This window comes from Vanellus vanellus (genome assembly GCF_965231255.1).
Source record: "Vanellus vanellus genome assembly, chromosome: 14".
Taxonomy (NCBI): domain Eukaryota; kingdom Metazoa; phylum Chordata; class Aves; order Charadriiformes; family Charadriidae; genus Vanellus; species Vanellus vanellus.
In genome coordinates, this window is record NC_138919.1 from 11777147 (window position 1) to 11834592 (window position 57446).

Genomic DNA, 57446 nt, shown 5'->3' on the forward strand with positions numbered 1-57446 from the left:
GGGTTCGGAGGCTTCCCAGCGTCAAAGCCCTCTGCTCACAGCAGCACCCCCCGTCCCTGCCATCCCTGTCCCTGTCCATGCCCACCCGCCACCAGCTCCCCACCACCCACAGCAATGAGACCAAGCTCCAGGCAAGGGCCTCCAGTCAGAGGGACATTAGGGACACAGGTCCTGTGGCATTTGGGTCCACACACCCCAGCAGGACCCCCAGCCACAAGGGAAGGGGCACAGGAGACGCCCGGGTTATCTCCCCCATCAGGGGTTCCTGCAATCGTTTTGGCTTGTTTGGTAAATAACAACTTCATTATAAATATTCCATAAGCCCGGGAACTGCGGTGCATTAAAAAATGATAAGGTCCCCGCTTCCCAAGCAGCCACTCCTCTGCACCGGGGCCTGGAAGAGGTGTTTAAAATCGGATGTCAGCTAGGGCCGACAGAGGAATTTGTCGTGGGGCTGATGAATAGTTTGAGAAATATTCAATACCTTCAGGAAGGATCAATTTATCACAGTTTGGCTCAGACCAAGTGGAAACATACAGCCCTCCACACTGCATTCGTTTATTAAGAAATTCAGGTCATTATGTTAGACGTGCAGTTTCTTATTATTTTTTCACTGGATGAAACTAATGTGGAAAAAGGGCCGTGTGGTGCCTTGATAAATTGCCCCATCAGCCAACAATGTGCTCGTTTTCCCAATTTAAACATCTCCGGTAAAGAGGTGGCAGGACTAGCACCAACGCCGCAAGTGCCCCCAGCGGGGTGGGACGGGAAAACCAGTGAGCGAACCCCAGTAGCTGCGAAACCGTTTGCTTTGTGGCAGTGGCCGGTCCCTGCTCCCCGGGTTTGCTGCCATCACCCCACCCCACAGGGCAGACCTTGGGGCACCGCTCGTGTCCCGTCCCCCCCCGCAGCAGCAGTGTGCGGAGCAGCGTGGGTCAGTGGCAGTGTGAGCATCCCCATGGGGGGGGGGGGGTCACAGGGACAGAGCCCCTTGCCTGGGTAGCCGGTGTCCCAGGGCATCGCAGCCTTTGCAAACCCATGTAGAGGCATTGTAGGTGCAAAAATAGGGGAGAGGGAGCTGCCACTTTGCAGCCACAAAAGCCCAGCAAGGTCCAGAGGACCAAGGGTGGCACATCAAGGAGCGCATCCTCTCACTGAGCTTGGGTAACAAGAGGAGGGTACCACAGCTCCCAAATATTGTCAGGCTCTCCTCTGCATATGACAAAAAACTGCACATAAGTTTCTCCCCCCCCACCTACAAGGGAAAGAGCCATTTCGTCAGCGACCCAACCCTACAGCCCCCCAGCTGCCCCCATTAACCACACTGGGAGCATCCACGAGGCAGGCAGAGCTCGAGGAGCGCTCTCAGGGTTTCCTCTTGGCCTCAAAGCTTTCAATTAGGTACATATGTATTTATGAAATATTATGACAATTGAAAGCCTGTTAAGTGTTACAGTAAAAATCCCTATGTGCAAAACGACCGGGGCATCAGCACAGCCTTAACTGCTAAATCCATTTGGTAATCAGGTTAGGCTGCCAGCGAGAGGCTGGTGTCAGCGGTTTTTATTAAAAGCTGGGTTTTTGCTATAAGAGGTACTAGTTTTATGTTACCATAAATTGTCAACAGTTGGTCAGATCCCCACAGAGAAAGGATCGATACCCAGCAGAGGGGAAAAAGTGCTGAGAAAGGAAAAGCGATACTCTAATTAGAACAAAATTTAAGAGTCCAGGGGTACGGATGACAGTGCCTAATATGTTATAATTTATTGACGGCCTCCAAAGATTGGGTTTTGCTCTGGCTCTCAGAGGCAGGCGGGTGTTAATAAATATCCCAACAGACAGCAGCTGCCTGCAGGCAGGGAGCGGGCAGCTCCTCGCACATCCATCCTCCGCACCCTCAGCCCCCATGAGCGGCACAACCAGCAGCCATCCTCCCACAGCAGAGCCGCTGCTGCCGCCCGGTCGGGTCCTCCAGGCAAACAAGTGGTTTTCTTGGCTCCTCCGGTTTGCGCATCTGCCGGGGGGGGCACTGGTTTCCCCCAGTCCCTGCAGGACAGGTGCCTCGCTGGCCCCAATACCAGGCTCCAGGGGCACGGGGACAAGGTGGAAAGCCATGGGCAGTGCTCCCCGGGGATGCCCCCGCCTCCCCAGCGTGTCAGAAATCTGCGCCTTGTTTTGCAATAATCTAATCCTGGTTTAGCACAGTGGTAATCCCGGCCGAGGACCCGAACATCTGCGAGCCCCAGCCCTGCGCCCAGCCACGGCCTCCCCTGCTGACCCAGATTTAATAACGGCTCGAGTCCTAACCTGCCCTCGCTTCATTTCCCAGCGCACGAAGCACCTGCCATCGCACCCTCATAAACAAGGAGGCAATAAAATTTAATCACTCGAAGATCAAAGTTCTCAAGTGCTTTCCAATTGTCCTCTCGCCACCCTCCCAGCTAGGTTAAGGGAACTTGCAGCGGGCTCTCTATTTAATAAGTGGCCATAAAAACCCGACTGGATTGGAGAAATATTGGCAAATACAATAAACAAAAATATATTAACTCTAATTCTGAGAAGCCTTTGGCTATATTAATATCTCTTTAATGTAATCACCTATAAATAAGTGATGACCTTATGATTTAATATGACATCTGTCATCCCCATTTCCATACAAGACGTGAAGTAATTACTCTCTCTGGTATGCAATAAGAGGATGTGTCTCATACGCCGTGACGGCCCAGCATAGCCACCGGCTCCTTCACCCAGTGCCCATGGGCCACCCGGGAGGGTTCGGCTCTGTCTCACTGTTCCCAGTTCCCATATTCACAGAAACACGGACAAAAGCTGCACACGCAGTGCCACGGCATGGGCTGGCGGTGCCCACGTGTCCCCCCAAGGACACACTGGGACAAAGGGTAGTGCAGCATGGCTCTTGGTAAACCAACTAATCTCAGTATTTCTGTAATTGCAGCTGGGTGATGGGGGATCAGCAACAGCTGGTGACACATCCATGATTTGGGGACCAAGGGGGATTCACAGGTGCCCCCACGCAGGGGGCACACAGCCGGCACTGACAACCAACGTGCTTCTTCAAAGCTTGCCGCTGCCTGAGACACAGTGCCCAACACCGGCAGCACCCTGCCGTCACCTTCAGCCACTGCACGGGCAAGACAAAGCTCAGAGCCCCCAGCCACAGCCCCTGGACCCCACAGCAAGGGGTGTGCTGGCAAACTGGTTTCTCAGTGCTGGGACTGGTCCTGCCCCCGGAGAGCCAGGCTCCCCTCCAGGAGCTGCCATGCTCTGCATGGGGACACTGGCCAGCCACTGCGCCGAAACCAGACTGGGGCCTGGCCGTCAGAGCCGGGGGACGGCAGAGAGCAGAGTGTGCCCCGCGTCCCCAGCTGCGAAACGCATCCCGACACCCCAGGGATGCGTAGCCAGGGACCCCTCGGGCCGCAGCTCTGCAGCTCCCGGAGCTGGGCCGTGGTTCTAGCACTGGCTGCTGGAAGATCACAGCAATCACAGGCGCCAGTGCTGTAATTTAAGAGAGCTCAGTGCAATCAAGAGATAGGCAGAACAGTCCCTCATATGTATGTTTTTCACTTTAGCGGGAGCTCCGCTGTCAGGGAAGGTGCTGGGCTCCCGACCAGGCTCCCGCTGGCTCAGCGGGGCAGGGACAAGCCCTGTGGCATGATCCTGCTGACTTCGTTTGAAAGGACGGCGGCTCCTCTCCCGTCCAGCCAGTGCTCGGGGGCAAGGCTGCCCTTTCCCCATTCTGTCCAGAGAGCCGGAGATTACCAGTGCACCATGCAGCACGTGCAGCTTACTGCTGTCCCCAGGGCTGGAGAGGTGACAATATTCTACATCCTTGGGAGAGGAAGGCAACGAGATTTATAGGGGAAAAGCAGCTATTACAGGCAAAAGGGGGCTGGGCTGTGTCTCTTCTTCACACTGAAAGTAATATTGCAAAGAAGTGCCTCACCCCAGAACTGGTCAGAATACAGCAGAAGAGACTCTCCACCTTACCCCCCACCCACCCCTGCCCTTGCTGACTTCTGGAGTAGATCAACCCCACAAGCAGCAGCCTGCAAACAATTCCAATGAAGGAGAAATGCCGAACCATCCTGCCCCATACCCTGCAGAGCTGAACATTTGTTCCAGCAATATAGCAAAGGTGGCAACTGAACAGCTGCAGGGACCCACGACTCTACAGTGTCAAAACGAGAATCATCTCTCTTCAGCCCCACGCGAGAGCCCCACAGCCAAGGCCGGGAGCCCGGACAGCACAGCATGCACCAAGCTGCCTTGCCCTAGCCCTGTTCTTGGCCAACAGGACCTGCCTGCCCAGACCAAAGCACCCCCAGCAGCGACGCCAAACCTCCAAGCCCACTCCTCCAGCTGGAGTGTTGCTTTTGTGTATTTGGGCACGTATGTGATGCCGCATCTCAAAGAGCGGGGAGACAAAAATATGCACACAGGAGGGTGGAGGAGAGAGGAGAAGGAGAAAAAAACCTTAAGAATCAGAAATGGCATTTAAAGGCAAATCTGTGAAGCATGAGCACCAGCCCCTACACCAATCTGATGGCTCACTCAAGCAAGAAGATCAGAGTCCACAGTGGAAATGGCCCTGGGCAGATCCAAACACAACGTCTTTCATTTGTCCCTCCTCTTCTTGAGCCGAGATGACACGCTGGATTACTAAAGCATTTCACACTACATTTGTCCTCCAGACTGGAACCCAGCAGCCGTGGGGATGGTTTCTTAGCTGTGCCTGCAGCAGCCACCACTGGAGCAGCTCACCCAGCTGAGGTTGTCACCTGTAGACGACACAGCCACCCATGTAGACAGAGATCCTCCCTCCAGCAGCTGGGAGCAAGGACAGTCCTCATCCCGCCTCGCTCCATCCTCCTCATCCTCGCCCGGCCGAGGTACAGGGGTGGCAGGAGCAGCCCATCTGCATTCCACGCTCTCCTCCACAGCCGGAGAGCCACCGCTGCACACCCTGCTAAATGAAAAACAATATTTAATTAGGATGCAGAGCTAGAGGAGCACACAATTAAACACTCAGTTACTATCACTCTTGCACAGTGTAAGCCTCAGTTCAATAAAGAACCATTAAAAAAGGCTCATATCGAACCAAACCTCAAGCAGCGGAGCCGCACGCTGCATCACTACAGCAGCCAGGAGCAGGCTGGAACGTGGCCAGCAGCAGCACTGCACGTGAGAGGGGACACGGGGACGCTCCCACCAGTCTTTCACCCACCAGTCTTTCACCCACCAGCGAGGGGAGCGCTGGGACATGAGGCCAATGCATACGGGAAGCCATGATCAGAGACCCAGGGACAGAAAGGAGCCAGGGCAGTCACAGCCTTCGAGCGGAGGCCTGAGCTTCCCACAGAGCTCTGGGGACAGGAACGGGGAGGCTGAGCCCAGACACAAGGCATGGCCGGGCAGACAGGGAAGATCCCCACCTCTACCTGCCCAGAAATGAGTCCCCAAACCCTAAAGAGGAGCCGGATCGCATCCCCCGGCCCATGGGGCTCACGGACCAAACTCACCGGCACAGAAAGGCTCCAGTCCAGGTCCTGCACCCTCTCGGGACGTGCCGGCAGCAGGGACCCCGGCCGAGCAGCAGCAGGACTGGGCTGCCGGTCTGCGGAGAGAGAAGCATCAGGGACAACGTCGGGGAGCAAGATAGGAGTCCATGTCTCCCCCTCCCCAGCACACAGGTCTACGCCCAAAAACAGGCCTCTGGGTTTGTGTTTCTCAAGCCCTGTTCAGGTGCAGAGGGCAGTTACTGAGCCCGTGCCCCGCTCCCATGCCTGCGCGGGGACAGGGGCAGAGCCACCACGACTGGGTGGTGAGAGCCAGCAGCGAAGCCCCCCACGGTTACCCCACACAGACACCGACCCTGCCCCGAGAGCCACTCGCCTCCTGCGGCAGGAGAGCGGGCAGGGTGGCACGTCCTCCCGGCCAGAGCGGGGACACGGCCAGGCTGGAGCAGCGAGCGGGGTGCGCAGCCGCTGGCGCCTCGTCGGGGGGTGATGCGGACCTGGAAAAACGCTCACTCAGGCAGGATGCCTAGTAATAAATTTATTGTATTTTATTACATATTCCCCTTTTTGCACTTAATTCCAATTCCTCATATTCAAACTCTTCTTTCTGAAAGAAAATGATTTTTAACATAAAAATATAAATTCTGCATATTAAAAGTGCATACACCTTGAATAATAAAACATACAAATAAATAATAAAAGGCATTGACACAGTCTCATGCACTTGTCCTCAAATAATTTAAAATTTATGGTACAATGTTCAATCCCAAGTAAAGACAGCCTGCTTTCCAGATTACTGTACAGTTCAAAAACATTAAAATACAGAAGAGAATATCAAAGGTGTGGGCAAGCCCCACGTCCCAGTATCAGTGTACAGTGATGTGACATGCAGTTTTTAGAACTGTAGATATTCCAGTGTAAAATCTGACATTGTGTCCAGAAGACTGCATTTGCAACAGGACTTAAAATTCAATTTTAACCAATGGTGAGGCACAGTTGGTGAGCAAATCTGTACAAATTAATACTTGGAAGGCCACAAGAAAATAATCTAGCCACTTGTAGCCTGTATTCCCTTGTGTCACCCTACCCAAGGCAATGTAGCACCTAAAAATGGTTTCTTATTGCACTGCACAAATGCCATACAAACCTAACACTAACTTTCTTGCAACGCGTTTGTGCTGCAGGGCCTAGAGTAAAACGGAATTTGTGTTTACACTTAGTTTTAATCTGTGTCTTTTAAAAAAAACACTATTTGCAGATAAATTGAGTGCTATCGCCTTTAAAAAAATAGAAGACTCCCTAAACCTTTAGACCTAATATAGATATTGTACAAGTCTTCAGAGGTACTTTCATTTTACAAAATAAAGCTCCTAATAGTAAATGCTTTACGGTGCTTTTATTAAGAAAACCATGTAGTACTTTCATCTCACCACAGATTAAAACTAAATTTCAGTTCCCTCCACAGATAACATTAGATACTGCCAAATTATTTTTGGATTAGTAGGCAAATGACAAAGGTAAAAAAAAAAAAAAAAAAAGCACACACCACAGTGAAATTATTTGGAATGTTGTTTCCAAACCTTCTCCGTGCCAGCTGACCGAGGGGAACGGGCACAGAGCCTGCGGCAGGAGCGGGGCCAGGAACCTGCCCCACACCCAGCCCCTGCTCAGACCGGCTGCTCCATCCGCTGCTGCGAGGTGGCATCTCGTGGGGGCACAGCCAGGCAGCCCGGGTGGAATCCCAGGACCTACGCTTCTTGCTAGCCAAACTTGTTGCTCGCAAGACCTCGCCAGCCTGCCCCCGGGCCAGCTGCCCGCTCTGTTCCACGGGCTGTGACCCCAGCCGGCCCCGCGCTGTGCATACAACCACCCTGGTGGGATGGGCAGTCAAACGGGAGCACGGCTCAGAAACGCAAACACCACCACGGGTTTGGAGCACGAACAGGATTCGCAGCCACCCCCGTGGGCAGCTGGGGTCCAGCACGGCTCTTCCCGGGAAGGCAGGCAGAAGTCCCGTTACCAGTACAGGCAGCACACCAACAAGTGGAAACTGCTCTCTTAGCACGGAAATTCAACAAAAACTTTTTTTTTTTTTGAGTGCTCGTATGGCTACAGGTGACTGCCTCTTCTCACAACGTAGAACGTCATTAAAGTTACATGGAAAATGGCAGGCTACATACGGAACACTGATCAGGCTTTCCCTGTTAAAAAGAAAAAAAAAAAAAAAAAAGAAAAAAAAGAAAAAACAATACAATACAGAAAACCAGTTTGTTCTCATTTCAACATTTCAGATCCCTTTGACGTTATGCTACACTCCAGCCTCGTCAGTAATGCAGAATTCCACAAAGGAAAGAATCAAAGATGTGCAAACAAAGCAGGAACCCAGGGACATGCTCCTATGTGCTGACACGCAGCTGCACCGAGAAACAGAAGTACAGATTCAAAGCAGTGTTCCGGAGTCTACCTAGCAGCTTCTGATACTGAAAGCACGGTCTATGGTTTGTATTAGATGCTTGCATAGTTAGTAAGTGCATGCATTTGGCTACAGCGAGAGAAGTGCCATGCAAAACTGCCTTTATTACTGAGGAAAAAAAATGGTTGATCATGCTCAAGTTTCAGCTTTGGAAAGCAAACACCCCTGCAGCTAAGACAGATGAGGGCACTTACAGTGGAATAAGTGTACTGTAATTAAGCTGCTAATTTTCTATCCTAAGCATCTTTTTTTTATTTATTTAGCCATATCTGATAAGTTCGAAAGGGTTAACAATTTATACACCCAAAGTGAGACACTTACAAGTTACAGAGAACTGCAGGCACCAAATTGTCTATCAAATGTGATTAATACAAATAAAAGGTGCCTCTTTAACACACATCATTGAAAATGTGCTTATAATTTGTATACTACTAAACACTATCCAAAAGACGCAGCCCAAAAAGGGTAAAAATAATTTCTTTAGGTGACTCCAGCAGGAATCTAGCACTGGAATGAAGGCGCCGCTTTCCTGCGCCCAGAGGGCTGATTCCAGGAACAGGAGCAAGTGTCAGACTAGAGATGTGATGTGAAATACGAGTTACACGTGGCCAATGCAGGTGAGTTCAACCCAAAGTTGACTGGAAACGCATCATAAAACCCTTCAGAGGGCTTGAAGTCTGCTTTCCCTTGAAGCTCGCATGGCTGCGTGAGGACTGGGACAGTGTTGGACCTCATACTTTCAAGGCATTTCTCACGAGCGTGAGGCTGCCCTGTAAACCTTTGCTTCCAGATCATCAGCTCTAGGGTCCCAATCTCCACCACCCCCAAGCCAGGACAGCTCACCCCATAGGCAGCCACACTACAAGCCATTCCCCAGGCGCCATGGCTGTGCGCGACTGGCAAAGCAGACCCAGACAGCAGCCGTTCTTGTCCCACTCAGACACGCGGCCACAGAATCTCCAGGCCCTGCGTGTCACCACCCAGGGGCAGGTGGAGATCCCTGGCCAGCAATAACCTTCAGAGATGGCAGAACCCACCTCCTCCAAAGGCACAAGTGCTTCTGAAGCCAAACCTGAATTTTAAGAAGAGTTGACCGTGTACAAATGGCTGCTTCAGAACAGCCTCGAGCCTCCACTGCTTTAAGGATCAACACACAAAGCCAAGGTGGTGTTGGCATCTAGGACTTGGAAGATCCCTCTCTGCAGTGTTCCTGTGCCACATCCTTACATCTGGACAATGCCATACACATGGACAGGAATTCCTATGCATGGAAAGGCTAAGAAATGAGCCTGCTTTAAAGCAGGCAGAGAAGACTGATGTTGCTTTTTCCCAAATCACTTCAAGTAGGGCCTGCAATAACCTACACTCTGTTTTAGAAAGATTTACTCTGCATCACTGATGGAGTCATGACTTTAACAGCAATCAGGCTTAGTTTCACACTCACAATGAACATTGTTTCCTGGACCCACACCCTTTAACCCTCTCCCGTGCAAGGACGTTCATATACTACTGGAAATCTGTGATACCAAAAAGCAGAGAGGCAGCGACAGCAAAGGGCTGCTTTCTCAACTGCTTTGTTACAGAATCGACACAGCTGCAAGAATAGGGACTGCGTCTTCCAAGTCCTGCACGGGCACACTTTGCACATTTTGCCCAGTGCGTGCCTTGCATTCAACAAGAACTACAGTGCACCCTTGTGAATCAAAACATTTTGCTTGAGGACAGCCTAAGTCAAGCCCTCCTGAGCCAGAAAACACGCCACGTGCTGGCAGCCCACCAGAGAAGAGCAGCGTCTCATCTGCTCCAAGATGAGGACACTGTCAAGTTTGGCCTCTTCTGCCCACTCCAAGCTCGTTAGCAGAGCCTGTGCACCAGAGCTGCTGTTTTCAGAGGGATGGGTACGAAATCCAGTTGGGCAGCATACGCAGAGTAGATAGTGCTGAAGCTGTCAGCAATTTCCATCAGGAATTATGGGGAATACACAGAAAGAGCTAGATTATGCATCATGGGATTGCAAAAGTTTGACTGCTTTTAACATCAGCTACTGGAACACCTGGCACCAGGACTTCCTATTCCCACGTTGTCCAAATTGGAGCTGTAATGACCATTCTCATGCCCCAAATACAACCACATTGAACTGGCATTCAGCTGGAACACCAATTCAGACATGGCTTCAAAATTTCCTTCAGTCCAGGCACGAAACACGGGAGCAAAACCACCTCAGAAACCATACACTAGCTTCCAGTTTAAATTTCTTCAGTGAACAATGGCATGAAAAGAAAATGTCATTTGATAAAAATAACCTTTCACAACTGTCCCATGGGAAAACACATGGAAAACTAGGTTCTGTCCATTAAAAGATACCACGCCAATTCAGCACTAGCTCCCAGAATTACATTCTTGCTGGAAGAGTTGTTACAAGAGAAGAGCCAACACAGGGCAAGACCTTAATACAGATAAAACCTTAAACAAATGCTTCAACATCAACATTTCAGGGAGTAATTTAAGTACTACAATGTGAAGCAAGTCTTATCTGCTCTGCTGGATGTAACAAAAAATAATCTAAGAATAATCCAAGTCATACATTTAAGAAGCAAGTAATGCCATCTTTGCTTCTTGTTGTGCATTAAATGAGACTGAACAATACCCGGGAGAAGAAATGCATCAAGAAGATGGTTACGTTCAGGTTTAAAAACATAGTCCGGGGCACAGAGTCCAGCATGTTGTTAAAACATGCGGGCTACTGGCATTGCTTCTGGGTTGCAAGAAGGCAAGTACTGCAGAACGTCATTGGGACAGAGCAAGGGTTATACTGCAGGTGGGCTCACCATTACACACTGACCAGGGCTCTGTGGCACCCCCAGCTCAGCTCCAAACACACACACACACACGGCCTTTTCGCCAAGGTGTCAGCTCCCCTCAAAATGCTTCTCTCCAAAGCTTGCGGCAGATGTGTAGTGATCAGAGTACAAAAAGTGATCAGGGAGCAGCATTGTGCCCAGCAGACCTGGAGGCAAGGCTTCTTGCAGGGTCATCAGCACATCAGCTCAAGAGAGGAGGCGGAACAGACCAGCTCAGAGTCACTACTTGTTTGAGGGCTATTTGTTACGGCAACAGAAAAGATGTACAAATACATCTGTCCACAAGCTAAGCCTGGAGAAGCTTTGCCACACAAAAGACCGTCTGACAGGCAAAGACCTCATTCAGAAGACAAGCGTGCCCAGCACACTGCCCAGCTGCTGCATGTCGTGACCTACACGACACATTGCTGCTGTACATAAAGGATATGCAGCACATTAATAAAAACTCATGAAATTAAAAAAAAATTACACCACATGTATATAAAAGGACTTGAGGAATCCACCTTTAAAGAGGAATCTTAAAGAACTTGAGGAATCTCCCCTGTAAGAAAGGCATGTAAACAAAGACGTCACTAGATGTAGTGTTTTAACCCTGATAGAGACCATCATCCAAACAAGAATGGGGATCGTTTCACTACAAGACGTGTGGTAGCCAGACCCACCGGGGAGGGCGAGAAGCATGCTGAAGGGAGGAACGTAGCAGCACTCTGGAGAATGTGAAAACTGCTTTGCGGTATTTTGGTACAGCCCCTCCAACCCGCATGAAGAGGCTTGTTCAAAGCATGCTCAGAGAAGGCAGAGAAGACAAGACGACACTTGGCTTATCTAAACATTACTCCTATAAATAACGGATGCTATATTCACACCACTACGATTAAGCATCTGAGCACATTAGGAAACACTTCTTCTATGGAGTTTGAACAGGGGTCCTAACAGCATCACTGCCATTTCGGTGCACGAAGACAGCTCTCCTACGGCACTGCAGCCATCTCCCGCCTAGCACTTTCACAGGTACGAGCTGGCAAGCAGCTGCTGCTTAGTGATTTCTTCTGTATAGTGTTTCAGAAGAGAGAAAGCAATTAAAGAGGACAGGGTAGAGGTCGCCTTAGGTATGGACAGAGTAAAACTCTTCATAGACATGGCAACAAAAAAATGCAGGTCACATTTCATAAAGAAAAACTTCTGCTGTTGGAATGCAAAAATGAAATCTATTACACAGACACACATACGCATGGATACACAGGTACCTTTCTGTCCATCCACTAATGCTAGTCCCTCCTATACTGGCTGAGTATATACCTGAGAAACAACATTAGTGTTGAAATATTGCCCTTTAGAAAGCTTGAAAAAAAATGGAGGGGAGCAGGGAGAGAGGGTTGAGAGAGAGCATAAAGAAGCGGCAGTCTCTCCTTTCTAGTTTCCTTCGCACCCTCCACAGCTCAGAACAAGGCCATACACCAGCGTGGACACAGCCTGCTCAGAACAAGACCAAAGGAATATCAGTTCACAGCTCTATAAAGCACACTAGTGTCAGTACAACTGGGTTTCAGATTTCAAACCTTGAATCTGAAGAAAGTTGTTGCATTTTCTATGAAGAGACTCCTGTACAAGTGCTATGGGACAGCTGCATTCATGTTCAACAACGACTCCAACTAGACTACTTGCATGAGTGCTGGCTGCCTGTGGCTATTTGGTTTGATGGCAGAATCAAAAGGCGCTTTAACAAATTGCAGTTATCTTCTCCTCAAAACATACATTAGGCACATGAACAAAAAAAAAAACAAGAGCTCAGAATAAATTAGCTTCTCAGCAGAAGAAAAGACACCTGGATTGCAGCATTTCACTGAGGTTCCAGAGAAGGCCGTACAGACACCTGCATGCTGGAAGGTAATTTTTTCAGCGGCTTGTCAGCAGACTGCTTGCCACTGCAAGGAGGAGACTGGACTCCGGGATCTAGCTGGGAAGACTTGGACTTGCGACTGGATAGCAGAGAATGTTTGTTGGGTGTGGCATCTTTTGAGACAAGTTTTTCTTTTGCAGTAACGTTGGCATTGGTTTGAGAGGCTGGTGGGACAACACCTTTCTCCGATTTGTCTTCCAGCATGTTTTTACTGCCCGACTTGGAACTACCACTCCCTGTCTTTTTTGAGAGCATCGTTGTCTTTCCCAGGTCTGCTGACCTCCGCGTCTCCTTCTGCCTTAAGGCTGATTTAAAGAAAGACAATCCTTTCTCTTCTGACTTGCTGTCCCTCTTCAAACCAGAACGCACACCAACATTTGGAGACCGCAGGTTGGCCATAGACGAACTCCGCACATGCTTGCTGTCTACTGCCCTGCTGTCACTCCTAGAGTGGCTTATTCGCGGGGAGCTCGTTCTTGAACTGCTGGTAACACTTGTTTTATCTGACCCCAGACTTATCTTAGAGCCCTCTCTGCTGAGGCTTCGGTCTGAAGTCCGGCTCTTCCCAGCAGAAGAGCCCTTAGTCAATGAGCCTGATGGGGTTTTCTTGGCAGCTGTGGAGGATGGAGAAGAACCTGACTTTTGCTTCTGCTGAGCCGACGGGACAGCCACCTCAAGGGGCTTCGTGCTATGGTCCTTCCTAGCCTGAGTGGGAGCAGGAGACCCATGTCGCCCACTGGCCCTAGATGAGTCCGTCTTACTCCTAGACCGGGAAACTTTCTGGGAACTCCTTAGTGGAGGAGAAGAGCGAGAGACTTTGTTCTCTTGGGTAGATAAGACTGTCCTTCCCTTACTCAAACATTTGTCTGGCTCAGAAACTCCCTTGGAGCTGTGAACCTTCTTAGGGGTGCCATCTGCCTTCTCTGCAGCCAGCCCTGCCCCACTGGGGGCTTTCACCTCCTTGACAGGAGAGCTATCCACAGAATCACTCTGATCAACAAAGGCGATTTGATTGTTGTTATCAAAAGGGTCCAAAGCAGGGTGATTCCTGTCTGGCTGCACAGAGCTTTTACAATACCCATCTGAAAGATCTGAGCTAGATGTCCTTACAACAGACTCTTCCCTGAACGCCCCTTCCATGACAGCCAAGGGGGCTCTGCGAGCCGTCTTGTGCTCTCGCCGACTGCCATCGCAGGGCTCCAAGTAGCTGCTAGAGAGATTCCTCAGGCTGCCGAAGCAAGAGGTGGAGACTTTATCATCAGCAGCCTCCCCGATCTTCTCCAGGGTGGAAGCAGAGGTATGTACAGGGGAATCTCCAGAGAAGCGGGATGGAGAGTTGGAGCGCAACTGCAGTTTTGCAGAGAGTGACCACGAGGGCCTGACACCATTTTCACTCACTGCCAGTGGGCTGGTGACAGAAGATCTAGATGACAAGCTCTGACGCTGAACACTCCTTACAAAGGGCCGAGTTGAAAATCCTCCTGCAGAGAAAGCAAGCAACATCCTCAGTATAAAAGTCAAGCCTGAAATCAGGTGTATCCAACCCATCCACAGATGCTATTTCCCTAGAGGAGTCGGACAGCCCACCTACACCACATTGTATACCTATCTCTTCTTGCCTGCTGCAGGCACAGCTTCTTGCATAAAAGCCGAATAAGGAATTCGACAACCATTATTTGCTAGTGGTCACCCAGAAGTAATTCTCTGAAGCTTATAACTGAAAATCCAGATTTTCCTCTCATCCTTGAGCAGCAGGAGACCAAACGTAGGTTTTACACCTTGGAAGTCCTTGAAACTAGCAATGAGTTCACCAACTATGATTATGCTTCCAGAAATACATTTTTCTGTATCAAAGAGTATTTTCCCATACCATCCTGTAAAAGGCAAAGTCGGATTCCTACCTCTTTATCTAAATTAGTGTATTTATATTTACAAACATAAAGTACAAAAAGCATTTTAGAAATGTGACTACCATGGCTAGATCTGACAGTTACCACAACTCTGCTGCAGGGACATCTCTCTACCCACCTCAAAATGCTCAGACTGACCCCTGAAGCTCCACATTTTCAAGTGTTATAAGGTAGTAGGTGAAAGACCCAAGCAAAGCCAGGAACTGAACTGTTATTTGCACACACAGATGAATTTGTGTATCTTCACGCCTCCCTGGGAGCAGTCTACAGCACAGCAACAGACAATTAGTACCTATGCTAAGCTGTAGCAATAGGTCAGCCTCCCTGCAAATGTGCTGTAGTGAAACCCAGAAAAAACACAAGCACAAGAAGTTTTTGACTGAGAGGTTTCGTTCATGGCATTTCCTTTCTTTGAAAGGCTCCTTAAGGTTCCTGCCCTGCTCTTCTCCATCCTTTCATATCAGAGAAGAGCTCACCTGTGCCAGAACCCATCTGGTCCTACCAACACAGTACCTGCCTCCCCCAGCTGCTAGAGTAACTGTCCCTTGTAACTATGTATTTTGCAGCTATTTTAGTAGGGATCTTGTAACAGAAAGACTAGTGGCCCAGTATCCCACACACACAGCAGTGCTGACACATACCATCATCTTCACTCCTTTCCCCAGTCAGCTCTACCGATTCTGAGAGCGAAGCCAGAGACGTGCGCCGCGATGATGCTGCCGAAGCAATGCTGGGCTGCTTGCTACCAGGAAGACGGCTGACCCAGTGCTCACAGAGAGAGGAGCTTGTGGACCCTGCAAAGAATCAGGCACAGATATCACACCAGTATCATGCAGCTGCAGAACACGTGAAACCTTGGAAGGCCACAGAGGGTCAGTTATGTAGTGCACTGGCTTTGACAGACACCCGGAGTGTGAAGCTGTCCCACACAGCCACAGCATCCAGATACTGCTGAGAGAGTAAGTCTGAAGTAGTTATCATAGAATGGTTTAGGTTGGAAGGGACCTTAAAGATCATCTAGTTCCACTCCCCCCACCATGGTCATAAGAGAAAAACTTGTCCCATTATGCTGTGAATCAAAAGAATCAGTGCTGCATGCAGGTAGAGGGCAGTCCTTGAGCTGCCACAAAAACGCAGTGCAAATCCTTTCCTTTCCAAAGGCAAGTTACCAAGCCTGCACTGGCCCCCAGCTCACCCCAGATTCAACCAACACATTCAGCTGCTGGCTGCCTACCTGAGATCAACAGCGCTGCTGGAGGGAATGAGCTAGTCACATTTTTATGTCATGGTTTTGACGAGGGCATCTTTAAGCAGAATTACCCACGGGGATGGAGGGGGTTCCCCCATCTCCACAGCCTCTTTGCCACAACTAACCTCAACAGAAGAGGTGGGAGTTTCCCACAGCAGCAGACTGAGACAAGCCTCGCTGAGTTCTGGGACAGAGGGTGGGGGCTTAAGCAGAGCTGGGCAGAAAATTCTTCAGAAGGACAAACTATCCATGGAAGACAAACTACAGCCACTCCCTCACAATGCCAGTGGGGCTTACCTGCCACAGAGCTGTTAGCAGACCACGATGGGATTGCTGTGCGTCTCTGATAGAAAAGAATATAAGCTGTCTGCTTGCAGACTTCATTTTCAGGAAGTTGCTGAACATCACTGTCATCAAAGCAGTACCACTGGCCATCAACCGAGTTTTTGCAATATGCTGAGAGAAAATACATTACTATTAGACTTTCCTCACTCCTACTACTCTCAGGTTTGCTGTATGATAACTTAAACATGACCTTATCTGCTACAATGGACTCAGAGGAGAATGAAAGGAACAGATTTATTCATGCAACACATCCTCTTCCAGTCTGACTGGCAAGATGGGGGCCTGAGGCCACCAGAATACAATAAACAGCTCACATTTCAGGATTTTCTTTGTCCATCACTGCTGCTCAGAACAGAACACCACTCAGGGTGGCTCCATTCACTTCACATTCTGTTACTTGTGGCAGCCTGCCTCCATCAGTGAATCTCCTTCTGACTGAGGCCACCCAGGACAACACAGCTCACAGACGAAAGAGGGCAAAACCCAGGGGGCAAAACAGACACATGCATTTCAGGGCTGCTGTGTGAAGTCATACAGATCCTAAGAACCACCAAGCAACTTTGTCTATCTCTGGCTGCTCTGGAACAAGCAAAGAGGAGTTCATAAACTGGCTGTGCACACAGGCAATGTGCAAATACTTTATATGTATGATTATATGTATATTTATATTTGCAACTACAGAAGTTCTGCATTGAGTGGCCAGAAGCATTTTTGAAACATGAAAAGGCCAGTCACATTACTCTGAAGAGTAATGTACAAAAAAAATAGCAGAGAGAAACGTACAGCAAGACATTTGGGGTTAACAGACATTGTTGCATTCCTCAAAGTTATAAAAGTTACCCCTCTGGTTATTACATAGACAGCCTTTGTTAGTTGGGTTAGGTCCTTTTGTCAAGAAAGATGAAGAAGTTATGGACACTCAATAGAAAAATATAACTGTTTTCTTTCTGAAAGGATCCAACATACATAATATTGCAGGATACTTGCCTGTATAGTGTCCCCCTTGCATGGTGCCATGATGATTGCAGACAGCATACAGGTCATAGATATAGTCCTCAGGATCCCTTCCTAGACCATATGGTCTCCTCCAGGGTGACCAATGAGATGGCAGACTCCAGCTGCTCTGACTGCGTTTAACAACATGAGGAGTCATGTCCAAGCCACTCAGGGGGAATTTAACCATGTTTTGAAGTTTCATCCTTCGGTCTCCTTCCTGCATAAACAGAATAGCATGAGCTGCAGTGGCAGCGAGGTCACCACGCTTGGGGAAAACGAAAACCTAAGAGGAATGCATAGGGCAAAATAGCTGCTCCCGAAGAGGTGGTCTAGTCAGGTTACTCCCTGGCTGAGCAGCAGTCCTCCAGCATCACTGCAGACATCCTTACCTGTCTAAACCTTTTGAGATGTATGATGAGAACATCAGGTAAGGTCCAGAGGCTCAGTGTGATGCTACCCTGCTGCAGCTGCTTGCAGTGTGGGCATCGCCATGCATCATCTGGGGCAAGCTACAAGGAAGAGGCATGAGTGGGTATTAGTTTTCAAATTCCAAGGCAGCTTTCACTACGCCACCATTCCTCTGCTGCCCCAGGCCCAGGGCAGACACTGACCCCTGCACCCCATCTACCTCCAGCATTTATCAAGCTCCTTGGAAATGCAGGGTTCCAATGAGGCTTTTCAAAATAGTGCCAAGCAAAGAGACACGCGTGCCTCACACAGGAGGCAGTTCCCACTGAAAGACAGAATTCAGCTAGTACTGCTGTGCAGAGAAGCTATTTCCACCTTATAAACCTCAATCCCTTTGAAGTGGGAGGGGAAGAAAAAACAAAGGCAAAAAGCAGGCAGGCATGGCAGCCCGGGTAGAAGTATTCTCACAAGAAAGTGAGCAACAAAGAAAGAATCAGAACAGAAAGACGACAAGTGTACTTCAAGTTTTATCTCTGACACCTCGCTGCCCTCTGGAAACCCTCTTCCTCCCTATGTCCCAATGGCACAGACTTACAAACTGCAGAGTTTTTCATTGTCCTCCAAGGAGAAAGTGTCTTTTCAAAGACACAAACACAACATGTGCTTCTCTCCACAGCCCAGTGCTCAGAAAACTCGGAAGACAGAGAGCTTTAAGCTGTCAAACAACTTTTCCCTCACCTCTGAAAGAAGCGACAAGAGAGGCTCCAAAATTATTAAAGCTCAGTCATGGCTCCACAGTCCACCTCTAGAACCACCCCTTTGTCCAGCAGATTAGAGACCTCTGGCAAAGAAATGCAGATTGCTTACATATTCCAGACAAGGGCCAGATGAGACCCATCTCTAGTCTGCCCAGTGGCACACATCTCTCCTGCCACTTCAACCTCCTCACACCCCGAGCTGAGCTAGAGAAGAGCCACCATGCTTCTGGAGAACAGAGCTCAGCAGTCACTGCGCTGCTGGTTGCGGAGGTCCCACTCAGTGGAGGCTGCCTTGAGCCCAACCCAGCACTGGTCAGGCTTGGAAACACAAAACTACTCCAAAACAGAGCAGTAAATTCCCATGAAGAAGCCATGTTGTTCTAACCCTTTATAATGTATGGCAGAAAAAAGACATTGCTATTTCACAGGGAGGAAACCGCAAAACAGAGGATATCATATCAACATTTGGGGGGCAAAAAACCCAAAGGCAGTACCTCCCACAGCTTTCTTCTCACTGAAGAGAAACTCTGTTAGCAGGACTGGTAACTAGTGTTGTGCTACAAATTTATTCTCCTGCCTCAACAAATCAGTGTCTGCAGAAAACAGCTACTCCGCTGAGCATGGGAGTTCAGGCAGCACATGGACCAGCCATATCTTCAGAGTCCCACTGCTATACAGTCTTGTCCCTACCTGTTCCTCTTTGGTGTATAGTTGGAAACACTGAGATAAAGTGCAGGTCTGAGGTTGATGATGAAGCTCTCTCTGCTGGCGGACGCTTTCGGAGTCTGGAATATATTCCTCTTCCGTATTCACAAACAAGCTGCATCGGGGAGATAACACATTTACCAGCACATCCACCCGCTCCCCACACTGCCGAGGCGCCGTTCTGAAGGTGCAATCAGCAGCTCTTTCCTGGATTTGTCCCATTACACGTGAGCAAGAGCTTAACACAGAGGTAAACAGCTTCAGTGGGCACCCACTCCAGTTTCCCTCTGAGAGAAAAAGCTGCTCACTGCCCACAAACATGATTTGTGGGGGAAGGAGCCACAGGCAAAATGCCAGCTCCATGATGCAAAACCCTGGCTACAGAGAAAAGGACTCCAACTCAGAGCAAGTCTAGGGCACCCAGCACCAGTTTGTCCCTGCGGACAGGGGTCAGGGCACGGGGTGGAGTTTCTGAGGGATCTCATGTTTGCTGAAGGGTGCACAATTCCCACAAGCAAGTCACAAGCATCACTCTTGAGGTGAATACACTTTAAGACTTTCTACTTCATACTTACTAATCTTTAGTTTCTTTGTCCCATTCTACCACTAATTTCACATGAGCAGTTCCCCCCTGTCCACATGACTTCAATGCCCTGGAGAGAGAAGCAGACAAAAGTTAGACCACCTTTCAATCTGATGATCTGATGCCTATGTTATCTTTTACATGCATATAAATTGTCTCCACTAGCCCTTCATCCTTCCTCCACTCCCGCACAGCTCAAGTTTGCAAAGGAGTAAAAGGAATCCATAGAGCAAAGAACATGGCAAAGCTGGCAAACTGCATTTACCTAAGGACATTAGTTCTGTAAATAAACATACACTTATTTACAGAACAGGCATCTACAAAAATTTCTAAAGAATAAGTCACTAAAAAAAATAATTGAGAAATGGGGGGAGTAATACTTTAAATCTGTTCTCCGTTTCCGAGGAGGACAGACTCCAGATGGCTTGACACACAATTGAACAATCCTCACACAGCTTCTTGAGGACACTCAGTCATTTCCCTGCTCCTCAGGCCCGTGAAGTCCATTCCACACATCCACACCAAGACGGTCCCTTTCTGCATGGGTACACATGGAGTTCCCAGCTGACAAACCTCTCACCGCTTGTGGGAACGGGGACCAACTCACCTTTCCACTGTTGGATGGCAGAGGGGTCGCTCCTCCTGAGGTAGCAAGTACGTTATGCCCACAACACTGACCACTCGCAAGCTGAATGGGCAAACCTGCAACAAAGAGAGCAGAAGGCATCTCAATTGCTCAAACCCAACTTACCTATGTGCAAACCTGCTCTCAGCACTGGCTGACACGTATGTTAACCTAGAACGTATGTTTTATATGAGAACACAAACACACAAAGTCTCAAATATGCCTACGCCAAGCAGCTAACAGAGGGGTGAGGTACGGCAATCGAGGCTTTGAACACAACAACTCCTCTATGGTGAGGAGAGAAGACATCCCGCTTCACCCCGCTGCTCTCAGAGGAAGCTCTCATCAGAAACACACAGACACTAAGCAAACATTTCAGTTTTTCTTTTAGGCCAACACCACCAACCAGTGGATTCCCAGTGCAGCCAGCAGCACTAACCTGTCAAGTACTTCTTGGGGGTAAGGGAGTGAAGCCTGCAATTTCTTCACCTGATTAGTCTAATCTTACCTGTACCTTTCAGCCAATAGACAAAAGCACCCAAGAGGCTGAATACCAGACTTGGACATTATTGCACAAAGAAATATTGAGAAGCCATCAGTTCAGCATGTGCAGCACGTTTATTGCTCCAATTCGGCTTCCCCTTTAGTTCACATCACACAGAGCTGGAAGTCTCAAAACAGATGAGCCATTTGCCTCACCTGCATGCAGGCTGCAGGCCGCAGGAAATACTGCATCTTCTCCAAAATTTCCTTCTGCAGGATATCCCAAGCAATTGTTTTTTCCAAATGCAACACAAAGGGCAAGCCAAACCTACAGGAAAGAGCAGCATTTGAGGGAACAATTAAAAGGTTATTCTGTTCAGCAGTCAGATCCCCAAACTCTTGACAGTGCCACTCTCCTCCTCGCTCAGCACCTACAGACCTCAGCACGCTTTGGATACAACTCTCCAGAAACAAGGCATTCGAAAACTTGTCTCCAGAGGAGAAGTGCTTAACTTTGAGGAAACGCTGTTATGGCTGCCCATGCAGAGGGTCCTTTTTATCACGCTGCAGCCTTGCTCTGTGCTCAAGTGGCTTCCTTCAGGCTGCAGAGCTTTGCAACCGTCACCTGGCTGGGACAACTTTTTGTGAAACAAACTTCAGTGGCTAGATAGCTCTCAGTCTGTGGTTGGCACAAATGCCTTTGCCATGGTTGTTTCTCACTTCTCCCCTCCCCCTGTTTGGACTCCAATTAGAAGTTTCCACACATCACAGGATCTGGTCAGACGTGCTTGCTGCTCTCTGAAACCAAGTAGCTCTACGAAGAGGTGGTATGTCCTTCCAACTGGTCTGCACTCACCACTTTCCAGCAATGCTAGACTATCTGAAGTTCACTAAACTTAAGAATATTTTGCTGCATTAATTATTTTTTTTTAACAACATGTTCTTTAGCACCTAATGCAAGGTAGGAACACTTCAAGCCTGGAGAAGACTGAGTGGGGATCTCATCGATGCTTATAGATATCTAAAGGGCAGGTGTCAAGAGGATGAGGCCAGACAGCGATGCCCAGTGACAGGACAAGGGGCAACGGGCACAAACTGGAACACTTTACTTCGAGGGTGGCAGAGCACAAGCACGGGCTGCCCAGAGAGGTTGTGGAGTCTCCTTCTCTGGAGATATTCAAAACCCGCCTGGATGCATTCCCGTGCAACCTGCCCTGGGTGAACCTGCTTTGGCAGGGGGGTTGGACTAGATGATCTCCAGAGGTCCCTTCCAACCCCTACCACTCTGTGATTCCATGAAGGCAGCTGGCACTCCTTCACCTTGTGTTTTCACTACATGGTGAGTAAAACCCAGGTCAATCAAGGAAGTAGCCAGAAGAGTAACTCCAGCTGTGAAGCTGCCAGTCACCTTTTGCTCTGCTGTCCAGTGCACGCCCTGTTACACACCAACAAGACAATCTTGTCGTTTGCTGCTGGTTTAGTAGAGGACTGTTCCAGTTTTCCAGACTTCACTGTTCCTTGAGAGTAAGATATTGTTCGGGAGTGCTCAGTGCCACATTTCAAGTTATTCAGGTTATTGTTCACATGTATTCCTGAAAAATCAGAACAAAGGAAACATTTTGTTATGTCATGTCATTTGCCTTTAGTGCCCTGAAGAAATGCTTCTTCAGCTGCAGAGGAGCAGGTCAATATGGAATTAAGACCATTTTTATTACTTGCATGAAGGCTTCAAAGAGCAATTATTTTTCATAGTAACTATTTCTTTACAGAAAGAAATTATATGCAAGTGCTCACCTAACTGATTTTTCACAGCAATTTGTACAAGCACTCATAGCTTTGTCTGCCCACAAGAAAAGCTAAAGTGACAGAAACCCTACTTGTTACTTCCAATAATAAAATTTGCCTTTGATTACGCTCAGTCTACCCAGTATGCAATTGTTCCCTTTCACTGAGAAGGAGACACAGAGGAGCTGAGGCTTTTGAGCTTTGAAAGAGAAAGCATTTGTTCATTCCTGAGACTGTTTATTCATCACTGGCAATTTGATTTTAAATAACACAATTTCAGTGGCTTCATCTGATTCTAGCAGGTCTTTAAATTAAGCCTGACAACAGATTTCACATTAAGCCAGCCTGGCCTGCCGAATCAGCCTCGGGAAGAGGAAGAAAGGAATGTACATTGCTTCTTGATAATGGTGTTGTCAGCCAGGAGGTTAAGTTTGTTGGAATGAGCCTGGACAAAGTCAGAGTTGAAATCAATACACCAAAACATAAACTACTTGAGAATAAAAGTCCCAAAAGTATATCCTTTTCCAAAAGGAGCCTCCATCATCTAGTCACCTGAGGTAGGCATTAAGCAGAGTTATTGACTTACCTCTCTGACTAAGGATACCCTCAGGCCTAAATATCTCTGGGGTCTCAAAGGCAAATATACAGTCGCTTTCATGAATGGTGTCCAAGTCATCAGTATCGCAGAAGGAACGATGAAACCCATCATAGTACATCTCCGTCAGCACAATCTAGAGTCAGCAGAAGCAAACCAGAACCCATTAAACCACCCGTGCCTGATCCAGCTGAGCTGCCCCGTCTCTCAACTCGGATTTTCCTGCTACAGGACAGCATTCTTCAAAGCATCCTGGCATCAGCCAGGAATGAGGAACAGGGAAAAGGACTGCCATGAAAGAGGAGCTGGGGTAAAGGCAGCACGTGGAGAGGTTTTTGTGGGATCCGACAACTTTGCTGAAGTTCTGCCTACAGAGGAATTCCCCATAGGTACTCGATGGTTCCCTCATTGCCAGCACACACTAATCGCCATGTGATAAGGCAGAAGGTCTGCACACTCTACTGAGGGCTATCCCAATGTCATTAGGTTTCAAAAAGCCAATGCAGAGGTAAAAGCATGATCCAGATTATCACTACTCTGCTTCCCCCATTCAATCATGGGCAGCAAATTTCAATTCCTATATATTCAACATGGGATAAAAGTCTCCGCACTCCCTCCCGCTGAAGACAGGGGACGCAGGTGATGAGACCAGCCCGTTACCTGCTCCGTGGGTATCTTGGTCTCTGATGAGACAGCCTCCCGCAGCCTGGCCACCGTTCCAGAGATGGGCACCGCCACTCCAATCCGCATGCAGTGAGAGCACTTCCCCTGGTACACCACGGTGACGTAGAGCGGCCTGTGGAGAACAGGGAGGGCGCTGCTGGATCTGGGCTGAGCACTTTTTGGCAGTACCTTGAACAGAGTCAGCCCAACGCAGGCGCATCCAGCCTGCCCGTAAGCTACAGGGCCCTCCCAGCAGCCTGAATCCACCTCACGCTGGACTTAACACTTGGCCACAGCCAGGCGAGTACATTTGATTTCCAAAGACTTCTTTCTTACTACATGGACTGGTGTTACTGGTGTTACTTGCTCCCACAAGCAGAATTTCGTCTCAAAAAAGCCCCACAAAGTTAAAAATAAAACTCTCTATGACAAGACAATCATAATTTTCCAACCAGGATCCTGTAATGCAGCTTAGGACAGTCCGAGGCAGCAACTTAAAGCACTTGGAGAGCTGCCACTGGAAACAGCTGCTCCAGGTTGCCTCTCAACACTCAACCCTGCCTCCATCAGCAGCCACAAGTACTACCTCGGGAAGAGGAGAGGGGGGCAGCTGGGCTACCAGGGACCCTTCCCTGGAAAGCCCACTCAGCCTCCACTCAGTGGTGGAGCAGGGACTTCCGAATTAAATGTGACAGTCATATTTAATATGTCCTTTCATTACTTTGTTCCATTGCTTCTTGAACCCAGAACAAGTTTTCTGCATCCAAAATATCAGGTGAAGGAGTTGCTTATTTATAATACAGGCAGTTTTGCTGTGCACCTCTATCTTTGCTCTGAACCTTTTATCTGGATTTTTTTCTGCCTATAGCTTTTTTCTTTATTGGCAACAGCTGTCTTTCAAAAAATGCAAAACATTTTTCAGGAAAGCTTTTACTTCACTTTTTGGAATGATCAGTAAGACTGTTCTAAAGAAAGTTAAAAAAAGGTAAAAAAAAAAAAAAAAAAAAAGTGTTTCATCCTTTTCCCCTTTTTAATTTTAAAACACTATAAATCAAGTTAAAAGCAAAATATTTTGGTTACCTGAATCAAAGATATTTTTTTCTCCCAAAAATTAATTCTGTAGAAAGTTAAGGGTGGGGGCAGAGGGCCATTCTGAAACAAGTAAAAGGCTCAATTTTCCAATTTACCTGCAAAGCAAAAAATTTAAGCCCCATATGGTCCTATCTATCTTTTTTAAAGACTTACCATAGAGATTTTGCTGACATCTCTCTTCCTTCTGTAGCAAATTAAACAACACTATATGCACAGGAAACAGCCAACGTTAAGTTCAAGACATTTACATACCGTGTATGAGGCAAAGGAATCGGCAGAGAGATGCAGAGAAAAGGGTCAAAGGTGTTACTCTGCTTCTGGCAATGAGGGCACGTCAGAGAGGACCTAGTACAAATATCAATAATAGCACAGAGTTATACCTAATTTCATCAGGAATGGTTAAATCATCAAATCACAAATAACAGCCTTTGCATCTCAACCTGGCTGCCCCTTTCTAGTCTTCTTTCTCCATACAGAGCAGCTCTGCACAAAGGCCATATAGACACAGCTGCTGTAAGTGATAGGCTCCTGATTCCTAGATCCTTTTAAAGTAATTAGTCCTGAAGTTCATTACAGGGCATGCCAGGAAAAGGCTTCACTCCACTTCCTGAATCTGGTTCTTAATAAACATCACTGCAAAATTAATAATTCGTCAACAGTAGCTCCAACATGGAAGACTGGGAAGGATTTTCTCTTTGAGGAGAGGGGAAGTGATGGGAAAGAGAGGGCAACAGTCAGCACTGCAGATGTACAGATCACTCTTACTCAGAAGGGGAAATCTCCAGACAACACCTCTCAAATTCAGAATTAACCTGCACCTTACACGGGCTTTGTGTTTTATACCAGGCTTAAGGTTTCTCCTTTGCAAAGAAAGCCTTGCAAATATTGGGAAGAAACCCCAACAATTAAAATTCTTATAGCAACACAGACACAAGCCATCGAGGAGCACTGGAATTAGGCTGTTTTCTTGTATTAATTCTGAAATTAGAAAGCTTGTTTCCAGGAAGTATGGGAAACTCATGGGAAAGCTCTGAAGTGACAGTGAAAGATTCCGTTCGGAATTCCCAAGTGCCAGGTAACAGGAACTCTGCAAGACGCCCGGGATCCCTAACTCCCCAGCAGCCTCCAGGCACCTCCAGGTCTTGCCACAGGCTCTTGCCTCCGAACAGGCAGGGTAAACAGCAGAGTTGTCCCGAGTCTTTGCTCCACTGAGCACTGACTTGCTTTCAGGATGTGTCAGGGCAGGTGAAGATGTGGTACATACTGTAGATTTTCACAGAATACACCAAACTTGAAGTAGTGCAATTCTCCCTCTCCTCTGGAGCAAGATCTTAGTTCAGATCACGTTCAGAAGGAATTCAGAAACAGCTGTTAACACAGTGACACCAGTCTCAACTGTACTGGGAGCTAGCGTCAGGGTAGAATTATACTGGGGTCACCGATACATGCAATAATGCCTCAAATTTTACAAAATATACCTGTACTGGGCTTGAAAGAGTTCCTGCACAAAAGTACTACTGATTGGAAAGGCTGGTCCCTCGAGCAGCACGTCATCCTCCAACGGTGGCTAAAAGAAAAGAATAAACCCTAGAAGCACACCCAGGCAGGGAGGTGCACCACAGATGACTCCAGTATTCCTAGCTGAATTTGTGCCCTCCTTGCCCACAGCCACCAGAAAAAGGTCACAAGGTTTTAAAATAACAAGTGTGCTCTGCTCACAGCGGTGGTTACGCAGGAATGCGAAGTAGCTAGGGCAGCCCAAGGGAAGGCAGGGATCTCCCACCAGATGATGTATCCGGCAGTCCCTCCCCTATAATGCCTCCCAGCTCCTGCAGAGCAGTATGTGACCATTCACAAACGACTGTATTAGGGAACACTTGCCAGGGATTAGTGAAATGGCAAGTTATATTCACAGGGCCAGAAACAAACAGTATTTTAACCCAAGCTTTTGTTCCATACAAACTATCAGAGCTGAGAAGACAACAGGGAGAGTTAATTTAAAAAGAAAGACTGCATGCAAAGTTACTGCTACTCTCCCATGATGTCTCCCATCAAAATCCCTTACCTTGAGCGGAGGCATGCCACTGTAATTCACTACATTGTTCAGATCTTCATGGACTCTGTCTAGAAGCCAAAGCAGGAACTCCTGCGCATCATGCTGGGCATTCCCACGGTACTGCATAGCGTTCTTGGATACAATGTTCTGCAGAGAGACAGAGACGGGCGTACAGCGAAAGCACAAGAATCGAGCTTTTCCCTTTACCAAGCACTCACAATCAGACAGGCAGAGGTGGCAGTGCACTCAAAACCAGGGACTGCCAACAGCTCTGGACAGGACACTGCCTTCCCATACCACCTGGGGACAGGCCAGGATGTACCATCGCGTGCAGGATCCAACGTACACCCTGAGTTAGAGAATAAGCTGATGCCGTACTGGGCAGAGAAACTGCCACCTGCTCTCAGAACAGACCAAAGGGGTTATGGCAGTGGTTGTGGAAGAACTGCATCATCACTTAAACAGAAGTGTTTATAGCAAACTTGGGACTCATTAGATGTGATGAACACCAAAACAACCAACCTACCATACTTTCACATAAGTCAAGAGCAAGGCAAACTCACTTCAATCCACTGACAACGACAGGTACTATTTCCCATGCTAACACAGAGCAAAGGCTATTTTTAATCATACCTATCCATGTACCACAGGGTCTGAAACTGTTCAGTTCCCAAAATCTATTTATGTAAGCTGAAGTAAAACAAGTATTTAGTCTCCTAATGTCCACGCATGCTGTCCAGCTCTTTCTCGCTTTGGTGAGGTAACAGATTTCCCAAAACCTAGATGCAGATGCTCAATGCTAATATAGGTGTACAATTCCAGGAATCAGCCAAGATCAGTACATCAAAACTGCAGATAGAATCATAGAATTGTCTAGGTTGGAAGAGACCCTTGGGATCATCGAGTCCAACCATCTATCCTACTCTACAAAGTTCTCCCCTACACCATATCCCCCAACACCACATCTAAACGTCTCTTAAACACATCCAGGGATGGTGACTCAACCACCTCCCTGGGCAGTCTATTCCAATGCCCTACCACCCTTTCTGTGAAAAATTCTTTCCTAATGTTCAGTCTAAACCTACTCTGTTGGAGCTTGAAGCCATTCCCTCTTATTCTGTCGATTGATTGTAGATGCTTCATTGACTGTAGATGCTTCTACAAACTGATCATCCCTGTAATATGCAGATAGAGCAAACTTCCTTTGCTTCAGACACCCTCTTTAAGCACATAAGCAGTACAGTTACCATGTAATTTTCTCCGTTAGGTATCAAGTATCCACTATGCACAACTTATTCTACACATTATCTTCTATTGCCACTACCCAAAACAGAAAACTTGCTTAGGACAGACCACTGAGCAGGAGGAAAAGCACAGTTTGCACTGGCATTGTTCACAGTTACGAAGGACTGTTTCAGCCAGGCAGGTGCAGCTTTCCCTCTAGCTGGAGCAACCACAAGGAACCCAAGTGTCACAGAGCGACCAATGCCAGAGCAGTATGGTACCCAATGGGTGCTACTGGACCAGTGAACTCCAAACAAGGGAGGACTCAGGCAGTCACAGGTGTGATGTGCACAACCAGCACTACTTTGGATTCATGCTAAGAGCCTGGGGAACGCATCTAATTTACTCTTGAATTTCCAGAAAAGCTGTCTCAGAAGGACACCAGCACACTCAAGGGATTTGCTCAAACTTGTTTTTCTTCTGAACACAAACGGGAAGGGCTTGAAGTTCACCAGCAACCAAAATCTGGTCTCCACAGATTTATCCTTGCCCTGCGGCTCTGCAGACAGCTTTCATAATGTTGAAGTTAGCACTGAGCCCTCCAGCCAGGCCACACACACCCCTTCACAGGATGTCTCCTTCTTCTCCTTGAAAAGCTGACAGGAGCCCACACCAGGGTTTACCAGGGCAAGGTTGTTCCTCACCAACAACTAACATCAGGAAACACTTTCTCTGCTCCAGCTCTCTGATCTCACTTTCACCTCCTCAACAAAACCCAGATGACCAGCCAGCACTCATCCCTGTGCACTTGGGGACATGGCACAGGCTCTGGAGGATAGAAGCCAGGCACCAGCATCTGCGTTCAGCAGGAATAGTCTCTGGAGTAACATGTCGTGGTGGGCTGACCCCAGCAGCTGAGCCAGGGTTCCTTCCCAAGCAGCAGACGCCACCACTGCTGTAGAAAAGCCAGCACGTTCTGCTTCTCCGAGGAGGCACCAGGCTGCAGCCGGGAGAGCCAGCCTGCACCTCCCACTGCTCAAGGAACAGGCAGGACATTCATCTACCACATGGTCAAAAGTCAGCCACCCCCATGCTCTCACTCCACCAATTTTAACCACAAAGTCAATACCAGGCTTTTCGTTGTAAGAAATAGGCTCATAGCAAAGCTCACATCAGTGGCACAGCAAGTCCCCAACCACCCCGTGCTGCGTACTACCGGGAAAAGCAATCCTGTTTGGGATGCGCCATGTTAGCAGTGCTGCACCCGCATCCGTCGGTACACCTGCGGAGAGACAAAAAGTGCTTACACAGGACTCAACTTGTTTGAGCAGGGTCCCCAAAAAGGGGCAGTGGCACCAGCAGAGACCAGACTGTATCTGCCGGACAAGAACCACGCGGGAAGGCTGCGGCAGACCAGCCGCCCCGAGAGGGGCCAGGCAGGCTGCACACGCGCAGGGTACCAGAGCTCCTCCATTTCTCTAATCAGACTTTGCAACAGATTTGAGAAATGAGGTTGGGCTGCTCGCTTTATCCCTCTTGAAAACGGGGTCACCAGAGGAGAGGGGGTGGTGTGATGAAAAGTCAGGAAAGGACTGATAAACATATACTCTCTATCCTCTATAATCTGTCCACCTGCCTCAAGGCAGAAAAATAAGAGAAAACAGAAATAATCTGCTCTCATTACATATGTGCAGGCCCTTCTGACAACAGATTTACTGCCCTTGCCTGCACAGGGACCAGCGCCCTCCCACATAATATATGTAAACACAGTTTTAAACAAGCGAGTGGCCCACAGCAAATGCTCACCTCTGCACCACACAGGTGCCAGCCCAGCACCCCCCTGCTTGGTGCCCAACGTAACATGACTTGGGCAAGCCAATTCACAGGGGACTAGTCTACAGGGACTCAAAGATTTGAGGGGACCAAACAGTCTTCTCTCTGCTCCTAGTTCCCATTGAGCAAAACAAGATCCACTGGCAGGAAAATAGTGACAAACACGATCTAAAAACTGATCTTAAGCCTCATCAGGTGTCAGCCTGATGCCTCCTGCCCTCCTTCAGCAGAAAACCTAGTGAATTATTCGTGCTGCACCATTTTATGAAATGTAACACTAACCCATGAAAATACAGTCAACATACTTGCAGATCCTGGTCTGATGCCTGAACACTCGACATTCACCCAGCAGACATCAGGACGAGATAGCAACAACCTAGAGAAGCCCAGTTTAGCTGTGGTAGAAACCCACCGCCCCCGAGTCACACCTAAAGACACAACCTTGTCGTTCCACCAGCTGACACTGACTAGCCTAGACCACAGATGCTCTCATAACCAGATCTCTCCTTCGCATCACTAAACATCCTTCAGCTGAATACCACAGCTCAGGGTCCCACTCCCATCAACTTTATTACAATTCCTGGTCTTCTACTTCTCCCATTAGATTTACAGAACACTAGTTTCTTGATAAGAACACCATGCATTCTTTTATTTTTAAGAAAGCTCCAGGCTGACCCATCTTAGGGTGCTCACAAGGCAGCTCCTCACTGCTGGATACCAGCTCTGCAGACCCAGGTCCTGCCTCAAGCAGAGGCGTTGGAGCCAGTTACCCTTCCAGCCCCATGACACCACGACTTGAGTCCATGATCCCAGCTGACAGAATTTAGTCGGTCATCGAGGATCAGGAAAAATTAATATTCAAAAACATCCAAAACATCTGTAGCAAGGCGAAAAGGCCGATATTCACAGCAGTGTGTTTAGCTGAACATACCCAGACAAAAGGTGTAAGGAAGAGTTTAAGACATACATGTAGAGACTTCCTTTGCAAACATTATCTTTGTTCAAAAAAAAAAACCTGAAAATTAAATTTAGCCCTTAAATTACTGTGTCAAGCTCCAAACTGAAAATCAATTACTGAAGTGTGAAGCAGAGATTTTGGTCCAGTCTTAAGTGGTTATCTCACTACACCTTTTCTCTAAAACTGCTACCCATGGCTCCACAGTAGCACTCTTGCCTTTTAATGGCCTCATTCATCCTTCCCATTCCCTCCTGTACCCAGCTCAGGATGTCAAAGTGACAATGTCCAGTACCACCACCGAGGGAGGAGGGCTCCAAAGGCAGCACAGGTCACAGCAAGACCAAGCCCATTCTTCTCAGCAGCGAGTTGACCAAAGAGGGCCAAGAGAAAGAGAGGTGCTGAAACACTCCCCCCGAAAGCAGCGTATGGTCCTCTCTGCACTAAGATATAAAGAGGTATGGTATCATCAGGCCAGCATTAATGCTTTTCAGTCGGCACGCCAAGAGCCGGCTGCTTAATCTGGTCTAGTTTGTTTTAGTGAAGTTAGCCAACAGGTGCTACCACCACACTTTAAGTCCTAGTCTAGACAGAGTTGAAGATAAAAGGGTCTTTAGTATTGCTAGGAGGAAGTGAATCTGGTATTTCAAGTAAAGAAGGGGATGTGGGGGGGTTCTGTATGGAAACAGACATAATTAAGGACTTCAGGAATCCAGGCTAGTGTTTCTTATCGCCTCTCTCCCAGTGTCACCAGCACACCACGCCAGTCTAGACCCTCTCTGGCTTTTACTGGAATGCGTTCCCGGTGATGTATTGTCCTACAGAAAGCTGCGCAAGCCCATAACACCCCACAGCAGAGAGAACCCTGTGGATTTGCAACAGCCATGTGTCTTGGGCTGTATCTGTGTCATTCCCCATCTCCGAAGCATCTCCACGATAGCTGTTCTGGTTTCCTCAACACTCTCACAGCCTGAGTGGACCAAGGATAAAGAGCTGCCTGTGGAGATAGATCACAAGATGTTGGAAGTGATTCAGGAAGCACTACAAAATATCAGATGCAATTCCCTCACAAGAGGCCCTGCTACAAAAACACTCCAGCAATAGCAGCATGTTCCCAGCATTACTCATGCTTCCTGCCATCGCTGCTACAAGTGGGTTTGTTATTACTTAAACCTCTGCATCTGCTGCTCTGTGAAATGTTATGTGCCCTCCTCCCAATACACTGCGAGATGCTGGGGCAGCAAAGCAATCCGAGACAGGCAAAGTGTAAAGGAGGAGCAGCAGATAAGCAGGGCGGAACAGTTGGTATTAAGGAACACAATTAAATCCAAGTGAGAGATAAAGGCACTGACTCAAATAAACAATTTAACAATTTGAGAAAAATACCAGGAACTCCTAAAGCACAGTCTCCACTCAACTAGACGGCTCGGCAACCAAATACAGCCCCACATGCTTCCCTGTCTCCAAAGTCAGCCCCCTCACTCGGGCTGAGGGCAGTGGGCTATACAAACAAGTGGTGGGGACCTTACAGCCCTGGGCAATCGACAGGGGACTGCGACCTCCTGGCAAGCCAGACTGGCAATTCCTGAGCAGTCCCACTAACATTTGGTGGGCAACAAGACAAAGCAAGCATCTCATCTTTAAGCACCATCCACCCTGAACCTTTTCGTATTTATTTTCTGAGATTCCCCTTCCAGCTCACCAGCTGCAAAGCTGCCACCCAGGGGCAGTGGGTCTGCTGCCCTCGCCGGGGAGACGTGCAGGGTGAAGGTGGTTCAACTTAGTCTGTGACAGTACTATCCAGGTGACATCTGCACAGCTCAGGCAGCGACCTCGGTTTAGATGAGGCCATAACTCCAACACCACCACGCCAAGATACCTGCTCAGCCACCCAGGCTGCATGCAGGCTGCAGAAAGATTATTTTACACAAGGACAAGCACAAGTCAAAACATAACCTCAAACTTTCCCTCCTCTTTTGCTCATCAAGAAAGAAAAGACAACACCTTGTTTTGATGGTCCTGCTTATGCTGAACCCACTGCAGTAATGCAACAGCAATTGCAACTGGCTGCAGATACAGAGTTAAGAAACAATTGTTTTAAAAATACACATAAAGACACATTAAAACCACCATATTTACCAACCCCCCATAGCCTTTAATCCTCTGCCTCTAATCTGGCTCTGTTGTAAGCATAGGTGGCGCATCTGACCAGACACCATCCATCACCGCGGGGTATTAAGAGCGGGTCAGGAAAGATTTTGGTGCAGCTGTTTCAGATGTGAGATACCAGGAGCGGGTACAGACTCTGAAGATCCATCCCAACACCGTTCCACAACTGCAGAGCCGTACACCTCCAGACCCTTTCCTCAGCTCAGCCCCTCAGAGTTTGGCAGGAGAAGGAACGAATCTTGTCTTCCCCGAGATGTGCAAGGACCGGCACACAGTCATCCTGAATGGAAGCGGCACTATCAGAAGAGTTAAGAGGGGGGAAAACATAATTTCATATTGATCGTATACATTTATCTAATCCCCTAATGCAAGCACCCTATAACCAAACAAGTCCCTGTCCATCTATAAAGCAGATTTACGGCAAAGACGCATTATCATTTTTATCAGCCCACTGAAAGTTTAATAATCGTTCATCTATTGCTCTAAATAGATGCAATAAATAAATCCAAACATAGATGAACTACTGGCCTCTCCTTTGCTGCTGTTATTGTTCAAGATCACAAAGACAACTAAAGGAAAAATGTCAGTCTGCTATTTTCCAGTGTGCCTCTGGTAGGAAGCAGCTGTGGAAAGGTTTTTGTACATGAACGGATGAAGCCAGCTCATTAGAGACCTGACACAATGACACACATGAGCAGGAAAGAAAGGCTATTCTTCATCTTTCATTGAACATCATCAAATTACGCTCAACCACATTATTATTTTTTTCTTCAAACCCACAGACTTAGTTCTGTGTTTGTGCAACTTCTACAGCAGACATCTCATGAAGAACGTTTATCTAAATTACTCCCTCCGCTCACACAGAAACAGCAATTTTCCCCTCTCTGAAGTGAAAAGTTCTTTTCTGGGGAAAGTAACACCTGGGAAATAGTGCAGTTCAGACTTCCTGTTCTTCCCCAGGCCGGGGACAAAGCCAATGCCAGCAGTGACCCTTTGCCCAGGTGAAAGTGCCAGCAGAGATGCTGCCAGCAGGGACCATTATGCTCTTTCCTGGCCAGGGCTGTGCCGCTGGCAGCCGCCAACAGACCTGCACAGCTTCCAGCACTCGGGACACATCGCCTCAGCTGCTGCAGGCTGCACACAGCAGAAAAAAGAAAACCAGGGCGACTGAGTGCAACAAGTCTCCCCCCTCCACGGAGGCTGGCAGCGATGCTGGCTGCCTCCCCACAACAGCACTGGCAGAGTGGCACAGCCAACAACCCTCCCTTACTGCCAGGAGCCAGCGGCAGAAAGCCTCTGTAGCATCTCCCAGTGCATGTAGGGCCCAGCACCACTGCAGGCGGACAGCCAAGCTCGCAGCCCCCCAGGTCCAGCATCAGCCTGGGGTTCACCCATCTGCTGCCCATCCTGCACCGAGGATGAGGCGCTGGTCCAGCCCGGGACAGAAGAGTTCTCTGCTGGCTAAGCTTTACCACAGCTCACCAAATAGAGGGAAAAGGAAGTTTTAAAGACAGCACATCTGTCAAAGCAGCCAGGAAGGGACAAAGTGCTCCTCCTTTGCCCCATAGGGCAGCCAGGACGTGCTGGGGCTCCAGAGGCAGCACCCCACAGGACAGCATGGTGGCTCTGCAGGCAGCCAGCCATCCCCAGGACCAGCCCACAACAGGTCCCCACACAGCCCAGCCCTTGCCTGCTACAGAGCGGAAATAAGCACAGCCATTTATTGTAACACTTCAAAAAGTAAAAACATGAGGAGCACGGCAGAGTGCAGCATGCCAGGACCAGAGGGGATTCTCCACCGCATCTAACAAGCCCGGACAAGAAGCATTACCCCACCAGCCCCTGCCTGACATCTGTCCTGCACTAGCAGCTACTCTCACCCTTCCAGGCTGAAGCCTTAGTTAATCCTGATTAACCACCTTTCTTCAACACGCAAGGAGAGAGTGAGGTTTGTCAAGATGACACCTTCCAGGATTGCCGTGCTCCTTCCTCCAGGCAGGCACCGGCAGGCAGAGCCGCTGGCAGCTCCCCAGCACAGCAGAGCACAGCGGAAGTGGGCAGAGGGCTCGCAGCCGGGGCCAACACTCGCCAGACGCCTCTCCCATACAGGAAAGGGACCCAGAAAAGGGTGTTGTTGAGTGCTGTGCTCCAAAACAGGCATGCTCCTTCCCAGACACACGGTCGCACTTGCCGGAAGGCACTGCTGGGAGTCAGTGCTGTCTGCGCCAGGAGAATTCATACTTATGAACAGCAGAAAAACGATTTTGTTCTACAAACCAACTTTGTTCTCTTGCTACACTAGCAGAGCAATGGGTGGGATTCAAAAGAGCAAGGGAATGCCACAAGTGTGAAGTGGTTCAGTAGAGTCATGAAATGCGGGTGTAAGTGGACAGACCCCAAGGCTGGGCTCAGGACCCCAAGGAGCTCGTGCTCCAGCTGTATACTTGTGCCTCTCCCACTCTTTCCAGGTATTCCCTTGGGTCCGAAGTTAGAGTACAGGCCCCCTGAGACGGGGATCTGATCACTACTGCTCACACGAGCCTCCCCACGCACTTCAAGGATGCTGCAAAACAAAATTAATTTCACTGACGCAACCATATGCAAAAGAGTTCATTAAAGCAGTGCTTTGCAGCAGTCATGCGTTCAGATGGAAGCACAAAATGGGTTTACTCGCAATCAAGCATGGCCATTTATAAATGCCACATGCAAAGCAGGGCACGGAGCAACGCACAGATCCAATTAAGCTGCCTAAGAACAAGCATTCCCTCTCCCCTTCCACAAGTTGCCAGACATGACATGGTTTTCATACTTTCACCATTTGCACTTCTGCAGAGGCAGTGTGGAAATAAGGACCTCAGAGCTCAGAAGATGGAGAACATGTTTTGACAACAATGCATAATCACCCTTCCAGCCCCACAGAGGGTCCATCCAGCCGTCAGCCCCCAGGGCCACCTCACAGCAGGGCCACGGAGCTGCTCTACATTGGGGTCTCCTGCCCTGCCTCCTGCTCGCCCTTCCCTCCGCTCATCTCCTGGAGATTAGCAGCCACACCACTTCTGCTTCCCCCTCCAGCAAACTCCCCCCCCCCCCCCCCCCCCCCCCCCGCAAAAGTGTTCGACCTCTCCTCTGGACTCTGCAGCTCAGCTCTCCATTCCTCAGCCTTCCACTGCTCTTATTCAGATCAAAGTTTGAAGTATAACTCAGAAATCCCCATAAAAATATTTGGATTTGACTGGTAAATGAAACTGCTGCTTTCAGGCAACCAGGATCTCAGTGCAGGAAACCTTTCACAGGGGGTTTATGCGGGGGGGGAGGGAGGGGTAAAGAAAAATATGCTTCAGTTGTAAGGAAATCTACACAAAGAAAAAAGTAAAACAAACAAAAAAACAACCCACCCCACACACAATAATGGACTTGCATCTTATTGATCATTAACATCAAAAAAAGAAAAGTCTAACTTGGAAAGACTGCCAAAGACCTTTGTGATCCCAGTGAAGAAAGTAATGTGTTCCCATGATGTCAAGAAATGTCACAATAATGATGTAGAAAATTTGCAACTTGCTTTTTGGTTCAAGAAGAGTGTGTCAATTCTAAATCCCAGAGCAGCTCTAGGACAAGTCTCCCCATTGCAATGCCATCACTGGGAGCACCCAGACTGAACTGGAACAAGCACTTAAAAATTCCATGTTATCTGGCCCTACTCAAAGCCCCTTTAAATGAAGAAAGGAACTGAAACACCAGGAACTAAAAGACGAGGGACCAGGAGGGAAAGGTGAAGGGTCTTGCGCTTCTTTCATGTCCCATTCTTCCTTCTCTGTGTAAAGGGAGGACAATCAGCTCTCTGCAGAAATATTTTAGGAATAAGCAGTTGACGCTGTCCAGAATAAAATAACCTATCGCTGCACTGCGCAGAGCTCTACATGACGCAGGGGATCCCATTTCACATATAACTGGCCCTGTTAGCAAAGCACGAGGGCTCTAGTGAGTGGAAGAGCTCATGGCTAACAGCTCTGAGTGCAGGCCTGAAGGCTTCCAATGTCCAAACTGCACCAAGCAACCCTACGCTGAGAACTGCTGTCATTTCATCTACAACAGGAGGTAAAGATACTATGCCAATACTTTGCAGGAGTTCCTTCATAATTCAGAGGCGTTATTTATTAATTCACAAAGAAGTCCCCAGCACAGTTGACAGATTGCTTGTCCCAACTGCAGGGTCTACCAAGCACATTTCCAAAACACAAGCACCTTGAAACCATAACAGTTACACACAGCTACTAGGAAACCTTTCATTAAACACAGGTTTAAAAATAAACATAAATGGAAGCAGCACTATTAACCTGGCACAATAATCCCTGCTCTACTAACAGGAACTCATTATGGCTTCAGATCTAATTCTGATAATCCAACTTGATCCTGTTCTTATAATTTTACTGTATTTGCTGTACACAATGCAGGTCATAAAAATAAGGCAATCTTAATCTTGTAGGACAAAAAAAAAAAAGAAATCAATACAGTTCTAGCACACAAAGGGTCTTGTTAAACACTTGACACGCTTCAGTGTGCAACTGGCTTCGCTACGAAGAAAGCCTCAAAACAGAAAACACCCTCATCATCCACAGGAGACCGGAACTCCAGGGAAGGCAAAGGTAGAGGACTTGGTTAAGTATATGCAATTTTTCAAGCCCAATTAGTTTAAATAAAACCCCTTCTCGCTTAAGACACCCATCATCACCTCCAAGTGTCACAGCCCGATTCCCCATTACAAAGGGCGCTCTGTCCTCGCTCTCTGACACTCCCAGGAACTTTGCAGGCAGAATGGGACAGCTCCCTGCAAAAAAACAAGTCAAAGCACAGCTACTGCTTATACAATAGATGTTTGTCACCATTGTCACACCATCACAAAAGGGAAAGAGGAAGCACAAGCTGCAATATTGGCCCTTGTTATGAAAGCAGCAGCTCTGTTTAAGCAGGAAAATAAAAACCACTGAGCAATCAGAAGAAAAGGATTGTTAAGACAAACTGTAAATGAGCACAGAACAAACAGGAAAGTCATCCAAAGCAGAGATAAAAAACCAACATCCATCATCTCTGCCACAGTGCTCCCATGTCATGTCCCAGGGAAGGGCTGCACAGGGTCCTTTCTGCTCCCAGCCCCAAAGAGGAACCTGAAGGAACCAAACCCCCTGCTTCCACATCCCAGCCCATTCCTTCCCTGACCTTCTCCTACTGCTACAGCCTTCTATACCTCCTGCTCCTCCAGCTCTCATGAAGATGTGCCTCCCCACTGCCCTCTCCTCCTGCTAGCTCAGCTGCGGAAAGTAAAGCACGCATCCCTGGGCAGCAAACACCTCAGTAGGAGGAACAGCAGAGGACACACACAGCTTGACACACAACTTCTACTGCACCTCAATCACAGAGATCAAGCACTCTCAAAGTCCTCCTTGGGAAAAAAGCCCTTTCCACAGCAGATCCTTGCCCCAAGGATAAGCCACTGCAAACACTTTAGAAAGCGCTCCACGCAGACTGGGAAGAAAAACTTATTTAAAAAAAAATTTCTCATGGCAGAGAGAAATATTTGGTTTAAAAATGCAGAAACTGGCAGAGATCCTTGTGTTTCAAGTAGATCTGACCAGAGATGATGTGCTAGCTGCTAGCCAGGCTAACACTTCTCCCCTCCCCATGTGTTAGCTCTCTTGCAAAGCTCTCACTCGACCCTGCAATTACAAGACAAACCATTTTATACAAACCACTTGTTTTAATTGCATTTTGCTTGTTTTCAGTGGCAGGACTACATGATTCATGAACCCGTGGGATGGGTTATTTCTCAAAGACCAACCTAAAAAGGGAGAAAATACTACCAAGAAAAAACAGCTAAGGGTAAAGAGCATCTAGAAACTCTCCCTCTCAAAGGCCTCTGTCTACATAGACTCAGAGAGACCCCCTCTTAGAAAAGAATTTCCTCTGTCCCAAGAAAAAAGCCTACAGATATAAGACTGAGCAAGACGATAAGTATTATACTTTATCCTAAAATAGTGTCATTGCCCAATTACATTCAGTGCCCGGGGGGGGGAGCAAAAAAACCCACCACACACAGATTTCTAAGCATGCCAGCTAAAGACCTTTTTGACTACCAAATAAATATTACTACCAATCACTATTACTGTTGGAGTGAAAGCACAAATTACTCTCCTGAAAACACTTTCTACCCTTAAAAAAAAAAAAAAGTTAAAGCAATGAAGATAGGGAATGTTCCACGCTCTATCCAAAAAAAACTTGGGGGGATGTTTTTTTTTTTTGTTTGTTTTGGGGAGAAGCAGCAGCTTCCAGAGTGAAGATGCCAGTCTTCACCTTTCTCAAACCTAAGCCTGTTGTTTACAGCTTTAAATTAACCGTGCAAATCTGCTGAAGAAAATCTTAATTAAGAACACTGAATTTAATAGCAGGTTCAGGCTACTTAACTGTCTTTAAAGGCGTTAATCTACTATTAAAAGTAATTGACCCCTGTAAGGAAACAGCCGAGTACTTGACATAATGACAAAGTCCTTCGGAGGAAGACACGGGCTGTTGACATTGTGCAGCAGTGAATGGGACCTACTGGGACAAGATCCCCCACAGCAAGATGCTTTTTAAAAACCTCCAGGGGACCTGGCAGGTAGAAGATTGATGGGCTCCTGCTACATCAACAAGTAGAAAAGCATTCACTTACCGTTAGTAATGCCTGCAAATAAGCACAGAAAGTTCCACTATAACAAAAGCCCTAAATTTAGAACATGTCCTTAATTTAATCTACAGACCTGTTTCTCTTCCTCCTTCTGTCACTTTTATCTGAACACCTCTACCACAGGCCTGCATAAACAGCATTTCTTGGCCTAGAAAGTGGTCTGCTTTCTCCTTTGATTTTATCAGTTACACTGGCAAACGATAATTCCGCTTTCACAACCTTTTATTCCTTTCATTACTCAGGAGAAATCCACAATTTCTTCTCTTGCCAGAACGCCTCTAGAGCGGTGAAGGATTACGATAAAGGCGAATGCCCACTGCTACTGCCAGGACTGAACACACCGAAACTGCAGCTGAATGGATCGGCTTCCAAGCGCTCCTCCATCAATAAACACTTCTGAAAACACCAGAGTCGCACGCAGTCCCTACCCAGCACCAGGCATCCTCGAGAGAGGGCAGGCGCTTTCCCTCCAAAGGCAAACAGCCGGGCTCCCCAGAGAATATCCCCCATACAGCTGCGGTGAGGGTGGATGCAGCTGCCTGGAAACAGGAGAAGCAAAGGGAGGAGGTGCTGGCCGCGCGTCAGTCCAAACAACTGAGGGTGCCAAAGACCACTGACACCTCAGAGGAGCCTCTCGGACATCCCACCATACAACAGATATCGAGGGAGAGCAGATGGTGGTACCCACGGTCTCTACCTGCTGCCACACCCTGTCTGAACTGAAGATAACCAGAGAATGTGTGAACTACGTTCTTGCTATATTTTCATGCATCTGTGCATCCCCTCTCCAACTCACTCTGCAAGAAAAATTCCCCTAAAGCAAAGGTCTTTGACTTAATGGTGTGGAAGCTACCACTTACCCTCTCATTCTTTCACACAGTCAAGCAGTTTTATATGCCAGGGAATCACTGTTACAATAAAACTTCACAACATCCTTACTGTTTAAAGAAGCAAGGGAGGCCTGGAGCGCTTTTAAAACAGTTGTGTCTCATTTCATCCAAAAGCATTACAGGGCATTTTTAAACCATCGGTGCAACAACCATGCCCTCTGCTACAACAACTCCTGGGGCGACCACGCTCCCTGCAGCGGGGCAGGGCAGGAGACAGCCCCACTGGACCAAACTGCAGTGCAAGGGCTGCAGCATGGAGAATGCCACGGTATTAACCACCAGTTAGTAGAAGCAGGAGGTTACGATCCCATGCTCCTACAATGCATTTCCTAAATCAGCCCAAGCTCCCAAGTGCTTGGGGAGCCTGGGAAGCGCACCTCCCAATAGCTGCTGCCGCCTCCTCCTCCTGTCCACGCTCCCAGCTCCCAGCTCCAGCACTGCAACAATTAGTCGCAACTTTTCTAAATGCAGCACAACAGAGGTATGAAGCAGCAAAATGGACATTTTCACTAGCAAAGAGCAGCAGAGGCATCAGCCGGCTTTCAACACCGCCAGTAACAAATGGAGCAGCAGTGCCCCGACTGCAGATGCTCACGCTGAGGACAACCAGAAAGCCAAGGGGCGGCCGCCATAGACGATGGCATGGACATGCGAGGCTGTCACTTCGCCAGACTGCACGTGGCAGGGGGTCTACTTCTCCTGAAGGACGCCGGGAAGCCGGAGCAGCTCTCCAGAGCTACCAGTGTGCTCCTGGCGAGGTCAGAGGGCTTTTCCACACCGTGTGAGCACTCCGACCAGCAACAAGGCCCCACCATGCCCGCAGCAACGCATGGAGCCCAGCCCCCAGCACGGCAGCCAGGCGAGGGGCACCAAGGTGCCAGGCCATCCCTGCACCGAGGAGGAAGGGCAGTAGAGGGCCGGTTCCATTCTCCTCCAGGGCAGATGAGGCCTGGTCAGCACGGCTGCCTCGCGCTCGGCCTTCCCGCCTCGAAGAGCTGAGGTGGCCATCCCCACCAGCAGCCGGGGCCCCACCAGGCCCGGCCGCCCCGCTCACCTTGAAGTCGCGGCTGTGCTGCGGGGTGTACTCCAGCGTCCACAGCGCCCGCACCAGCTGTGCCAGCTGCTCGGTGACCTCGCCGGGCGCAGGCGGCGGGCCGTCGGTGACGGCGGGGCCGGGGGCGGCGGGGGTCGGCCCGCCGCGGAACTGCTCCAGCGCCAGGAACTCGGCGAAGAGCTCGGTGTTGCTGAGGCACTGCAGGATGGCGTTCATGAAGCAGGTGTTGCCGTGGTTGCGCAGCCCCGCCACGCCGGGCACGGCCTCGGGGCCGCCGGTGGGCCGCGGCGGGGGCTCGGGGCTGCGCGGCGGGCCCGGCGGGAAGCAGCTGCCCAGGCCGCCGGCCGCCTGCGGCGGGGGCAGGCGCGGGGCGTGCGGGCCGCGGGGCTCGGGCTCGCTGCTGTAGTGCGAGAGGGTGGAGAGGGTCTTCAGCACGCGGCTCATGAACCCGCCGAGCGACCGCCCGGACGGGGACGGAGCCGGTGCGGCGGCGGCGGGGGACGCGGCCGAGCCCGCGCCACCGCCCGCCGCCCGCCCGCGGAAGAGCCGCTTGCTGAAGGAGCGCTTCTCCTTGGCGCTGCCGGCCGGCCCGGGGCCGCTCACCCGCGACATGGCTGCGCGGCGCAGCGCGCATCCCCGCCCGGCCGCTCAACCCGCCGGCGGCCGCCGCCGCATCCCGCCCGCCCGCCCGCCGGGCCGCAGCCGCCGGGGCTCACCGGCCTCACGGCGCCGCCATGCAGCGGGCGGGGCGGGGCGCGCTGTCACGTGACCGCGCCGCCACCTTCGCGGCGGGCAGGCGCCGGCCGCAGCGCCGCCATCTTTGTTGCTGGCAGGGCGGCGGCGGCGTTGGGGGGGCGGTCGGGACCCCGTCCGTGCTGCTGTCCCGTCCCCTCCCGGTCCCCGCGGGGGAGAAAGAGGGAGGGGAGAGGGGAGCAAGCGGCGCGTGGGAGCGGGCTGGCACCGCGCCATGCCACCCACGGCGAACCCGCCGGTGGCAGCCCCGTCCCGCCGCTCCTGTCAGCCGTGGGGCGGCGCTGCGCGGCCGCTGAGCGGGGAAACGGGCGGGCGGCGGGGCGGGGCGGGCAGGGCCGGGCCGGGCCGGGCCGGGCCGGGGCGGGGCGGGCGGCGGGGGTAGGTGCCGGGGAGGCCGCTCGCCCCGCCATCGGCAGCGGCGCCGGGGCCGGGAGCGCAGGATGGCCGCGCCGGACCCAGAGGGCGGCCGAGGTGAGGCGAGAGGCGGCGGGTGGGGGGAGATGCCAGTTCGGTAGCGGGGCCCCGGTGAGGGTGAGCGGTGGGAGGGCGCCGGGCACCGGGCACCGGCGCTGTCCTCGCCGCACTCAGGCGGCCGCTCTGTCCCTCCGCAGGTGCCGCCGGCGCCATGGCCCCCGGGAAGAAGATCACGGCCCGCATCAAGAGGACGCTGCCGGTGAAGGGCCCGCAGGCGCCGACGCTGAGCGAGCTGATGCGGTGGTACTGCCTGAACACCAACACCCACGGCTGCCGCCGCATCGTGGTGTCCCGGGGCCGCCTGCGCAGGTTCATCTGGATCCTGCTGACCCTGAGCGCCGTCGGACTCATCCTCTGGCAGTGCGCCGAGCTCCTCATGAACTACTACAGCGCCTCGGTCTCCGTCACCGTCCAGTTCCAGAAGCTGCCCTTCCCCGCCGTCACCATCTGCAACATCAACCCCTACAAGTAAGGCTCGGGGTGCCGGGCGGCCGGCGGGCGCTGGCAGGGAGGACAGGGTGGTCCCCAGCCGCCGGGGACTCCTGGCGAGTCCATCGTCCCCCTCACCAGCCCGGCACCGAACCCTTTCCCCGGCTTGTCCCGCTGCACCGCAGCGCTGCTCAGCAGCAGTCTTTCCCTCTGCAGCACTTTGAGTAACGTATCCACCTCTGTGCTGATGCTCTTCAGACACATGTGGATTATATTCACATCCTCTGCTTGCTGCCTGCTGAGCTAGACTCAAGTCGATTTAGTTTTCTGCTCCAGACAGTCCCTGGGATTTAGTTTTCTGCTCCAGACAGTCCCTGGTTGGCTCCGTGGCTCTCTTCAAATTCCCTTTTTCCCAGGACTAAAGTTCCAGGATTATAAACAACACTGCCTCCCGAAGAATGGAAAAAAGAGAGAAATCTGTCACTCCTCTGTTGTCCCTTTCTGCCTTTATGGGGTGCTTTGACATTATCAATCATCACTACTTTTTCTCCTGCCAAATTACATTTTACATTAATGTCTGTTTTACTGCCAGCTGCCCACCCCGGTCCCTGCAGACGATCCAGCTCTCCCATGTCTCTTGGCACACGTGCAGAAGTTGTATTTCCACATGCTCTGCCTCCTTGGGCTTGCTAACACAACCTTCAAGGAGCTTGGGAGTCTGTGAGGGCTTTCTTTGTTGTTCAGTCTGCTTTGCTTCCAATGGTCCTTGCTCTGAGGTCTCTCTGAGGGTATAGCTGCGTCTGCCCACTCCGATGTGAATTGATGTGGTAGTAAGAGAGATCGATGTGAGTCCGCGACAAAGAATTCTGTCCTGAGTGACGAGATTCACAGTGCAGCAGGCAAAACGCTGCAGCTAGATGGTGAGGTGAGATGGGATGTCACTTTCTGTTACTTTGTCTTCAATGCAGGTACAGTTCCATGAAAGACTATTTATCTGAATTGGACAAAGAGACAAAAAAAGCTTTGGAGACTTTCTATGGGTTTTCAGAGGGCAAGTCCAAGGTGCGCCGGTCTGTGGATGAGGGCAACAGCACCGGGAGTGACTTCTTCAAACAGATCCCTCTGCTGAAGTTTGAGGACTTCTCTAAGACAGCAACTGACCTTCGCAGTGGCCAGAAGAGGAAAATAGAGGGCAGTGTCTTTCACAAGGATTCGTCCATAGTGAACTCTGGGGATTCAAATGATATCATCGGCTTTCAGCTGGTGAGTGTCACTCTTCCTTGACCAGCAAGTTCCTTGTGGGGCAACAAAGGGGTGTTTTGGGTTGGTATCCCTCTGGCCAGTTGTATTGCTTGCTTAGGTGGCTTTATAGTGAATAATACTCCCTCTGCTCTTTTGCCCATTCTGCCGTGCCTCCGTGGCTGCCTGCAGATTCATCTCCAGCTCTCTGGAAGAGAAGTGCCTTCCTGAAGTCTACTCATATAGACTTGGTGCCTTCCGTGACCTTTCCTTTGGGCCTGAAACATTTGATCATATCACTTAGCCCTGAATGAAAGGTCTTTGATGCCCCTTTGTCCCCTTGCTGCCACTATAACTTCATACATGGTTATTGCTGTGGAAGAGAAACGGGATCACACATACCTTGTAGAATACATAATTTCATTTCATCTGAAACGCTTTTTCCCCTTTGTAATTATCAGTGCGATGCAAACAACAGCAGTGAGTGTGCACTTTATACATTCAGTTCTGGTGTTAATGCTATCCAAGAATGGTACAAGCTGCATTACATGAACATCATGGCACAAATTCCCCTGGAGACTAAAGAGAAATTGAGTTATTCTGCTGATGACCTTCTACTGACATGTTTCTTTGATGGCCTATCTTGTGACAAAAGGTCAGTGCACAGAAAATACCTGCCAGCTTAACAGCTTATTTCCAAGTACATAATACATAGGAATTGAATATCTGGTATTTGCTGAATTCCAGCAGGAACCTTTTCCATTTTTAACTGAAAGCAAACATTTGCATCTTCATGAACTTGAATTACGCTCTTTAATTTATTTTGTCTTAGTGTTCTCCTGTCCACACTTCAGATAAACCCATGTTTTTTGGCAGAATCAAATCTACCGGCTTATGATTGTGGCAGTGCAGTTCTTGTATGTCCCGGAAGCAGGGGAATCATCCCTTCATGCTGGGGATAACGGCAGAGTTCCCCTGTGCAGCTGCGGGGATAAGATTGCCCTTGTACACAGGTTTAGCAGTTCCCCCACTGCTGTGCACAAAGCGAGCTGCACTGTAACTGAGTTTAGCAGGTATAGCTGAATCGTAACTGAAGGCATTTTGCTTGTGCCTGTAATCCTGCAAATGCGTAGCGTCTTTTCTTGGAATGAAGACATTTGCTTGACTGGGAGGAGATGTTCACAGGGAAGACATGAATGTGCTTGAATCGCAAGGGTGTGTCCTCAGCCTCCCCTGCATGACAGCGGCTATGACATCTTTTCTGAAAAATGAAGATTCGTGTTCCTTTAGACGCTTGGCTGTCGAATGAAAGAAGACTCTGTCCCCTCCACTGCCACCTTCCTGCTAGTTCTGTAAATCTGCTTCCCCACCCCCTCAGCCCCCATTCCCACATGAAAACCTCCTGAACTTTTCATTTCCTGATGCTATTAAACCCGATCATATTTCCACGTAGTTTCAAGATACTAAGAAAAAGACCCATGCTTTCCAGCATGTCCTGGTTTGAGGTAAAACAGGACCAATTTTGTTCAATAACTTCGCTTCTTAGCTAAATTGCTTGCCAAAAAAAAAAAAAAAAAAAAAAGAAACATCCAGTCTTGCTATGTCTCTGCCAAAACAAAAAGCCTAAATCTGCTCATTTTCTCCCACAGTCAGTTAAAACTGCAGAGGGCAATGTAACAATATTTTATTTCTTTCAGGCACTTCACTCGTTTCCATCATCCCCTACATGGCAATTGCTATACCTTCAACAGTGGAGAAAACGGGACGATCCTGAGCACCTCCACCGGAGGCAGCGAGTACGGTAAGGAAACCCAGTTTGCAGAGGAACTATTAGATAACAAGCGGTTCAGCGAACTGGATCCTACTGGAGAGTGATTGATGTGTTGGCTCTAGATGTGCAAGCTGATTGGGGAAGTGCTTGTTTGAACTAGTGCAAACCATTGCCAGAGAATACAAAGATAATATCGTTGCATCACTAATGTTTTCCATCTGAAATTACTGCTTCCCAGTTATATAACTTTTTAAAGTAAGTTTCAGCCACGTTCTACAGAGACATTATTTGTTTGCTGTACTTGGGGCTGTGGAGGGACATTGCTTGCTGCGAATGTCTCAGTCTAGCACTGCAAAGGCTTTGCTTGGTTGTTACAGTTCTACTTAAGGCCAGATAACATTAAGTAAACTGTGCTGCCCTTCCTGACCAGGAAAAAATGGCTCTGGCTTCTGGTGTAACTCTGCTCCTGCCTTGTCTTTGCTCTTCAGGGTTGCAGGTTGTTCTGTATATAGATGAAGCAGACTACAACCCCTTCCTGGTGACATCAACAGGAGCCAAGATCATTGTCCATGACCAAAACGAATATCCCTTCATTGAAGACATCGGCACAGAAATTGAGACTGCAGCGGCCACCTCCATAGGGATGCACTTTGTGAGTGACAGCAATCTTGTTTCCAGGTGCACGGTGCCATTTCCTCCAAACAGATGTAAATATGAACCCATACGATGTTTGAAGGTAGCCAGTAGCTGGAGGACATCTAACACCTCACACTTGAGCGGCTGAAGTGTTCCAAGGAAAATCCTGTGATAGCAGTTTTCTGAACAAAGTTTTATTTTGCACGGCAGCTGTTGGAAAATCAGGTCTTTATAAACCAAACAGCTACTTGGATTTTGTTTGTTCTCCCTTTTCTCCAGTGTCTTGGCTTTCCAGGGGTTTTTTTAGTTTTGTTTTCACAGCAAAATCCAAACCACAGAAATGTGTTGTCAAGTGCCTTGTTTCACTTTAGCAATAAGCAGGCAGGTTTGCATCCCACGCAGGTTCCAGGGGCGGAAGAGAACGAGCCTGAGCAGTGGGTAACCCACGTTAGGGTCAGGTCTGTAGAGGTGACTGCAGTGCAACCCATTGAACTGTTTGGTGGGTGTAAGTCGTTTTGCTGGGTTTCTGGCTATCCCAGCTGTAAAGAAGACCTTGTGGGCAGTGAGTCTGCCTTTGTCAGCTTAGTGATGTATCTTGCCGTTGCTGTCAGCAGGGGCAGGGAGGGCTGCAGCTGCAGATTTCCCCGATTAGTGTAGTGCAGACAAGGCATTTGACCCAAGGGGCTTCTTTCTGGGGTAAAGAAGTGAAAGCAGTGCCATCTGGCCAGCCAGACTTTCCCCTTTCATCTGGATGGGCTGTTAAGTGAGCATTTTAGTTCTGCCTTTTCTTCACTGATGGTTGGGTCAAATGCATCAGCCAGCCTGCTTATCTGTCCTGGCTGGGTGTGCCACATCTAGATAGTCCATGCATTAGAAAAGACATTAAAAACAGGGCTGACGGTTTTAAAATGTGCAAATAGTTAACTATCTTTCAGCTGTCTGAAAAACTGTGGCAGCGACTGCTTGGTCTAACCAGTGGGAATAAATGCTGCCTAACAAACAAAAAGTGAATAGAAGTTATCGGAACCAGAACGGTGTAAAGGAGGCAAAGTCTCACAAGACTGTTTCCTTTATAACTGTTACACCGTACAGGAGAAAGTCACTGCAAGCACAGTCTCAATATTTTATGTAATACTTTCCTGGCACAGTAGATTTAGACTGTTGCATATAGTATAAAAACCAAGATTGAATGTATCTCAGTAGCTACGTTTAAAAGATTTAGCATGAGGAAGTGATCTGATTGCATCCTAATGTAGCGGTCAAAATAGAAGCTGGACACAATTTCTGGACTCAAAACAAAAGCTGGTGATCACTGTACTGCCAGTAATGGAAGACTCCAGAGATCCTGCTGAGGAGGAGTCATGATTATCAGGACAGGACTGCACCACCGAGGTACTGGATCAGTCCTTGTACTCACATCCAAATACATGAAGGATGAATACACAGTGGACATGTACCACTCACACAATGTCACTTACTACAGGCTTGAGCGTGGCAGTCGCCCTTTTCCAAATGCAAATGTCAGTGTCTAGGTTATCGCTTATGTATTTCTGCTGTGTACTAGGACTCTTCCCCCCCTCCCCCCCCTCCAAAAATATTCCAAGATGTTTGGAATGCAAACAAGGCATTGCTTGGTAGGAGTTTCAGTGCTTTAGTTAAATATTTAGTTTGGAAATTATTTCAGTACCTGAATGAACAAGTAATGTTTTGTAGGAATATAAGCCACGACAAAAAAAAAAAATCTATAGAAAGGATCTATCATCTGCGAGAAGATACAGCAGCAGACTGAGGCAGGTGTCCTGGCATTAGATTGTCTGCAGAAGTTAATTAAAAGCTGGTTTCATTCGGTTTTCAGAAGTAATCAATCTCTGATATCGAAATCACATATTTCTGTGTTCCTTCCAAAGAGAGATTTGAGCATCTTTCTAAAAAGAGCTAAATTGCACTATACGTGCCCGTGTAGCCTTCCATTGCTGCAGACACAAATGGTAATGCTCGCTATCAGGTTTGACCTCAGTAACCTGTAGATCTGTAGTCAGTGTCTTAAAGGTAAACAAGCATTTTTCAGGTTCCTACTAAATTGAGCCTTTGTAGGATCAGCCCCTAATTTTAAACTCTGTAGAGAAAGATAGGTGAATGGATACATAAATGGATGGCATTTCTTGTGGTTTCAGGCCACTTTCTTTGTTATAAAGTGGATAATTACTGCAGAAAGATAGTAAGGGTTTAGGGCTGAGCGGGGTAAGGCAGTCTGCAGGAAGCTGATGATGTAGCCAGAATTAGGTCTGGTGAATCTGAGGGCTCCCAGCCCTAATTTCAGCAGACCTTGCAGGCACTGCACTTGGCATTTCAGAGCTCTTTTCTCCAGGCAGAGATTGCAGAATAGGAAAAGGTGTTAGCATTCATCGGAGAGGAATGGTCAAAGTACCTGGGAAAAGTCCTGAAGGAGATACAAACATTTGATTTAGAGTGATTTTAAAGAGGTGCTGTTGAGCACTAGTGGAGCCTGAAGTGCTGTTTTACGCACAGAACAGGAGCAGCCAGTGCAGCAACAGCTCAGGAGGGTGTGGGTCTTCACAGAAAACAAAGAAATAAACAAACAAAAATAAAACCAACCCAACCAACAACCCCCCTTCCCTCAAAACACAAACACACATCCAGGATAAATGATACATAGCCTCTAGGACTTTGCAGTTTGAGAAAACATACAGACAAATTACTCTGCTTTGAAAAGTCCTCGCTGTTGAGATTATACCATCTCTGCGTTCCTGCAGAGGTTTTCAAGGAAGACAGCAGATAATTCAGCCAGAGCAGCGTTTTGGGAAATGGACGTTACAAACAACCTCCCCCCGCCTTGTTTTGACAAGTGATTGACAAATCACTTGAGATGGCAAAAGGTAAACATGCTGTTCAAACCTGCCCCATCACTTACCATTTCAGAATCTTGATGAACTGCCACCAGATACTTCGGTTTCTCTGTGAACTCCACAAAAATGAGATTTGTTCTTTTCTGGTTCTCAGACTCGATCTCGCAAGCTGAGCAAACCCTACAGTGACTGTACGGAAACTGGTGCTGACATACCAGTAGAAAATCTCTATAACAAGAGCTACTCACTCCAGGTAAATCTGTTACATTTGGTTTTGTTAGTTGCTTGAAAACTACCTTCATAAAAACCTTTACAATATTCTGTAGTTCAGGATCTGAGATTGTGAACAGTCCAGGCATAGGGTCACTGCTTTTAACCACTGATGTAAAATACCGTAGCACTTTTTAAAATCAAAGTTTTATTCCTAAGTGGTTCATGTTTGAAGTTCCCTTAGGCACCCTGTTAGATAAAGAGAGAACATTAGCTCATTAGGCAATTTTCAAGCAATGTGAGACTGGAAAATATTGGCCAAGTAAGTGTTGCAGCTTAGTAACCCTTGAAGCCAGAAATTGTGACCTTTAGGACTCCAAGAATAACAGATACCATCTAATCAGTATCCAGATAGCAGGATGTTTGTTTACAGAGTAAGTTTCCACTAATTTTGCATGGTTTCTGTAATTGGGTCCTCTTGGAGAGTGTCAGTTGTTCTGGCACTCTCCACTTGAAGAATTGTAATTATATTAGCTGCTGCCTACTGCAAAGCCTGTGCTTAGGCTGGATTTTTGTTTTATGGGGTATTATACCTGAAACCTGCTGTGATGTATTGCCAGATAGGATCACGCAGACATTATGACAGGTTCTTAATAACAGTACTTCACCGAAACTCGGGACTCACAAGGGCTGGGATTAGGACCAAAAGGCTTGAGAACTGGAATTTCAAAAAGAAAAGTTCAGTTCCTTCTTGTTCTGTCTGATCAAGTGTTTTAGCACAAAACACTGACTCTACTGCCCTATTAATCCTTACAACTCCAGGTCTCCAAATATGCACAAACACAATTTGGTCGAAGCTGTGAGCATTTTCAGCAGTGAGTCACTTCCCACACCTAGTTGTTGATTCATGGACCACATGCCATGGCGGACTGAAAACCTTCTCCTTAGCTGTAGAAAGAGCAACACTGAAGCTTTTGATGGCTATAGGGGAAGTGAGGGCATTCACACAACGCCCCCCTCAGGGAGGATTATATTGATATTTTTTGTGCTGGAGCCTAAACCCTCCACTGCACTTTCTGCCTGTATTTGTATTCACTAGCAACAGAACCTGAAGGCTGAGGGAAATGGGGTTCCTGTCTTATTGCTATTATCATAAACAGAGCATGCGAGCCTGGACCTTGGCACTGCAGAAGCGCAGCAGCCTGTGCTTCTTAGATACCAGCTCTTGGTTTGTCTCCCCCAGATTTGCTTGCACTCCTGCTTTCAGAAGGCCATGGTGGACTCATGTGGCTGTGCCCAGTACGCACAGCCCTTACCTGCTGGGGCAGAGTACTGCAACTACAAGAAAAACCCCAACTGGAGTAAGTGTTCAAATACCTCCTGCATTGCACGTGCCTCAACCGCCCGCTGCCAGCCACATCGCTCCACACCACCGTCCCCGGTCGGCACAGCCCCTCCTGCATCTAGCACCAGCCCAGCCACACAGCGCGCTGGGAAGAGGCGAATCTGCCTTAGCCTACTTAAGGCCCCATAATGTGGAGCCTGAAACTGCCTCTCTTGTTTAGATTGACTTGTTTCTGACAGTTGTCCTAATTGCTTGTCATTTGTGCACACCACAGAAGCGTCAAGTGGAGGACTTGACCGCGTGAGGCAATTGTTCATGCCTGTAGCAAGTGACAACCACTTCTCAGAGTATTTTGCAATATTTATAGGGCAAATCTTTCTATCCCCACCGTGTAGGTGATGGTCACAAAGGCCACCTACACCACAGATGCCCCACTCCAGCACAGGTAGCAAAAGATCTTTGCTTTTCTTTCTGGCTTCTCATACACATGTCCTGCTCCCTTCTTGCAGTGTACTGCTACTACAGACTGCACGAAAAGTTTGTGAAGGAGCAGCTGGGCTGCCAGCAAATCTGCAAAGACGCCTGCAGGTAAGTTCTGCCCACAACTGGAGGTAAAATGCTGCATGTGCGTGGGAGTTGGAGCTCACAATTGACAGCCTGCCTCTCTCTCTCCAGCTTCAAGGAGTGGGCGCTCACCACCAGCATCGCCCAGTGGCCATCCACCGTGTCAGAGGTCAGTTCCTAATTGCGCTTAGCCCGGACTGCAGCACAGCACAACAAGGCATTAAATAAACCCAGAGGTTCAGCACAGAAGCAGGGGGCCCCTGAGGTATTAGTTAGCACTTCAATGATGGTCCTCCCAGAGGCTCCGTCTGTAGTGTCCAGGTCAGGGCTTCCACTCCAGGAGTTCACCATTAAACGAAAATTTGGCTTGTGGGCTGGGACATCCCCTCGAGGACAGCTGGCCCATCACATGCATTCAGTTCTGGCACCCAAGCTGGTCCAAGGAGGCATGCAGCCTGAGCTTCCTTTCCAGCGGATTTCTACACAAGCACACAGAGCTATAGCAGTATTTTCTGTATTTTTTCCAGGACTGGATGCTCCGAGTTCTCTCTTGGGACAAAGGGCAAAAAATCAACAAGAAGCTGAACAAGTAAGTTTCCACGTATGTGTTTCTAGCTTGCACCTCAAGCTTAGATATAATCTCAGCAGCCCTAATGATGGCAATTGGGGAAAAAGCTCCCTTAGAGCGGCCCAGCCCTACTGGTCCAACTGGTTATTTGCATAGTTTTTCAGTATGTTTCATGTTATTGTTTTACTAAACCCTCAGCCTGCCTTCTGTTTCTCCTGTCAGGACAGACCTCGCAAACCTCATGGTGTTTTACAAAGACCTGAATGAGAGATTCATTTCGGAGAATCCTGCCAATACGGTAAGTGAGCGCAGGAGTTCCCCACTCAGCCCCAGGAAGCTGCAAGCTCTTCCTCCCAGACAGGCTGGAAGTTTTCCTCTGGCCAGGGCAGTGGTCCAGTCCAGGCAGGAGCATGAACCTGTCCACAGATGGTGCACCCCAGGGTGCCCAGTCCTGTCTTTGCAGCCCTTTTATCTGGGGCCGCTTTCCAAACTGTCCGGCCCCGAGCCCTGCACCCGGGTAGCCTGCGGGCTGCCTGCAGTCCACACAGCGCTGAGCTCCTGCTGAAGCAGGGGAGGAGAGGATAACGCAGGCAGCAGAGGAAGGGCCCACTGCATTTGGTAGCGCTCACAGCAAACCCTGGGTGCCCCAGCTTGGTGCAGACTCCCTGCACGCTGTAACGGTGCCATGGACACGCATCCAGCACCTGCAGAAGCCGATAACCTTGTGCTGTCTTCTCTTCCAGCTCGTCATTCTTCTTTCCAACTTCGGAGGCCAGCTGGGCCTTTGGATGAGCTGCTCAGTCGTTTGCGTCATTGAGATCGTCGAGGTCTTCTTCATTGATTCGCTTTCCATCGTAATGCGGCGCCAATGGCAAAAGGCAAAGAAATGGTGGAACGACCGAAAAAGGGACCGGTCGGGGAAGCCACCGCAGGCCAGCGATCTGGAGAGGCATGGCCACGATAACCCCATCTGCATCGATGAGGACCTGCCCACCTTCAACACTGCCCTCCGCCTGCCGCTGCCGCAGGACAACCCCTTGCCCAGGACTCCCCCCCCCAATTACAGCACTTTGCGGCTAGAGACTGCGTTCACAGAGCAGCTGCCCGATACACTAGAGGTTGGGCAACACTGACGCTTATTTACCCACCCATCCAGGTGCCAAAATAGGAGGTGGGTGCTGGACCCACGTGTCCAGGGGTGAAAGGCACGCATCCAAACCAGCACTGAAGGGCTGTTGAGTCAGACCCTTATTCAGGGATTGAACTTGCAGTCAAAGCTTCTCTGAGCAAAGCTCAGACACAAAAGCCAAAGGCTCAGAGACATTAGGAACTTCAAGCAGCATCAATTCTCAAGTTAATCATTGCAGGAGATGGCTGGAGCAGGATGTGGCACTGAGCTGGGATGTCTTGCCAGACAGAGGCATACATTAGCAGCCACCTGCACACACCCCATCGTAAGTGGGCAGGAATTACTCCGCAGCCGAAGACTGATGCCACATCGAGTATTAGTGCTAATTGCTCTCTGCTGTGTGGCTTGACTTATGGGAAAAACCCAGGGCTTTCAGGAATGCAGCATGACGTTTGTAGGAAGGGAAATGACACAGATTTGGGAAGGGCACACAATGGGTAAAAGGAAAGCCCTCAAGTTTAATTTTGATTCCAAAGGTGGCTTGTGGAGCTCTTTTATTCTGAGTTATGATAGCCATAGATGTGCTTGTAGAGCAAGTTATTACACAGCTTGAGTAGGAGAACTGAAGTCATCCCAGAAGAGTCATCTGAAAAGGGCATGAAATCTAATTCGGATTGCAATAATGAACTGCATACTCTGCAAGCTTGTTTCATTTTACATCGCTCAAGCCATCCATTAAGTGTAACCTCAGAGGAGCTCATTAAGCAGCCTGTGGCCTTGGCCACACATGACTTCCCAGAAGCCTCAATAGGAGCTGGCTGCTCTTTTCCTGCCCAACCCTGGGCAAGGGCTTCCCTCCTGTAGCTGCCCAGTTCCCTGCCCCAGCTGCCTGCCCCAGACCTGGCGGTGTCCGGGGAGGGGACAGAGCCACAGGAGGCTGGAGCTGCCCTGGGCTCCGCACACAGCCCTGAAGGGAGGTGGCCGGAGGATACATCTGCCCCACCGATAGGTCATCCACCTTGTTTACGCCCCCTCCATTCCACCGTGCTGCGTCAACACCTGCGTTTTGCCTCCGGTGCACGGAGCCGAGCAACTTCCACCGCGCCAGACCCTCCCCACACCACGGAGGCTGCTGCCCGTGCCCGCACGGCTGCGGAGTGCTTGTGGAGAGACCTCCAGGGCACCCAGCTGCAGTGACAGCACCCTTGCCCTTGCTCCCAGTCCTGCACCTGACTTTTTCCTACCATAGTCGATTCTTAGCTGCCTAGAGCACACCGTACAGATGTTGAGGATGAACATAGCCTACACCGGGTTGGCTGCTTAGGGTTTTTGTAGAGCCAGGGTGACTGAGAGAGTGTGTGTGTGTCTAAGTGTAAGAAAGTCTCTCTTTTCCTTTCTTTATATAAGCTTATTTTATATAGGACAGTGAGAATCCAGAAAGGTTCTTTAATGTGCAATAAAACGTATTTTAACTGGATTATTTAAATAGCTGTTAAACTGAAAAAAATAAAGATCTATTTTTGAATAACTGCTTTTTTTTTTTTTTTTCCTCTTTTTTAAATCAGCAATATGCAAGTTACATCCATGCAGGCATCCCAAGAGATTATGGGACTTGCTTGTGCCCACCCTGGGGCTGCCGGGTGCCCTGGGCTCCTCTGCAGATGTGAGGCTGTGCTGCAGAGTGCTGCTAGACCTGGCTGGGGAGCAGGCTGGGGGGAACCAGGGGGCGAGCGGGTCCATGGCGAAAATGCCTTTCAGAGAGCAGCGTTAACCAGCAAGGTGACCAAAAATGCTGGAACTTTGGGTGTCCCCAGGCATTTCCACTTCTGGATAGTTCTTTGGGGACCAGAGAAGAGAGAACGGGGTTTGCTCTGCCTGAGAGCCCCTTCTCTAATGCAGGAAGGCGAAGCACGCAGAGCAAACAGCCGCTTGTCCCAGCCACCTCTCGAACACAGCATCAACTAATAACAGTGCTCCTTACACTAGATCTGCCCCATTTGCAACAGTGGGGAAACAGACCTAGAGAAAAACACACCAGGGCCACCTCCCCCTTTGATTACAGGCGCAAGCTGTCACAACTACAGCAGCGGTGGAAATAACAACAAACCAGAGCTAGATAGTGCCTTACAATAAACTCCTTCCTTCCCAGTTTGTTGCTTCAGCTGGTTTGGCTCAGTAACACCTGACTGAGGACCTTCTTCCAGATGCAGATAGTTGCTAGGGTCACTTTTGGCTCCATCTCTTACAAAGCACAGCCTCCCATGAACACTGACAGGGGGAGGATGGGGACAAAACATCTCCCTGGGAAAAAGCAAGCAAGCATTGCAAAGTAGGACATACCACACTTGTTCTGTTCCTCATATGTACCTGCATGGGCAACGGTGCTCCACGAACTGCAGCTCTCTGCAGGGACTGCAAGGTTTGCTCACCGCTGCCTGCGGGCAGTGCCAAGGAGAGGTTGTAGGATCTCAGCACACGGATGGGATGGGATGGGATGGGATGGGATGGGATGGGATGGGACGGGACGGGACGGGATCTTCCCCATCACTCACACAGGGACTCCTCTTCCTCTCAGGCTGCTCAAATTACTCTACCTCTCCCCCAGCAGCCCCACAGCACTGGGAGCTGGGTTAAATCAGCAGGCGCTAATCATGGTCAGCCTCCCTGGAAAGGAAGGAAACCCCCCACAGCTGCTGCCCGGATCATCACGCTGCACCTGGGTCCCATGGCTGGGGATGGTGCCGGCAGCTGGAGGGGGTACAGCCTTGGAGGGTGGCCGTGTCCCCAGTGCTCGGCGACAGCTGCTCTTCCCATCACAGTGGCAGCCAGAAGCGGTGTCGCATGGATGCCGCAGGCTGGGTCCCAGATCTGTCCCTAGGGCACCTGGGAATTCACAACGCAGACAAAGCCGTGCAGGAAAGCATTCGTTAGCGCAAAGCCAGACCGTGGTGAGGGCTGTAAAGCAGGTGACACTTCAACCAGTGGTAATTTTAGAAAGCCTTGTATTTTTAAAGGCTTCCCAGAGCAAAACAAAAGCCTTTTAAAATAAACCAAGTGGTGCCAGTTCTGTAAGAAAACGGGCGTATTGACGGGTCAAACTTTATACCCGATAACTGCCGTTCTAATAAGGAAAATCTTTGATTGAGAGCAAAGCTGCTGAAGCGTAGCATTTCTCTGCAGCCTACATGTACGGCCTCTCTGGTGGATAACACGGGACACGTTTCCTGCCAGGTACTTTTTGGCATGAACAGTCACTTGAAATTTTTTGGAAAAGCACAGGTTTTCTGCAGGTGCTTTTTGCATTTACTTCTCAGGGCAGGCGCAGCCCCTTTTCTCCTTTATATGAATAATTCTCGGGAGGCAGAAAGACATGGAGTAGCTACAGAAACGGATTACTTCATCGGGAATTAAATACCGAAATTTATTGAACTCCTGAGTCATCTTAAACACAGAAAACTACCTGGGACGGTATGAGAATCAGGTCTGACACACGCTAAACATCATAAACTCAGAGCATTTGAGAAACTCAGCTCGGAGTTTATGGGAACAGGCAGTAAAATTTGTGGTTTGGTGATATCTCCTCTTCCG

At 49.1% G+C, this 57446-nt stretch overlaps 2 protein-coding genes across 2 annotated transcripts; one reads left to right on the forward strand and one right to left on the reverse strand.

The window, feature by feature from the left end:
* Positions 1–6099: 6099 nt before the first annotated feature.
* Positions 6100–42485, reverse strand: USP31 (ubiquitin specific peptidase 31; the record flags this gene model as incomplete). Its single annotated transcript, XM_082490520.1, has 17 exons — positions 6100–6147; positions 12700–14255; positions 15326–15478; positions 16231–16389; positions 17266–17491; positions 17664–17783; positions 19131–19260; positions 19721–19798; positions 20336–20430; positions 21053–21164; positions 22245–22428; positions 23208–23352; positions 23877–24012; positions 25224–25316; positions 26450–26538; positions 27037–27174; positions 41874–42485. The coding sequence occupies 16 exons, from the start codon at positions 42483–42485 to the stop codon at positions 12715–12717; spliced, it is 4011 nt and encodes a 1336-aa protein (XP_082346646.1). The 3' UTR covers positions 6100–6147; positions 12700–12714.
* Positions 42486–42993: 508 nt separating this feature from the next.
* SCNN1G (sodium channel epithelial 1 subunit gamma) lies at positions 42994–54040 on the forward strand. Its single transcript, XM_082490621.1, has 13 exons — positions 42994–43097; positions 43238–43568; positions 44498–44792; positions 45230–45423; positions 46466–46569; positions 47028–47191; positions 50197–50295; positions 51496–51613; positions 52107–52185; positions 52273–52330; positions 52689–52750; positions 52952–53027; positions 53473–54040. Exons 1-13 carry the CDS (start codon positions 43067–43069, stop codon positions 53860–53862), a joined length of 2001 nt encoding a protein of 666 aa, XP_082346747.1. The 5' UTR covers positions 42994–43066; the 3' UTR covers positions 53863–54040.
* Positions 54041–57446: the final 3406 nt, after the last annotated feature.

What these genes read in the sequence shown, in the direction of transcription:
- SCNN1G (XM_082490621.1), top strand. Translation starts at nt 43,067, where the DNA reads ATGGCCGCGCCGGACCCAGAGGGCGGCCGAG. An exon ending in ATATCATCGGCTTTCAGCTG is followed by an intron (nt 44,793 to 45,229) that starts GTGAGTGTCACT and finishes TGTAATTATCAG; the next exon opens with TGCGATGCAAACAACAGCAG. An exon ending in CGGAGAATCCTGCCAATACG is followed by an intron (nt 53,028 to 53,472) that starts GTAAGTGAGCGC and finishes CTTCTCTTCCAG; the next exon opens with CTCGTCATTCTTCTTTCCAA.